Here is a 72089-nt window from a genome sequence, read left to right as displayed (position 1 = left end):
GTATTTAATCACTGATGGAAATTTACCTTAAGCTTGGCAGGTAAAGCCACACTTTTTAAAATGATTTAGCATTGTACTAAAAAACAGAGCATGAATCATAAAGAAGCTATGCACCATTTACATGGGAATTTTCATGTAGTTTATGCAAGAAGAGACCTGTGAATGGTTATTGATATTTTTCAAATAAAGTATGTATGATTCATTAAACTCCCCATTCCCTACTGCACAAGCCACTGCTCTGTTAAGCATACTTAGCATAGAAGGAGCAGAGGCAGCTGAAAAGGGTGTGGTGTTTTAATGTTTGTTTAAAAAGCTGATAAATTTGCACACAAAAAGTGCTTCTTGAAACTTCAAATTGACTGTTGTTGTTGAGCAATTTTTATTCTGAGAATTCCCAGAGCCCCTATTCTGCTGGGTGCTGCACAAATGCAGAGTTTGGCATGGTCTATTTGCTGAAGACTTGGTAATCTAGAGCCCTGATTCTGGAAAGAATCCCTGTTCTGTCAATGGGATTTAAAGATGCTTAAAGTTAAGCATGTGCTATGGACTTAAGCACATGGTTAAGCACTTTCCTATGTTGGGGCCTAAATAGGCTGTTGTTACTAGGCAAAAGAGGGTGTTTTGTCTGTAAGATTGCATGATTGAGCCCTTAACCCACTGTGCTGTACAGAGACCACCTCTCACATAGGACCTGATCCGAAGCCCATTGAATTCAACAAGAATCTTTCCACTGACTATCATGCGCTTTGGATCAGGCTAATATCCAGTAAGCATTTGTGCCTCCCTCTCCCCAACTATAAAGCACAATTTGCCATTCTTTGCAGGGCTATTTGGAACCCATATGGTGGTTGGTGCTTAGTTTCTAAGGTTTTTTATGTTGTATTCAGTAGAGTCTTGTTTTAAAATTTCTTTATTTCTGTTTGATTATTAATAAAAGAAATTTTATCTTATCTCTAAATTAGGTTTTCCGTCTGCAATTCTAGTACTATGGTCTCCTGGGCTTTCCGTCATGACAGATATAAGCAGGCAGAATGAACAATCGACATTTTGGTATTCATCTCACCTCCAGGGATCCTCGATGGGTTAAGCATAAGACTCTCCTGCAGGGTGTTCCCTAAATAAAGAGAAACTATACGTTTTTTTTATAAACACCCTAAAAACATTTTAAAACATTTCCTGGAAGGTGACTCTACTAGTGGAGCTGCATCACAAAAATTCAATTTGAAAGGATGACAAAATTTCTTTTTCTGCTTACACAACTTGGGCAGACAAATATAGGTTCTGAAGTTCAGGTGATAGTTCAAGAAAGGAAACCTAAGGGACAGGCAGGGGAAAAAATGCTATTGAAACATGGGATGGTCCCTGAACCAAATGGCTTGTGTGGGGAACCACCTCTCCCAAGTTAATGATGTTCGGTGAAGGATGAATGGGTACCCGATTAGCTGATTTACATATTTCCATATAGCTTCTCCTCCTGTCCAAGACAAATAAAGAGCTACGAGCCATCATTACAATCAGACTTATTATGCTCCTTTTGCAGTTACCGCTAAGATAGGGTTTACCCTGGCACAGAAGCCTGAAATCGCTATTGTAATTGGCTCTTCCACATGTTCCATAGCAAGGCAAATTCCCTTAAGCTGCCTTACCAAAGAAACTGCCTCTCTCCTTTATTATCATCTGAGGTCTTTCTGCTGATAGACCACAGCTAGTATAAATAAGAGGGAGATAGTGGCTGGGTCTTGTCAGTGAGGTTTCCTTGGCTTTGGAACTCACTTTCCTTCAGAGCCTGAACTTGGTGTCCTTCAGAACTTGCTGCAGAGATCTAACTTTTGCCTCTTTCCTGAGTCGAGTTGTGGGGAAGGGGCATGATTGTGGGGTACACAGAGCTGGGAAGGCTCAAATGGGAGATGTTGTTCACAGCTGGCTATGCTGTTAGTGGCGGTCTTTCTTTGAATTGTTGTCATTTTTGGAGGTGTCCTGTGGGGTAATTTTATTAATACAGCAGAATGCAAGGTCTGTGATTGTTTCCAACTCCTGATGGGGCACAAGGGAGTCAGCAGGGAGGCTACTATGAATTTTCCCCTTCTTCTGTGCTCTAATTCTTCTGGAGCCCAATTTAAGTTAGAGTGTCTTTTACATGAGAGATCCCAGTTACTAAAAATCCCTACATAGCACAGTCTTCATCTCCAATTCAGACTAACTGGATCCGAGTCTTGGTTATACCAAGAATAATTCTGTGCTTGGCACAGAAATGTGGGAGGGTGGGGGGCAAGAGGCGCTTTAAGCCACCTTTTTTCTGGGCTACTTAGGGTCTTGGCCATCGCCAGATGTTATTTAAACAGTAAAGAGACTGTTTTAGTTTATGCTCTACTTCCAATACCCCCTTATGGATCCTGGGAAGTAGAGAAAAAAAGTGTTTTATAGTCACAGCCCCTATCCTTTGTGTATTTTATCCCTCCTAAACATCCCTATATTCGAGGCTGGGAGTAGGGCTGGAGTAGAGGTCTTTCACCTCCTCCATCAAGGGTTGGGAAACCCTTTGCATGGGGGATTTATGAAGTGGCTGTTTCTGCTCCCTTTTAAGCCCCCTTTCTGCAGTCTGAGTTGTTTAAGTGGGCCTTTGTGTAATGGAGAATCAGCCAGTTTTGTGTAGGTGGTAAACAGGTGACAATCGGACCCAGTCAGGCTTACACCTGAACGTGCATTGTTTATATGTGTCAGTGATAGTTCACTAAATGCTGGATTACGAATATCTTACTCACATTGGTGAGCAATTACCCACAAGAGTAGTCCCATTGACTTCATTGTAAGCTATTGCTCAACAAGGTGAGCTGGAGTCCCAACCTGGCCCTAAGGCAGAAAAGTCTTAGGTACAGTAGCTGCTGTACAGGTTAGTAGTTACCCAGCGTCCTGTGCTTTGATCAAGATCAAAGCTTGCTTCTTAAGGCTTGTGCTGTGTGTTAGATTATGCCACCTACTTTACTATTCCACTTTGCTATTCTGTTTTGCTTCTCACACTATAAAAATTGAGATGCTTCTGTATTGACAAGCATTGTACTGAGAATATCAATTTGGAATTTTGTTGTCATTTTAAGACTCTGTTCACTCTTCGTAAAAGCACATAAAGATACAGTGATTTCCTACTTAATCTTGATATGTGCCTGGAGAAAGTGAAATGAGCACTCAGACAAATGAGTTCAGTCCTGGAAGCCTTTCTACACTAGCTCAAAGATGACTTAAGAATTGTATTGCTGACTTTGAGTTTAGGCACAACAGGCAGTAAATATACTAAGTCGTATTTTTCTGCAATGACAATATATGTGTTTGAGGTGGGACAAATGGAAAATGGAGCACAATGCCTTTCTGCCACTCTCAGGGGTATTGCTTCCAGAATCAAGATCAGTTTAGTCTGATGATATATTGTCAGATGAAGAATTTTGCACTGTATAAATAAATGAGAGAGAGAGAGAAAATTCAGAAGGCGCTATGATAACAGGTAATCATGAGCATGAACAATTCCTTGGGCATTAGAAGATCAAGATTCTTCTTGTTTATTAAGTGCCATTAACATCTATAACACTATGTAAAAAGGTTTCAGAGTAGCAGCCGTGTTAGTCTGTATTCGCAAAAAGAAAAGGAGTACTTGTGGCACCTTAGAGACTAACCAATTTATTTGAAATTATTCACAAAAGCTTATGCTCAAATAAATTGGTTAGTCTCTAAGGTGCCACAAGTACTCCTTTTCTTTTTACTATGTAAAAAATAACAATGTATGGTAAGTGTACCAGTGTGCACTGAAAGCCATGCCAAAAACTAATTTGTCTATCCTAAAGGGCTCCTTTTCAAAGGGCAGCAGGTAATATAGCACAAAACAAAGAATACTGTACAGAAACCAAGTGGTGGATGCTCATGGTAGTTAGAATGTAGTGTGAACTGAGCTGTTTTGGAGAAGAGCAAAGGAGATTTGTACGAGTCAAAGATGTGAAGGAGCTGACATACTGGGCTGAGCAGATGGAGAAGAATAGAGAGCAGAGATAGAATTTGGAAATCAAGTCTTGTCATTATGACTGAATGTGGGTGATGGGCAACCTTATTCAATATTATCAGCTGTCAGTAGTCAACATGTTAGGGCAAGCAGAATTGATTTATTTCAAGTATTTTATTTATCCAAGTGTGCCAAATATAACAGCACTTTCAGCTTCTGACTTTCAAGTTATCCCTCCCTCCAAGCTCCTTCCAGTTGCCATTTACCCACCACCACTGAACTACACAAGTAGCACCAAAGCACTTTCACGAGTAAAGCTGACGTTTTCTCCTTTGTGGAAAAGTTCATTCCAAATAGACTTGCACAAAAACTGGAATATCTATCTATCAGTGTTGTATAAACAGTAACTGTGCTTTGGAGTGGCAAAGAGCAATGTCCATCAGAAGGAATGAAACTTTACCAAAACTTAATTACTGTTCTTGGCACCTAAATCCAAATTCAGCACAGCACTTAGACACATTCTTAACTTTAATCACACAAACAGTCCCATTGACTGCTCACATACCTAAACGTTGCAGGGTTGAGGACGTTAATATTACACTAAAGGGTGCACGAGAAATGCCATAGATAGGAAGAAACTGTTGCAGACTCTGCAAGCTGTGTTGCTGGTATAATATATGCCAAATATCTGAGGGGTAGCCATGTTAGTCTGTATCCACAAAAACAACAAGGAGTCCAGTGGCACCTTAAAGACTTACACATTTATTTGGGCATAAGCTTTTGTGGGTAAAAAACCCCACTTCTTCAGATGCATAATATATGTTGCCTTTCAAGGCTTATCAGTGCAAAGGTCTGCTACAGATAGACTGAATGGGTAATGTGTAAGTGCTTGTGCCAACTTATAACACTGTAAGTAACAGTGTGAGACTTCCCAGAAAAGAACGCTTCCAGAAGAACTGTATAGTGTTAACACAAAATGTCATCTGAGAAAAACAGATGATCCTGTCTCCAATCCAGTGTTCCCACTATGAATTTATAAATCTAAGAGGAATAGACAAATGAGCGATAACTGGGTCGTCTTGTTTACCTTGAGCATTGATAGAGCATTTATAACATGGATGTTTTTCTAGAGATCAGATCATCACAGAACTGGTTCTTTTTTTTTCCTTGTGAAATCAGAATGAGAAATACAAGGAAGGATAACAGTGGAAGTTAAAAACAAAATATTAACTGTAAGATGTATAGAGTTCAAACAAAAAGCTTTTCCATTCATACCAAATTTTAAATGTCTGTATAATTTTATGCAGATCAAACCTATTTTATTATGAAATCAACTAGAGCTGAATAATTTATTCAGTGCATTTCGTCTTTCTTCTGTTCATAAATGGTTAGGAGCACGTCACAAACTCCTCCAATGTATTCATTATTCAATATTATTTGCAGATTTCTTCAGTGACTAATTCTTGGTCTGTAGATTGTTTGCAGCCAATTTATTACTGATATTCACTTTGTATTGGTTAGTTGCACACTTTGTGAGGTATTCTATTTATTCCCTGATTGTATAGCTTATACAACTAGCCAACCCAGCATGAACTGTACATTTTACAATTCAATATACAATTGAAATTTGCTTTCTTTCAGAAGATAAACTGGTTATTCGATGATTCACAAGAATGCTAATAAACTCAGGGGGAGGAAAACCCTGCAAGGATTTCATAGCCACTCGCCACCTTTTATTCTGCGGGTGAGATGGAGTTTGTCCCCTTCCTCCAGCTAGCTGTGGAACTTGCCCAGAAATTCCTTAGAGAGCCGCAAGAGGCCAGAGTCATCTGCGCAATGGCCTCATCCCTCTAGTGCAGTCCTGGCACTCAGTGCCCATTCCCCTTTGCATTTTCTGGAAGATCTGATGACTCTCTGTAGGTAATGGTGCCATTATATAGGGAAAAGGTGAGGGATCAGGAATGAAAATGCTTTCGTTCTACAGCTATGTTGAGAAGGGTCACAAACAGGATAGGAAATACTATGAACCATAGCTTGGGAATAGAATGTGCCCCTCCAGCCTGCCAACTCTCAGCCCTTTCTTTGCTTGATCCCTTTTAGATTGGATGGGTTTCTGCAGGAAGGAGGGGATCAATACTACATAGGTGGCTGAGCACCATCCTGCACAGAAGAGGCAAAAATCTATGTGCTGAGTGAGACACTCTGGTCATAAATCTTAAGGAGATGGTTCCCCCTCTCAGTTCCCCGCTCTGACAAAGAATTACATGTGGAATACATTCCCAAGTGATGCAAGCAATACTGCTTCATTTAAAACTGGATAAGAGAAAGGTCCTGAACATATACCATAGAAAAAAATCCTGCTCTAGCAGAAGGATTTTCATGATCTTCTGAAGGAAAATTTTCCCACCTGCCCCCGCTCCAACATACTTTCTAACCTCTATCATACTGTGGTTTACCACCTTTCCATTCTGTCATTTTTTTCCCCTTAGCGTTGTGTTTTAGAAGATTTATTCAAAACTTGTGTGAGAAAACTAGCTGAAGATCTTCAAAGCAGAGAGAATATAGCTTGGTTTCATAGGCTGCTTGAACTGGAATTACTGTAATGACTGTAGTGGAATTATTTTCTTTTAAAAGAGCAAATCTGACATGAACATCAAAGGGGAAGTAAATACATGTAATAAAGAGACCATTTTTCTTTTTCTTTTCCTAAATGATTTATTTTATCCCCAGCAACACCAACAAATGTTCAAAGTTCTAGATATTTAAATAGCTACTGCGATATGTGAAGCTGTAATCCTTGCTTTGCCAGTTCACTGAAAAATTGCTGACCTTATAAAAACCTCTGTCCCTTTTTAGTTTGATAACAGCTTTTGCTTCATCACTCCACAATGTGTATTATAGCAGTGAATCCACCAAGGATCACTAATTGCTGCTACATATATTTAAATACAAATATTACAAAATCCTTTTTCCATAAGCATTTTTTACAGAAGCTCCTAGATGCATTTTATTTCAAATAAGAATTTGAAAAAAGTTTTTGTAGCATTAGGGACCTTGTTCTAATAATTACATTTCACCAATTAGTGCTTTATGAAGCACAATAGAATCTAACCGGCAACTAGTATAACAGGTCTAGTTTGCCCTCAGTGCATAATCTTAAAGCCCATTAACATTTGTGGGAATTATTTGTGCAATATGCAGGGAGAACATATCCTGAAGCAAGTGAAAACAGGAGATACAGTACATGTTTGCTCCATCTGATGCAGTTTAGAATTTTCACAGCAGTGTCTTATATTAAGTGAAGTTTGTTAGGCAGCAGGAAGACTAATAAAAAGTATGATAGTATAAAACAAAAGAATGACTAAAAAGCCATCACACTAACTAGGACATAATCTACAGATGTTCGTCAGTTGGTAGAAAACAGATTTCCACACAGCAGTTGCATACTATACAAATGTTAGCACAGAGTCCAACTGGATTAATCTACAAGGCTTCTAATCTTGAGAGATGGCTTTATAACAGAGCCACTGAGCGACTGGATAGAAGATGGTGGCTGAAGTTGCTGTCTAAATCTCCTAAGCAATCGATCAGTCTAAATATGTCAGTTTCAGCTGGGATAGAAGCAGAAATACCTTTTAGAAATGCTGTTCTTGAATATTTCTTTCTTTCTGGGCTGAAGTGGAGAAACATTGGCAATCTCATAAAAGACTAGCACCTGTTATGGAATATCCAGTTTCCTGATAAAAGGTTGAGGTGAGTTTGGACAAGATCCAGATATTTATAATCTTTAGTTGTTTATTCATCTCTAATCCAGCTTCCAAACATTTTGAGGTTTGACCATCATAATTTTAACCTTTACACCAGGTAGGCAACTGGGAAATAACGGGGTGGGAGGGAGGGGCGGTGAAAGGAATCTGAGGCCTATTTTAAAATAAATTCTCAGATTATGAATGAAGGTGAGAAGCAACATCTATTAATTGAATAGTAGAGTCTCTTGAGTTCTATCTTTTACTCATCCATTGACTCTCTCTGTCACTTTAAGCAATTTACTTAGGCCCAGCTCCACAACAGTACTTAGGGTGCCTACATTTTAGGCACTACTATGATCCACAGAATCTCCACTCAGCTGCTGGGGAAAACTGTAGATGCTTAAACTATTCAGCACATAAATTTCTGCTGTGAAAGTTCCCTAGGCACCTAAGTTTCTGCCTCTGGATATGGGCATTACTGCCTTACTCTAGGCACGTAAGATATCTATCTTCCATCTAAGCCCCATTGTGATCCACAAGCCAGGGGAAAATAGGCACTCCTGCACCTATCTTAGCTATGGGGCTGAATCCAGTAGGTGTGGTTGGAAGCCACCTACTGGAGTGGGTCTCATTCAAATTCTCACCTTATAAGGTTAGCACACCAATATGGGAGACCTAGGTTCTATTCTGTTCTCAGAATGAATGAGCTCTCCCAACTCTCAGGACTGTGCGCTAACCACTTAGCTATGGAATAGTCTGATGTAGGGTTCCCTCAGTCTCTACTGTCAAATGTGCTCCACTGTGAATAAATAGTCATTGAGCCTCAGAGAGAATGAGTGACGCTCTAGCTTGTTTTTCAGGCCACTCAACTGGGAGGCGGGCAACTCACGATCCAGTTCCCCTGCTCCAATGACTGTGGATTGCTAGCAGAGATAGGAGTTTCTCTGCAGCCAGACTTAGGCACATATCTCTGTGAGAAGGGTATGGCTTAGGACACATTCTTCTTGTTGGCATCTCATTGGCTATCTTGTGTGACTCCATGACTAGTGGGCTGGCTTTTGTGGATTTCATTCTTAGGTGCTTATCTCTTACTACTTGGGCTTTATGGATCCCATTCTTGTTCCTGTGATTTTTTTTAGGTGCCTTTTGTGATTTTTTGTGTATACAGGCCACAATGTCATCTTCGGTTTCCTCATCTGTAAAATGATCTTATAACTCTTCTTTCATAGGATGTTGTTTGGATTAGTTTTGGGTGCTAAGATTGCATGGTGAGGACAAACTAGAGTTGTTATATTAGTTGCCAGATAGATTCTGTTGTGCTTCATAAAGCACCAATTATGGTAAAATGTAGTTCTTGAGTTTTGAAGATATTGAAGCACTCAGTAGTGGTGTAGCTGTATGTATTAGGGTGATCACACGTGATTCATAGATTCCAAGGCCAGAAGGGACCACCGTGATCATTTAGTCTGATCTCCTGGATGACACAGGCCATAGAACTTCACCAAAATAATTTCTAAAGCAGATAGTCTAGAAAAAAAAATCCAATCTTGATTTAAAATTGTCAGTGATGGAGAATCCACCAGGAGCCTTAGTAAATTGTTCCAAGGTTAATCACTCTCACAGATAAAAATTTACACTTTATTTCCAATCAGAACAAGTTGTGTTTATGATTCAGGAACTATTAATATGAGGCACCCTGCCTTATATTTCTCTCCCCATATGTTGGTGTGAACACAATAGATATAGAATTTTCATAAGTGTTCACTGAAATCCATGGGAGTTTTCATTGACTTCAATGGGAATTGAGTTTGTTCAACACGGAGTGATTTTGAAAATTCCACATTACTTCTGCATTAAACCCTGCCTCCATAGGGAAAATGAAGCTGTGTCCCACTGTTATTACATCTCACTTCCAGCAGTACAGTGCCCTGTAGCACCCTGCAGGGAAACTTAGTGTGCAGATCATTATTTATATGTAGCTAGAAGGAAAATGAGGTCAGTGTTAAGTATGTAGTATCAAAACATTTCCAAGCTATATCTTTTTATGTATGCATTTTAGATAGCATGTTCTATTTTTTGACTATACAGTTTCAATCTTTGTTCTTTTGTTATTCTTAGTATCATTGTTAGCAAAAAAATATTTCAAGGAAAGAGTGGAGGGGTTCCTGTTTTAGTTGATTGCTCTATGATGAATGATGATTTTCAAGATTTCTTATTTTTCTGATCCACTAGTGATGTAGCTTGCATAATTGTGTTCTGTTTTCTCTGTATTTTCATCTCCAAGTTATAGTTCTTCTAGCTTAAGGGCTTGACAGGGCTTGAACAGATTGTGACTTGCCTGTGTTATTTTCCATTATTGTGCACTGTTTGAAAATGCCTTGATGAAGATAATCATAATCACTCAGCGCTGGAGTGTGTTCTGTGTGGTGTGCTTCCCTGACTTCCCGTTCAGATTTTCTTCATTCTCTGGCAATTAGACTGATTTTACAGTAGTCTTGTTTACAATTAGCCTCTTGCTCTTGAATGTTTGTCAACTGGGAAAACTCCATTTCTCTTCCTTCTATCTCTTGCTAGATGCAATTCATTTTTGACATTCTGTATAACCTTTTTTCTTTGAATTTTTTTCCGCTGGCGGTTGTTTTGCTACTGAAGGCAATTCATATTCCTGCCTTTAAAATCAAACTTCAATATTCGTTAAGCGCCCTTAAACTTCCTCAAAGTTTCTTTTCTTAAAGTTTTTGCTGAGCATATTTTTACAGATTTGTCTATAAGGCACCTTGGAGCCAGTGTTTTAATGCTAATTGAACTACAGGTACTGGAGTGTAGATGCTTCTTTTGTAGCAACTGTGGATTCATCTGAGTGCCAGGTAGCCAGAATGTTCATACCAAAGAGCAACATCTGCTATTAATATAGCATATGCTTCACTTTTTTGGCGTTTATAGGTTAAAATTAACATCTTAAATTTCACCAGCAAGCTTACAGGTAATGTGTGCACATCCCATAGCACTGCTGCTTGCACCTTGGTGTGAAATATCACTTCATGAATATTCAGTTTCTAGGTTATGTCTAGATGTAGCTGTCACAACCTAGCCCAGTCCTCCTCTCTGGGTGAACATCATATCAGTCTGTTGTGATTGGATGCAACTGCTGGATCCTACATGCTTCTGAGCTCCCCAGGTCTAGGCAGTGATTTGTCATTGTTTTTTGCTCTGTGTTTCTCAAGGAAATTCCCAGGTGTAACCTTGCGTTTGACAACCCTTTTGGCAGTGGGACCCTGCAGTCTGGCTGTCTAGACCCTGGAACCAGCACCAGAAACCTCCCAGACTCCCCAGTTGCTTGTACCTATTCTCTCCTAGAGTCCACCTGGTTTCCTAGTTACATCATTCAGGGACAATGTTGCAGTAAAGCAAGCAACACAAGCTTAGCGTAGGGATATCTTAACCGCAGACACTTTGCTGTTAAAAAAGCATGAGAGTTACAGAGATATGGAAAACAACAAACTCCTGAACACAATCCTCCTTGGTATTCTTATTACCCCTATGAGTCCAGGCAGTGCTTTCTGCTGTCTGAATGGCCCCTTCCTCAGAAAGTCCAGGGAAAGAATCATTCAAAATCAGTGGTCCTGCTTGTAAAAAACCCCATTGTTCTGGTAGGATAGAGCCATTCAATGTTGATGGCCCTTGAGTGTTTTGTCACAGCTTTCCAGTCATGGTCTCTCCACTAGGTGTCACATCCCTGCTATAAATGAATGTTCTCAACCACAGTGAAGGTTACAGTCATAAATGGCATTCACAAAACAAAACGGAGTTCATAAGCTGACACAGACATGCCCCCCAAAACTATTACATCAGCCGTATGAGCATTTTGTGTCAGTAATCCATTCTCAAGATGACATAAGCATGGATAATTTGTAACAAGGTCCCTGTCCAAAAAAGGAAAGTCACACTCACCTCACCAGATGTAATCAGAAGAAAGTGCTATTGTCTACAGCTGACAGGTGAACAGCCAGAAGCAGTAAGTTTAACAAAGCTCTTAAGCTGCAAACCTGAGTAACAAACTGCATGTGCATTCTCTTTTACAGGGGTGTTGATAATATCATTGCCAGCACTTGAGGTAGTTTTCCCCAACCTTACTGATAAGAGTATTACAGTCTCAGTTCCTCCTTAAATATAAGGATAGAAGCTTTTCTAATATCCATTTGCTTGTATCCCTCTTGCTCCTCATTCTACATTTGAGCATGTAGCTAACAGATGAGATATATGAGAAACAAAAATTCCGGGAGAACCCAGGGAAGATATGAACTCACTCCTGACCTCATTTTATCCAAGCAAGGATGCCACTTGAAAGAGATTAATGTCCCATATACACTAAAAGCTCACACAGTCAAGAAATATTAATATGGAAAAGTATTGTACATAAGGAGTGGAAGCACAATGCTAAAAGAAACTCATGTATAGTATCTACCTAGCAAAACAGAAGCAATCTAGCAATCCTAAATTCCACTCAGTCAGTGGAAGAAGGGGCAAAATAATTACTATAAAGTCTAAGAAACCAATGAACACATGAAACAATGCAATTTTGATGCATGTAATGCAGATTCAGTGAAGAGAGTCTTTTCAGCAAAGGAAGATGGGAAGATGGATAAACGTTAGCTGGATTGGTTGATGCTGGAATAAATTTTCAATGAACTGTAAATTCACACTAAGATCTACCATTGTTATGCCTGGTCTGTACTTGGAAGAGCGATTTCAAAAAAAAAAAAAAAGAACAGTGCTGGAGAAAATGGTGTCAGTGATTCCATATGTGACACTCTTCTGTCTGAGTAATTACTATAATATTGCCCAGTATGGTGCTAGCGGCCATATTTTGGATGATATGTATAATCCACTGGCAACATCATGGCACTTCCTTGAAAGACTATGAGAAAGTCCTGGTCGTTCCAATATTTGTTTCTGTTAACTTAAGTTTCCTTCAATCTAACTGTAGAAGATTAATTTACTTGTGCTTCAGCATTCCCAGAAATAGGTTAACCATGGTACCTCTGCCCCAACACCAAACTGTCACAGAGGTGCTGTGCCTTTAATCAAGCCTGTGCTTATTGAGCACAAGTCCTTAATTCACAATATTGTAGAGTGCATTGACACTTACAAAAAGTTTCTATATCAATCAATAATAGCTGTGCATACCAATATATAGAAATGTAAAATGAAGAATATCTTTGTTATGCTGATGTTTCTACCAGCTGCCACTGAAAACACTGGAGGTGAAATTTGGGCCACTATGCTTGACCTGAACACAAGATAAGATGATGGTAGAAGAGTAAGGAAACAGAACTCAGGGTTTTTGTGGAGAAACCAGGGTTATCTTACTTAGGGAATTAGGTGGAAACCATTTGAAACCAGCAGTTTTGGCTAGCTTTGTTTTGTGTTGTCTGGGTGCATTTAAATGCAAATGTCTTGGGATTCAAATCCATGAGACCCAAACCCAGTTCTCCAACTCTTCTGTGAGTTTACTCTGCTGAGTTTGACACATCTGTGGTGCTATTCCCATTGGCACTAATGGGAAGTAAATATGCAAATCATTGGGAGTACATGGTCCTGAAAGTGCACCATGCTGACTGAAGTGAGATATTTCATCCCTCCCTGTATATAGAAACTTGGTATCACTCTAAGGGTGTATATCCTACTCACAAGAGGAAAAATGCTTTAATAATATGACTCATATGTTTATCAAACATCTCTAATGATGCCTAATCCTTAGCAACCTGATGAGTAAATTGATTATCACCAGAACAAACAAAGTGAAATTCATTGCCCCCAATCAGATAACAAAAGCCAACAAAATAGCTTTCTGTGAATTTAGCCTCAGACAATTAGCAGATAAATGTACTATCTTCCTATGATCTCTTTTCAAAACATTTTGTCTTTGATTAACCTTTAATTGTTTAAATTTCAGCAGGAGTTAGAAATCAGTGACAAGGCACTGTGCTGAGAACAATAGGTTTTAGAATATAATATCACTACAATAATTTCTTATAATATAGAAATAACTATAGTTTCTTTGCTAAGAATCTTATAACTGAAGTGGGTTTTTTTTCTTTACAAACTTTGTTCAGAAAAAAAAATCTGTTCTAGAGGATAGAAATAACCTCTGTAATATTGGTACCAAAATAGCAAAATGCAGTAATTTCATCATTATTTTGTCAATGTCTGTCAATCCATCATAGGAAAATATTCACTCTTACCCTTTCTTATGTTCCTTTATCCAGGTCTCTTCACCTTAATACTGTTTTTTAGAATGTTCTCTCTTCTGTATCAGACTGCAAACTCTAAGTCAGGGACCTGTCTTTCATTTGTCTGTAAGGTGTTCTGCATATTTATGATGCTATTTATGTAAATTAATGAAGAAATAATATTTGGTGCCATGTGTTTCACTCTTTCCAATAATTTATTTACTTTGGCAAAAGAGATTACTTAGATAACATAATTTATTCATGTCTACTCCTGATTAGGATCAGTTTTCCTATCCACTAGTAAAAACACAAGTGGGGGTCATGGTCCATCTACCAAAGGAATAAATGGATACCTTCTTTGTGCAGCAGTGGCATTGGTCAGGAAGTTGTCCAGTCTTACCTACATGGCTTTTGGATGACATTAAGGGTGCCAAATGGCTGTCAAGTACAGGGGTCTGGGATGGGATCCTGCTTGTAATCTGGACATTGTTTCAAAGGTTTGAGAAGTAGGCAGAAATCCACTTGCCTTCCTGTGGATCCCCACCTGCTTAACCATGCACTGGTGATTGTGGGTTCCTAAAGGGAATCCTAATGACATTTACAGGATGATGGCATTCTATTAGCACTCGTTTGGGAATCACCTGCCTAAGTCACTCATCACTTTTCCACCCAAGACCATATCAATAACAATTTTACTCTGCAACCAGGAATACCTTCCTAGGGCCCCGTCTCTAGCAGTGGGAAAATGAGCTGTGTTTAGTAAATCTGTTAGCTAATGTGTGAGCTGGACATGGTTAATCCAAGGTGTGGAGCCAGTTTCAGGATTGGTGCCTAAATTATCATTGGGTTTCAGAGTTAACAGCCTATTTAAAACCTGACTCAAAAAGATAGCTTTGCACTAGTTCACATACTGAAGGAGGTTTCCCCAGACAGAAAATACAGGCATCTTTAAAAATAAAATCTTAAACTCTGAGGGGAGGGACTAGAAAATAAAAAATCCATACAGGGGCCCTAAATCTTTGGCATGTATGTCCAGTGGCTCTATTTCTTAAAGGAAAATTTTCAAATGTTTTTTGAACATTGCAAAATATGAAGCTCTGACTACTAAAATATCTCCACATGCAAAGTACACAAAGTAGAAACATACACAGGTCTAAAGAGAATAATATTGGCAAAGTGATTAAGAAATTGTAAGAGCATACAGATAATTTTCAGTGAAGCTTGTCTTCTAACACAGTAGTTTTGCATATTGTACCTGGAGGTATTGTGCAACAAAAGTATACTAAGGTAAATGGAGAAATCCGGACACATTATATCTAGAGCTCCATGATTCCCATTGCAGAAATCTCCATAATTATGGAGATTATGGAGATTACACACTAATACTAATTCTTCACTAAAACTGATGCAATTAAAAGATAGTACTAGTTCTAAATTAAAACCTCAAATTTGCATTTGAAAGATAATAATTAGATTAGTCAATAAAACTTTGCGAAGTAAAAATGTAATCTTTATATTTCCACAGAAAAACAAAAGACTTAAAGAAAAGAAGGAGACGGAAGGAACAATGTAATTATTTACTGTGTAGCTTCTGTTCTCTAAGTCATTGTAACATGTCACTTCTGGATTAAGGGAACACTTGCTCACACACGTAATACGTACATCTGCCCTGACATAAATGATAGATGATATGTTAGGATTCCAAATTGCTGGTGTTTCTCTTATTGAGTTTGTCAGTTTGCAGTACCTTCTGGATATGCATCGGATGGTGTTGGGCATATCTCAGCAAACAGAGCCAACCTTTTTGCACTATCAAATCTCAGGAGCAAAGGTCATTCTGAATTCTCTGAGACACACACTCTGGTGAAACTGCAAATGCCAATAGTCAGCTTTCTGAACTGCTATAGTGTCAATATGTCATTAAAACTTTGTACAAAAGCACTCAGCATTCAAAGAAAGGTTTAAATCACTGGCAAATTTGAAGGATACTTTTGAGAGAAATTTGCAAAAGAAGCCTTGGCAATGTTCATACGCTATAAAATCTGGAGCTATATTGTGGAATATAAAGCATGGAGGTTTAGGAATTTGATGCATACATTTGTTCTCCAAGCACCAGAGATATTCTAGCATTTGTGGCCTAATGTCTAATCCAAGAAAATGTATTATAATTTTATTTAGTTATCACCTGCTGTGTAGAGACCTTGTTATGAATGCAAGCATCATTGCGGGTGTTATGGGAATATATATATTTTTTCCCCATTGCTCTGAAGGTAGAGGAAATAGCTCTCTTCTTAAACTGTAATGAGTCACTGTGAATTCAAACCAGATGTTTTCTGGTTTTATTCCCACGTATGAATCTCAGCTACACTTGCTGCGTAGACTGCCCTAGAAATAATGACCAGCTAGTGTTTCCTCTTTTAAGAGCAAACATTCATGGGTCAGGCTCCAAGCTAAATGTTTATATTTCTAACTGTTTTATAGTGGAGTTTGGTTAAAAGACTTGGCATGGTGCACTTCAGTTTAATTTTAAGCTTGACAGCAGTGCTGGCCTCAGTGTGCGTATGTGTGTAATTTAGTTGCTGTGCTACTGGAAGTGTATGGAAGATTAATGAATGGTAAAGCTCTGTGGCAGTTGTGAAGGGACACAGGATAGAGCAAACCAGCTACCATCTGTTCAAAATGTCTCGTACAGCTCTTTTAAGGAAACCGTTATCAGCAGGAGATAAAGGCATACAATGATTTTAAGTATTATTTTTTTCTTGTCAGTAGGAAATTCTGTAACTGTACTTACATTGTCAGGGTAATATATGTGGACGCTATATAAAACTCTCCTGTTAAAACAATCTTTTAAAACACAGAGTGCTTTCATATAAAATCATATTCTTACACTCCCAGGTACTTTGCACCAGATTATCCAGTAATGCTATAAATAGTCTTCTTTCCAGTGTGGAATATAACGTATTTTACATACAAGAGAGAAAAGGTGGGTGAGGTAATATCTATTACTAAACAAACTTCTGTTGGTGAAAGACACAAGCTTTCAAGCTACATAGAGCTCTTCTTCAGATCATCTTACATTTGTTTGTTACCTGTTGCACCTGCATTGCCACTCTATTATCTAAAGGGTGGGAGGGTACATCTGAACCCTACGGATTTGTGGCGTTTGGGATAAATACAGATAATGCATGATGCGGAACATGAACATGGTGTTGCACTAGAAAGTTTCAATAAAGCAGACTGCAGATAAATATGGATTCACTGAGTTTAAACATTGTTGGATGGTATAACAATGATGACTCAGCCTATGGGCCTTTGCAAAGGGACCAGCATTCTTATCCCCATTTCTGAGATGGGGACAGTCAAGGGTAGTGAGGCTAATATCAAGTTGGATACTCAAAAATGGACACTTGAACCTTTTCACCTAAGTGAAAATGTTCCAACTTATCATATTTAGAGACTGATCCTGCTGCCACTGACTTCAGTGGTAGCAGGACTGGCCCATAACATACAAGATTTGAGAGCCCTTATTCTGCAAAGTCTAGTGTCTACACTGTGGATGGGAGGTTCAATTCCCAGTGCAGGCAGACTCGTAGATCAACTTGAGCTGGCATGATAAAAATAGCAGTGTAGATGTTGTGGCATGGGTGGTGGCTTGGGCTAGCCACCTAGTCCGAGCCTGCCCGAACGCCGGGGTCAAAGCGTGGGCGGCCATCCTGAGCTGCCACATGTGGAGCAATGTCCGCAGTTACTTCAACAAACAGAAGGACAGCTTTTTTTTTTCTCTCAAGCAAATCTCAGGGGCAAAGTTCACTTCGAATTCTCATTGGGATAGTCATACCTTGGTGAAACTATAGATACCAGTGGTCAACTGCTCTAAAGTCAATATGTTCTTGAAACTTTGTTGAAACTTACTGCAGCTTTAAAAGGAAGGGTTTTTTACTTTAGTGGGACTATGAACATTGCATGTTAAGCATGTGCACAAGTCTTTATAGAATCAAAGCCTAAATCATGATGTATATTTACATACATTTTACTTCCTATCCATCACATTAAATTCTTTAACAGGCATGGGCTTCAAGATCTTACAAGATCTCACTCAATCCACCACAGGATTCTACATTGTAAAACAAAATGTTCCATATTCTAACCAGCAATAATCTTTTTTGTTCTTTGACATGTAGCATTCTTAGGGTTTTTTAAATTCTTTCCACAAAGCACATTATCATGTTTAAGCAGCAAATTATATTAAAATTAGAACAGTGTGTTCAGAAAAATGTTAATCATTTATTATTCTTGATGAATGTTAAAATATTCTTCTGACATTAACTATTCTATTCATTTTTTCTTTGAGACTGATTAGAGGCAATTAAGGAGAAGCCTCTCCAGTTGCAAAAATTAGACTTTTATTGTGTTTATTTTAAACCGTGTAATTGTCTTTGTAACTTAGATACACACACAAAGTCTATCTCTTCTCAACAGCCTTAAAAATCATGAAATCAAAAGAAGATTACAACTTTAGCTGGAGAGATACAGTTGAAAATATTTTGTCTTCTTTTAGTATTCACAAAACATATAGGACTGAGAACTCTGGGCAATGAATTCTTCTTTCTAGAAATCAGGCAGTGCATAAAGTAGTTGCAATATAAATTTTCCAACACTGCCTGAAAATTACTCTCAATCCTGGGGCCACATTGCCACTTGTTTGTTTGTTTGTTTGTTTGTTTGTTTGTTTGTTTGTTTGTTTGTTTTGCAAAAAGAAACATGTATGGGACATACAACTGGATTCTCATTTGTAGAGATTCTGAATCATTCCATGAGAGAGGAGGCAGCATTCCACCCTTACTCAACCATCAGAGAACAGGAAGAAGATGTATCTCTCAAACTCAACATGTATGACAAGATCTACAAAGATTTTGCAGGACAAAGACCATCTATGCAAAAGTGCTGTGTTTTCAAATCTTGATTCAGGAGACCATCTAAGCTCATGCTTAACTTAGGAGTAGGGGACAAAATAAAAGCTTTATGTGGTGCTTCTATTACTGTTATCGATTACATCAGTGCCCGGGATGTGGGCTCTCAGGCCTATTGGTCAGAGCAGACATTAGTAGCCAGGAATTAGAGCCCAGGGTCAGAGAGCTAGAGTCAGAGGCCAGGTACACCAGCCAAGGGTCACAGCCAGAGTCAGGAACCAGGAGTCAGATCCCAGGATCAGAACTGAAGTGAGAGTCCAGATGTCAGAGTCAAGGGTTATAGCCAGAGTCTGAGGTCAGGAATTGGAGCTGAGGATCAGAACCAGGTTACCTAGAGTGAGGCAAGGCAGGGCAAGGCAGAAGCAGGACTGAAACAAGGACAGAGCAAGGCTGGGAACAAGCAGGCACAGGAGCTATCACAGATGGGTGAATGCTTTGAGCAGCCACTGAACTGATGCTGCTGGTAGGTTTAAGAGCTAGCCTGCTGACCCCTCCAACCAATCCAGTGGTATAGCCAAACAGGCAGCTGACTACAGGCCAGCAACACTTGTTAGGTTCCCCAGAGACTGGCTCTGCTGCAGGTCCTGTTTCCAGACTGACTCTGCTCTAGACCCTGATTCCTGGAAGTACTCCACCCCCCAAGGGCTCCTCTTAAGTTCCTCAGGGACCGGTGTCTTGGAGTATTTCCAATGAAACTCTCACAATACGTCTGAGAGGTGGATGTTCTCTACCAGTTCCTAAGACCTCTCATCCAGACAGTAGCCTTGTCCACCATGTACTGGAGCCTTCCTCTAACTCACCGAGAGTAGAGGATTTAGTGGACCAAGCACTCCTACTGTCTACAGACTCTTATGGTTGGAGTGGTTTGGGTATGGATTCTCAGAGTAGGGCTTTAAACATGAGATGTGGAAGATGGGATGGATCTTCAAGGACTCTAGAATCTGTGACCTGAAAGCCACTGGGTTCACCTGTTCTGTAGTCTTGAGGGGCCCCCGATATAGGTAATCTAGTTTGGCAGATGGGTGGTTCGATTTAAGATTCTGGGCAGAGAGCTGCATTTTGTCCTCTGCATCCTGATTGGGGGCAGTCTGATGGTTTTGGACCGCAAAGGTAGTTGTAGTCTTCTTTGGTGAATTGCAAGTGTTCCTTGAACTTCTGGTGCATGTGGTGAAGGTGGAAGTCTATATCTACTTCGGCCAGTTCTAGGAAACTAATGGGCAAATATGGGTAGAAGCAGGGGTGATTACAAAGAATGGGTTATGTTGGGTTGAGGTGTGGATTGCATTGTTATATGTGAATTCAGCATAGCACAGCAGAGGAAGCCAGTCATTCTGATGGCAACTCAAAATGCAGGGAAATACTGCTCCAAGATTTGATTGATCCTCTCTGTTCGCTGATTAGTCTGCGAGTCATAGGCGGATGAAATAAGGGACTTGATTCCAAGGATTCTGAGAAATTCCTGACATAATCAGGGGATGAACTGGGGATCCTGGTCCAATACAAGGACCATTGGTAACCCATGGTAGTGGAAGACATTTTCCAGGTAGGGCAGAGCCCTCTCCTTTGTGGTAGGAACAATATGGGTTGGGATGAAGAATGCTATCTTTGTTGTCAAGATTACTGAGTATCCCTGGTAGCACAGCAGTTCTATAACAAAGTCCATTGATATAATGCACCAAGGCTGTGGAGGCTGGAGGAGATAAACGGTTTTGATTGTGTGTTTTTTGTATGGGTGCAGAGGTCACAGGACCTTTTATAATCCCTGGTGTAAATCTATAGTCCTGGCCACCAGAAATGGTAGGACCAGGCCAGGGGCAGCAGGCGTGCCCTGGTCAGCTGCTAAGTTGTGATTGAAAGACAAGTAGCATGGTCCGGATATCAGGAAGTCAGAGTCAGGCACAAAGTTACAGGTGGCAGGCAGATAGCAACATCAGAGTTGAGCCAGGTCAGTATACCAGGAAATCAGGATCAGGTACCAGCTTACAGACAGCAATCAAATAGCAAAGTTGAGGACAAACCAGGGTCGGAAGCTGGAGTCTAGGGTGTAACACAAGCAGGTTTTGGAGCAGAAGCAGGAAAGCAGTCTATCTTATTGCTCAGACTGCACCCTCTCATGACTCCCTGGTTTATATACTGGTATTGATCAATCAGTGGACTGTGAAGGGTCACCACTCAGGCCCTTCAGGGCATTATATCCTGCTGAGCCTAGCTTCAGAGGGTTGTGCCTAAGCCTCTAGAGGAGATGCATAGCTGTCAGTGGCCGAGAACCCCCATGGGCCCAGGCTCTAGCCCTGCAGGTTTTAGCATTATCCTCCCCTTCAGGCTCCTGTTTGGGGTGGTGCTGTTCCATGCTTGTCTGGGTGAGCCTTGTGGAATTCCCCACCAGGTTAGGGGTATGGACATGGGAGGCAAGCTCCCAAGTGCACCCTTTGGGGCTATAGCCTTCCCAGTCCACCAGATAGTACAGATAGCCACACAGCTGTTGGGAATTGAGGATGGCATGCACTGCATATTCCTCCTCACCTTGGATTTTTACTGGTGGTGGTGGCAGTTTGGTTTGGAAAGGGAAGAGGTTCTCGTTGGATGGCTTCAGAAGGGAAATGTGGGTGTATTTTGAGAGACTGGGGAAGCTGCAGTTTGAAAGTAACCAGGTTAATCTGATGACATATTGGGAAGGGTCCAAGGAACTGGTGGTCCAATATCTGCAAAGGTTGACTGATCTGGAGATGTTAGGCTTTGAGCCACACCTTCTGGCCTACCATGACCACCAGAGTTTCTTGTCACAGATGGTTCACATGCCTCTTGTAGCCCTTCTTCACCTCATCTATGTGGTTTCTGAGCTCTTCCCAAATAATATGGATCTATTGGACCCAGTTGTTGTTGTTGGGATTCAGAGAAGCTGTTGGTAATGCCATGTGAAAATGGGAGTGGAACCCATAATTGGCATAGAAGGGCCTCTGACCCATGAAGGTCGGTATTGTTGTATAAAAATTCTGTATTTGGCAGGAGCATGGACCAGTTATCTCAGTGATAATTTACACAGCACCTCAAGTACTGCTCCAGGACTTGGTTCACCTGTTCAGTTTGTCCATCTGTTTGGGGGAGATAGGTGGTGGAGGTGGATAGGCGGACATCCAGTAGACTGAAAGCACAACACCAGAAGTGAGAGGTGAACTGTGAACTTCAGTCAGAAACTGTGTGGTCTGGGAGTCTGTGGAACTGGAGCACATTGAGCAGCAGGACTTGGGTGGTAGTCTCATCAGAAGGCAGGTGGTTGTAGGGGATGAAGTGGGCCATTTTGGTCAGGCAGTCCACAACCACTAACACTATGGTGTGGCCTTCAGATGGTGGGAGTTCTACAAGGAAGTCTAGTCTGATGGCAGACCATGGCCTAGCTGGAGTCTGCAGGAGTATTACGGTATGAAGGGGTCTGGTTTTGTGTGTATTGGTATGTGGACAGCACTCACAGGAGTATATGTGTGCTTGGACCTCAACCCACATGTAGGGCCTCCAGAAAAAAATGGGCAACCATGTGGGAGGTATTCCAGTGGCCAAAGAGACCTGCCAATGAAGCATCATAGCACAGCCCTAGCACCTTCAGTCAGGGGTCCTGTGGGGGCACATGCATGTGCTGTTTAAAGTACATTATCCCATTCCACACCTAACGGTTCATCTTAACCCCCAACAACATGGACTGTTTCTCTTGGGCAAGTGGGTCTTCTTTCAAGGTGGACTGGATGAGGGAGAGCAGGTCTTGCTGAATTCTGGCATGGACAAAATTACCAGACTTGAGGAAGCAGGAGGGCTCAGAAATCAGTTATTTGCTTCCCCACTAGTATTCCCCCTTCTATGATAGAGCAACAGCTTTCCCATTTCACTATCCGGAGCAGTAGGTAATCATATATTTGAACAGAGAAAAGAACAAGACCCATTTTAACTGCCTTTGGTTCAACATTTGGGCCTTGCGCAGGTACTCATGATTCTTTTGGTCAATGAAAACTTCTACTCGGTACTGAGCTCTCTCAATTTGGTGACACAAAGCCCAGGAAGTGTTGGGGGTCCCGGATTATTGTAGAGTTGTGGACGGCTACCAGCTTCTGGGGGGTCCATCTGAATTCCCTTCAGGGAAAAGATGTAGCCCAAAAATTCAACTGTGGCATGGTCAAAGGTGCAGTTTTCCAGTTTGGCACACAAAACATGCTTCCTTAGTCTCCCCAGGACAAACAAGGTGAATCAGAATGGGTGCAGAGATGAATGCTCTTTTCAGTTAAATGGCTAAGTGTCTGTGGACCAGGTGAATTGAACCCCTGTCATGCTAAGAGGGAGATTTATTCCTATTTTTTTTTAACTTTGAAGTTTTGCCTAGAGGGGAATCCTCTGTGTTTTAAATCTTATTACCCTGTAAAATTACCTTCCATCCTGATTTTACAGAGGTGCTTCTTTTACTTTTTTCTTTATAATAAAGTTCTGCTTTTAAGAACCTGATTGGTTTTGGGTCTGGTCTGTGCTCACCTTGTTTATCTATTTGGTTGGTATATTATTCTCAAGTTTCCCCAGGAAAGGGGGTGAAGGGGCTTGGATGGATATTTTGGGGAAACAGGAACTCCAAGTGGTCCTTTTCCTGAATCTTTGTTTAACTCACTCGGTGGTGGAAGCAGTACCATCCAAGAACAAGGAAGGATTTGTGCCTTGGGGAAGTTTTTAACCTAAGCTTGTAGAAATAAGCTTAGGGAGTTTTTCATGCAGGTCCCCACATCTGTACCCCAGAGTTCAGAGTGGGTGGGAACCCTGACGATCCCCTTTTGCAGGAGCCACCATTATGGGTACAAACAGGCTAGAGAATCCCTTAAAAAAACTGCCTGTAGAAATTGGCAAGAATCCCAAGAATTGCTGCACCCCCCTATATCTTTGGGTCCCACCCAGTTGGATATCACCACCACCTTATACAGGTCTATGGTAAGGACCTCAGGCAAGATGATATAGCCCCTAAAATTCCATTGTGTCCTTATTGAACTTGCATTTCTCAAGCTTTGCATAGAGGTGGTTCTGGCGAAGTCTATCCAAGACAATGAGCAAATGATGATTGTGGAGGTACTGACTTTTGGAGAAAAAGAGGATGTCCTCTACATAAATGATAACAAATTGGTCCAGCGTGCCCTAGCAATGGTGTTTATGAAATGCTGGGAGGTTGCTGGTGTGTTGCACAACCCAAACACACTCAACTGGCTATTCCTGTTATGGAAGATGGTTTTCCATTTATCTTCTTCCCAGATCTTCACTAGGTTATAAACTCTATAGAGATCATTCTTTGTGAAGACCTTGGCAGAGCAGAGTCTTTCAAACAGCTCATTAGTAAGTGGTAAGGGGCACCAATTTCAGAGTGTAATCTCATTCAGAGCTTGGTAGCTCACACAATGGCAGAGGAAACAGTCTTTCTTCGCCACAAAGAACATCAGAGTCATCTCTGGGGATGTGGAAGTGTCAATGAACCCCTTCTGCATGTTTTCCTTGAGATAGCTCCAGAGTGTCTGTTGTTTAGGTTTGGAGAGCAAGTAAATGTTCCTGAAGGGGAACTCTAACCCTGGTTGAAGGTTGAGGGGGCAGTCATAGCTTTGATGAGGCAGTAGAAGGTTGGCTTTCTTTTTTGTCAAACATGTTGGTAGAATTAAGATATTTAACAGGAATCCCTGGAGGCACTGGGAAGATTGTGGGGGTTGCTTGGGTTGCATTTGGAACCTCTCTTAACATCTCTGAATTCTTTATAGCACTGAATAAGCTGCAAAGGGGTTGCTGGTCCTGGGTTGGCTCTTGGGAAACAAGCTTATTGACAAGATGGGGAATCAAAGCGTACCATGCCTGACCACCAATGGATGTGCAGGTCACAGACAACTGATGAATGCAGTGCACAAATTAGCCCAAACTGGAAGATTTCTCAGTGGCATCAAAGGCTAGTTATCTCTAAGTTATCATCTGGTGGGTGACTGTGCCGATGAAAAGTGTGACACATCTAAGGTCTCCACTGCGGGAGTCCTTATGCTGGGTGGGAATCGTATCTGCTCACGTGAAGTCCAGATCCATGAAATTACTTAAGGCACCTGAGTCCTCCAGCATCCCTAGGACAATGTCAGGCATCACAGGGTGTTGGAGCCATACAGGGAGTTGGAGATCTGTTGGATGCTGACTAGCCATCATCACAATACCAGTTGACAAGTGTTGGTGTGGACTGCTGGGGAGAAGGGAAGGGTGACAATCTAGCCCATGTGCAAGCATTTTTGTTTAAAGAATGCATTTTCTATGCCTGGTAGGTATTTAGCAGGTTTCCACTGTACATGAACTCTTAGGAAATGGTTTTTGTCTTTTGGTGTAAAATAAACCAACCAGTATCAAAAATGTTGTTGATTTCAATGAACTAGCATACTTTTCATCCAATGTTGATATTAATGGGGATACAGGTGAATGTGCAGCATTAATGACACTCGTTGGTTGCCCTTTAGAAAAGAGGTGTTACCAGTGGAGGAGTACAAAACTGTGCTTTTGCCAAGTTATAATCCTCTCAGCCTAGGCAATTAGGACAGTTAGCAAAGCGTAGAAATGTTGCTTATGTGAATGTATTGTCATTTGTTCTGTTGACAATTAGAGGTTGTTTCATTTTTAATTTATTTAGTTACCTACAGAATGTAAGCTCTTCTACTGTTATTTGCTGGTACTGAAATTGAACTCTGAGAATTTGGTGCTAAGCATGGAATGATGAGAATTCATGCAGAACTGACTTCAGGAAAAGAAATCTTTTTAATTTGGAGTTATTAGGTACCCTTACAAGTGGGATAATTCCATTTTGTAATCTGTTTTAACACAATTTATGAAATATTTTGAATTAATGAGATGAGTTCCATTGAATCCAAGTACTGTTACAGAGGCAGCACATTCACTGCTTAAAAAATGAAACTGTGACCCAGGAACAACTAAATTCTAGTCTTGGCTCTGTCATTTCTTCATGTTAAGGCATTGGCCAAGTCATTTATCCTCTCTTTCTCAATTTATCCTTCTGCATAATGGGACTATTGCTGCACACATGAATGTAGTGAGGCTCAATTAGATAATTTTCTGATACAGCAATGTAACTCCATTGACCTTTTTGGTAAATTTATACCTTTAAAAATGTATTTATACCTTTAAATACATTTATACCTTTCAAAATGTATGGTGCTATATATGAGCTAGTCAGCATATTTAATTAGAAGTACTGCAAACTGCCTTCTAAGTGGAATATCTGCCATATATTCCATACCAGCTTTGAGTTTGACTGAACTTTTTTTAAATACAAGGGTTTCATTGTATTAATGTTCTGTGTAATGTTCACAAACTTCCATTGCCTCTCATGGAAGATTTGTCAGCTGTCTCTGGGGCACTGATTCCCCCCACTGCTGGTGTTCTGTGGATGCTTTCCATGGGGCATTAAATCTATATGAGGGAAGAAGAAGAGGGTATGGGGATGCTCCTCATCACATAGGTATTGTGACACCCTTTTGCATTAAGGAACTCAGCTCCCCTTGTAGGAAGCTGTTTATGTAGGACTCCTTTGCAGAAAGGCTTCATTGGAGCAGTACTACCCAGTAATAAGGTGGAGAGTAAAGGTCCCTCAATCCAGACCAGGGACAAATGGTTTCCAAATGGAGGGCCTTATTCCTCCAGCAGATCCACATGGTTTGATGGCAGGGTGCTCCGTTCTTCAATAAACAGGAAAAAAATCACATGAAACTCCTTTAGGGGTTTCTTAGTATAACTTCTTTCCTGAAGCTGTGGTCTCCTGAAGCAGTACCCTCAGAAAGAGCATTATAGCATGATGTATCAGTTGATGAGCAGAAAATATTAGATAATAAGAAACCTGCATCATTTCCTTGGGGAAAAATATTATGCTGTTTCCATTATTAAGACCTTTCTGTTAGTTGCTTATAAATTTGTCAAATTTTAACCACTCAGGCTGAAATTTTCCATGTTGAGTGCCTGCCTCAGGAGGACCTTTTTTGGGAAAGCTTTAGCAAAAATTATTCAGCTTTTTCTAAGAATAAAGGAAAAATACATTGTTACGCCAATGTTAAAAATAATCTTGCAACCATTTCACTGAAAATCTCTAGTGCCTCCAGGGTTTGGAGAATGGACTTGAAATTTGACATGGTGGGGAAAAGGGGAATCACCTTGGTGTCAGAGATGCTCTCTTTACTTGGGGGGGGGGGGTGTTAATGCCCAAATTTGGCTATAGTCTTTAAAATATCTCATGTTGCACAGGCCTAGTAGAGATCCTCTCCTGGAGTTGACACTTAAGCCCTTTTTCACAAAAAGCCAAGGAGGTGGTAGTGTCCCCCCACCCACAGCCTTTAGCCCAGTGGTTAGCATGCTCACCTAGCATATGAAGACCCTAACCCTGTAGGCACTTCCTGGTTCATTTTATAGGGAGACTAGGTGCCTAACATACTCTTTGTGGATCACCGTGTTGTTCCTGTGACTTTTCTAGGCATCTATACATTAGGCATTCTAGTTAAAGTACTTATATAGCTCCCATCACCATAGTATCCAAGGGCTAGATATACAAAGGTGGCCAGACCCTGATTTGTAGAAGTTCTGAGCACTCACAGCTGCAACGTAAGTCAGCGGGAGCATGATCTGAATATATCAGACCCTAGACATCTCAAATTACGCACCCAAAATTAGCGGATACTTTTAACCTTAATCTGTCTGTACCTCAGCTCCCCATCTGTAAAACATGGATAATAATACTGCTTCATCTCACAGAGGTATTGCAAAAGTAATTCTGGCATTTCCTAACTTCTGAGTGCTTGACTTTGCAAAGTAGTTTTTGTGTGTAATATACAGAATGTAGTTGAGAGAGCTTTTGTTATTGGACAAGGATCAAGTCAAACTTCTGCTGCTTGAGATCTTTCTCCTAGAGATTTGTTTGTAATTTCAAATTGCCTATAGTTCATCATAAATTCAAAGTATAAAAAAAAATTGGAGAGAAAATTTTGCTCAGACTTGGAGTTTTGCTCTGTGTATATATCTTCCCAGAGAATAGTTTCTGGATTTTAAAGCTCTCTTGAGCTGCTATAAGCTCCCACTCATTACAACATTAAAAATATTTTTTTCCTGAGCTTAGAGGTAATGCTTCAGTTGTTCTTTCTTTCACATATTTGTTTCTGCATTTTGAGTTAACATTTTTTTAATCACCTGAAGGAATAACCTTGTTCTGACATTATACCTGTTCCATATTTTTTGATCTATTCATTTGTATGCCTCCGTCTTGTCTTTGTGTGGCATTGCATACTGCAATGCACTACTAACAGTGTCAGAAAAAAAATACATTATTAGAGGTTGCATCATCTTCATACTTTGAAAGGTGTAGGGAAATTAAGAGGCTACATATGCAATGTAGCAGCAATAATTGTCCTACTGAATATGATAATATTTTATTGTTATGTGGTAGACAGGTACTTGAACAAACATGACCTATTCATACCAAAAAGCTCCCAAATCCACTATTACGCCAAAGCTTTTCAGACTCCCCCTGCTGAGTTTCTAATGCTAGCTATCACAGTGTGTGGTCCCTACTACTGTAAACACAAATTCCTTTCTCATTGTGACTTTATAACTTCAGCACTGATTATAATGATTCTCTGTCAGCTCAAAGCTGTCATCATGCTTCTGGAAGGACTGTCAATGGCACCAGGAAAAAAAAAATCTTGGATAGCTAAAGAAAATAAAACATGGACCAGTGTCAGCAAAAACTCAGTTACCTTTTTCCTGCTGTATCTCATTGAAACTAGCATATATTTAAAAATTCCTTCCCTTTTCTCTCTTCCTTTCTCCTTTTTAATTAAGCTGAATAATTGAACAAGAGGAATAGGCTCCTCACTATTCCCCTTTGCATCATAGACTCATATAAATTAGGGATGGAAAAAAGACTTATTAGGTCATCCAGTCCATGTATCATATCAATCCAACCATTATCCATCCTCCTGCCAATACAGGTTTGTTTTTTACACTACATTTGAAGTGTTTTGATACATCTAGCTTTAAATGTCCAGAGCAATGCAGAGCCCATCTGTTCTCTTGGGACACTTATCCACAGCTTCTATATGTGTCACATGTCAATGGTGAAGCACATAGAAAGTCGCTTTCCTCTTACACTGAACAAGGACCTTTATAGTAATAAGGAAAACAGCAATGCCACTCAACTACGTTGCCTGCCTGTCTCTCCTTCATTTGTCACACCAGTCCAATTTCTGTGATTCAGCAACTGAGAATATGCTCTAACCTGTCATCTCTTCTCTAAAGGCTCCCTGGTGCAAAGGGCAGCATACCCACTGCTACACCACTTCTGGGAGTGCAGCATACTTCCCTCAACCCTATGCAATAATTCTACTGCACCTTTGGGCTGTATGCCAGCCACAATGGCTCAGGGGAGGAGCAGTTCCTGTGTTTCCCTGAGTTGAGGGATTCTACTTTACAGGATCATCCTTATTTTTAGCAGTGGTGTTAATATGCTTGGTGCTATAACAAATGAAGGACAATCTCTGCCTTAAATATATTAAAATCTATTGACTAACATTTAAGAGGTTACCTGAAGCCAAAGATGATGTCTGTGACTGTCGTATTTTGGTGTGGAAAGTTTTAACTATTTAATTGTTCACATTTTCATATGGGACTGATTTTGTCCATGCACTAGCTTATCAGCTCTATAATCATTACTAACCAGGGGGGCAACATGGGAATAGCAAATGCAGAAGCTAAATAAATAGTTATACAATACTTGTAACAGTTAAGCTGTAGTCACATTAATTACAACAAAAGGAGGGAAAAATGAACAGTTTATCCACTATTTACTGGAAATAAAACAAGAGATCAATATGGCCATTAATTGCATAAATAGCAATAAATACTTTGGCTGCCCTCCAAGAAGTGGACCAACAGAAGGGATTGTTTGTACCGCTGGTTTCATCACACAGATCATAGTCATAGGCAAAGCAGGCAGTGTAGTGGACTGATGTTCAATAAACTACATTTAATGTTACTCAATTATGATCACTGCATTCAGATAAAATACTAATAGGAATGTCAACCACGATTACAGGCTCAGATTTATGTAAAATAATTCAAATGCTATTTGATATCACTTGTGTACAAGGTTCATTTTGTTGTTTATGCAATAGGTTGATATTGATCCTCCACAGTAAGTGGTTATAACAGGGGCCCAGTGGCTAGTACATCGAACATCTCCAGTGCCAGCAGCAAGCATGTTATGCCAAGTACCAGTGGCAGTGTGCCAAGTAATCAAACAAATAGTGCATCTCTCCAGTGCTAGCTTTCTTTCAAAAAGAAAAGGAGTACTTGTGGCACCTTAGAGACTAACCAATTTATTTGAGCATAAGCTCACGAAAGCTTATGCTCAAATAAATTGGTTAGTCTCTAAGGTGCCACAAGTACTCCTTTTGTTTCTGCGGATACAGACTAACACGGCTGTTACTCTGAAAGCTTTCTTTCAATCACTCAAATGTTCCATGAATATTTGTATTTTCAAACATTACACAGCGTGCAGCAAAAACAGAGGCAGGTAAAAGTCTTTTTGGAGGGTTCTTTACAATGAGTAAAGATACATCCAATAAAGTTATCACTCTAGAGTAATTAAATGTTGTTATGTATGATCGGTGCTGTGTCATTTAGCAAACCGTTACTCAGTGGGTGCAGCAGCTGGTGTATACGATTTCCTATACCACCTGGAAAAATATCCCATACCATATAATCAACCACCTGGCCAAGAAAATAGGGTAACAAAACACTATTTATTATGTAGTAGCATCCACATTTGTATAAACTTGTAAATATATGAACATTCTTAGGCAGAATGAACATGTGTACAGGATAAGATTTGTTACAGTTTTTCTGTTCAATAAAGCATATAGTTCCTGCTGTTCAGAGTAGTATTGAACAGATTTGCTTTATTTCTAATGAAGGTGTTTGGGCAATTTCCCGGCACAAATGAAGTAAAACTATGTACTTAAAATGTTCATTTAAAAAAAAAGAATAAAAAGAAATCCACAAACATTTTTCTACAATGGACTGAAAACTAAAAAAAGCATACAAACTGAAGCTCAGTGATAAACTGGTATCATTAGTACTGTAGAGATTACTCATTCATTTAGAAAGATCCTGTCCAGTGACAACATTTCAAACTATCTTAACCTCTGATTAACAAGCTACCCCTAAGTATGTGCAATTGGCAATTACTATCACCCCTCCACCTTCACACACACACAGTCACCTTCCCACCACAATGCCTATAGTCATGGTTGGTCTCTCTCTTTGTTTAGCTATAATACAATAGTAATTTTGGCTTATAAACTAAACTTTACTATAGCAGATTGTTAGGCCTAGATCCTTATCTCATGGAAATTGGTGTAGTTCCATTGACTTCAGTGGAGATACACCAGTTTACTCAGTTGAGAATCTGGTCCTCTGTCATTAGTATCATAACCACCACACCTTTTAACTGCTTCAGCTTCACTCCTCTTACTGTGAGCATCTACTTCTTAAAATTCCAGTACTAAGTGTGGAAGATTGCAGGAGGAGATGCTGAAAATGGGTCCTGGTCCAGTTGTCCTCACTCATGTGATTTCCATTGGACTGAGTGAGACTACTCAGCACTTTTTCTATAGTGAATTTCTCCATAGAATGTCTAAGGCTTCGTCTACACTGAGGGGGGAGGGCGGGAATCGATCTAAGATACGCAACTTCAGTTACGAGAATAGCGTAGCTGAAGTCGACGTAACTTAGATTGACTTAGAATCACTTACTTCGTGTCCTTGCGGCGCGGGATCAATGGCTGCTGCTCCCCCGTCGACTCCGCTTCCACCTCTCACCTTGGTGGAGTTCCGGAGTCAACGGCAGAGCGATCGGGAATCGATTTATCACGTCTACACTAGACGCGATAAATCAATCCCCAATAGATCGATCACTACCCACCGATCCAGCGGGTAGTGTAGACGCTGCCTAAGATTACTTGTGCAATAAATGCTTATTATTCACATAAGTAAGGATTGCAGGGTCTACTCCATTAAGTGGACTGACTGATCAATGAAGGCAGAGAAGGAAGCTTCTAAAATCCAGAGACTAAAATTTTCACTTTCTTTATTTTTACACCAGAACCCAGGCCACACCTACAATAGTATAAAACTAAAGTTAAAGATGTACAAATCTTGTAGGAGAAAAATATTGTTTTCACGCAATGGCTTTAGGTTCTGCATGGCTGAGGTGAATATTGGTTATGAATGACCTGGGTTATTGATTGCTAGGTCATCTCAATGATTATGAAACCTTGACCCTTCTTCATTGTCCATGCTTTACTCAGTATATTAATTTTTTTAAAAAAAATTAATTCTGGAAGAAATCAAACTGTCCTTTCCTCATGCCACTCATTAGCTCCTCCATTTCCATCTCCTAATTACCCACAACAGAACAAGGAAAGCAACTTTTACAAAAGGAAATGTAATATAAATTAAATTATGTTAACTGATGTTAGTTACTTGTTTGCAAATATTTGCAAATATTCCTTGATTTTTTGTTTGCCTTTTGATACCTATATAGGTGTCTTCCCTCCTGAAATTATATCTCTTGTGTATCTGCATGTCATGCTGATCCAATGAATTTTACTCAATCAGTAAAACAAAAACAAAAAATAATCTCATGTGACATTCACTTGTGGGCTTTCAGTCCCTTTGCTGCGATGAATACATTTGGTTTTTCACTTACCAAAACCGCTTTTCTATTATGATAGCTAAAAACAATTTTACTAGAATGACTAAATGACTTAGGGAATTGGTAATTGGATACTGAGTCTTTCACTCCTAGGTCACCGATTCATATTTGACCAAGTAATTGTTAACTGAAATTTGTTACCATCTGTTGGCTGTTTGAGGTCCTACATGAGAAGAGCTGATGACATCAGTCATATTCCTGGTGGGTAAGTGAACTGTTTGTCTTGTCTGAAAAGGCAAGGATTCCATGGCTATGGTGCCTAATATCTTTCAATCTGCCAAGGTCAGAATGATGCCCATGATGAGAGAGAAGGACCCTAAATGAAGCAAACAATAAAAATAGATGTGTAGAAAGTACATACTGATATGGGATAGAGGTGTTTTTATTTATGCTTTTGAAGGTAAACTGCAATAACACCTATTTAATGACCCTGTATTTCTAGTGTAACAATTTACCACAATGAAATAGAACACCACATTTGTGAGGGGTCATCACTAACAATATGGGTCATTCCATGGAGACCCAACTGTCTCCATAGCCTTAAAAGTGACAGCCAATATTTTCAAAAGTGGCTAGTGTTTTGGGTTCCTTGATTTTTGGATGTCCAGTCTGAGACATTTTAAAGGGGCTGGATTTCCAGAAAGTTCCTTGGGCATTGAAAAAATTCAGGCCCTCAGAAAATCTTGGCAGGTCCCACCTGCTCAGCAAAGAGAAACATTAATGGGGAAGATCAAGTTAGTACTGCCCTTGCTGTATTTGTTTTGTGGATACAAAGAGACTGTTAGTCTTCAGGGTTGTCAGTTCAGTTACCTTACCCAAGTAAAAAATGTCTCTTTAGAAACAAAAATAATACAAATAAATGATGAATTGCATTAAGACATTAATTAGTCTGTTTTCCAATTATGTTAGTGAAAGTACAAAGATAATATAAATCTAGAAGTCTCCAGAAATCCTAGCTGTTGAGGTGCAGCACTAGGGTTGGTAGTCACATAATAATGCTCCACAATCCCCAGGACAGAACCATATGAGCAGTCCACGAATGTGCATTAAATTCATCCCTTTGATCTGATAAGTGTTTTGTTTTTATGGCAGAGAGGAATTAATTTTGAACCAAGTACCCTGGGATTAAAAAATTGCAATGCAATGCTATACCATTTGAGCTGGAGAAGAGGAGCCAGGAAAAATCTGTCAGTACTTGTATCACCAATATTATCTTTCAGGCCTCATGCCACCAGCTGGCATGTCTCTCTTCATTCTAACTGAGATATAAGTACACTTATAAGTAGTGCTATTTCAGCCCACTAGAAGTATAAGAGGTCCCACTACAGCAGTATAACAGTCACAGGACCAGTGATGCAGCACTTTAGGCGTGCTTTGCCAGCCTAATCATATTATAAACATATTCATAGTACTCCCATGGAAGTCCAGCACTGCTTTTGTAGGATAGTACTTATGCAGTATAAATGAAGTTATCTTTGTTGTGAAGGAGAATCAATTTAACATTTTCTTTGGCACATGGGACTCTGTCACAACAAGTTTTGCATTATGTTTTTCCATATACATAGACCAACCATATTCTTTGTCAGTTTGACCTTTATTTGATATTAACAGAACAACAAAACAAATGAGAACAAAAGGCAGGTCTCCCTGAGAGAGCACACAGTGTGCATGTCTCTGTACCAGACTGCATCTGGATGAACACTAAATGGTAGCTGCCTCTCTAATAGGTAGGGGGCCTTCTCTCCATTCAAAGGCATAGAACACAGGAAGCAAGACATAACAGATACCAGTTACAAACACCACACTCTTCCTTTCTGTGGATGAAGGGAAAGCAGTGGATGTATTGTTTCTTGACTTTAGCAAAGCTTTTGACACTGTCTCCCACAGTATTCTTGTCAGCAAGTTAAAGAAGTATGGGCTGGATGAATGTACTATAAGGTGGGTAGAAAGTTGGCTAGATTGTCGGGCTCAACGGGTAGTGATCAATGGCTCCATGTCTAGTTGGCAGCCGGTGTCAAGTGGAGTGCCCCAGGGGTCGGTCCTGGGGCCGGTTTTGTTCAATATCTTCATAAATGATCTGGAGGATGGTGTGGATTGCACTCTTAGCAAATTTGCGGATGATACTAAACTGGGAGGAGTGGTAGATACGTTGGAGGGCAGAGATAGGATACAGAGGGACCTGGACAAATTGGAGGATTGGGCCAAAAGAAACCTGATGAGGTTCAATAAGGATAAATGCAGGGTCCTGCACTTAGGACGGAAGAACCCAATGCACAGCTACAGACTAGGGACCGAATGGCTAGGCAGCAGTTCTGCGGAAAAGGACCTAGGGGTTTACAGTGGACGAGAAGCTGGATATGAGTCAGCAGTGTGCCCTTGTTGCCAAGAAGGCCAATGGCATTTTGGGATGTATAAGTAGGGGCATAGCGAGCAGATCGAGGGACGTGATCGTTCCCCTCTATTCGACATTGGTGAGGCCTCATCTGGAGTACTGTGTCCAGTTTTGGGCCCCACACTACAAGAAGGATGTGGATAAATTGGAGAGAGTCCAGCGAAGGGCAACAAAAATGATTAGGGGTCTGGAACACATGACCTGTGAGGAGAGGCTGAGGGAACTGGGATTGTTTAGTCTGCAGAAGAGGAGAATGAGGGGGGATTTGATAGCTGCTTTCAACTACCTGAGAGGTGGTTCCAAAGAGGATGGTTCTAGACTATTCTCAGTGGTAGAAGATGACAGGACAAGGAGTAATGGTCTCAAGTTGCAGTGGGGGAGGTTTAGGTTGGATATTAGGAAAAACTTTTTCACTAGGAGGGTGGTGAAACACTGGAATGCGTTACCTAGGGAGGTGGTAGAATCTCCTTCCTTCGAAGTTTTTAAGGTCAGGCTTGACAAAGCCCTGGCTGGGATGATTTAATTGGGGATTGGTCCTGCTTTGAGCAGGGGGTTGGACTAGATGACCTCCTGAGGTCCCTTCCAACCCTGATATTCTATGATTCTATGATTCTATGATTCCTGTGGCTATGTGCATTACTCACCTGTCTCAGGATATAGACATACGCAGTCTTTTGAGCCCAATCTCTTTCCTGAAGAAACTTGCTTTAACTTGGGAAGCATGGCTTGATGGATGACATAAAGCCTGAAATCCCTACAGTCCTCATTGTCAACATACCCCTTTATCCTTCCAAGAAAAATAAAAGGTGTTTCCAGGCAATGTCTCTTGTGGCCAAATTTTCAGAGGTATTTAGGTGCTTGAAAATGCAGATAGTTGCCTAGTGGGGTTTTCAAAAGCACCAAAGCAGGTTTTGTGCCTAACTCCCATTGATATCTGGAACTGTTTAGGAACTTTTGAAAATAGCACTAGGTGCCTAGCTTTACATGGCTAAATACCTTTGAAAATCTGTCCCTTGGTTTCTCAGACAAGGCCTGAAAAACCTAAGTCCTCTTAGCTCTGCATAAATTCTAAAGGTCTCAAGGCAACTTTTGTAAAAGTAGTGGTTTTCCCCAGTGTCCCATACCCCAAATGTTTCCTCTCCTGCACTGATGTGGAGCATGCTATCCACTGGCTGCTACCCTTCATGTCTGAAGTAGCTGCATTTCAGGGGTGCTGCATGTAGTTTGCAAAACCCTTTGGGATCCTTAAGTACTATATACATGCAGAATCATATTACAAAGAATAAATATAATGTGTAGTCAGGCTAGGCAGAAATAAATTGCCAATATAAATGTATTATTATCATAGCTTATTCTCTATTGTATCTTAAAGGGGCCTGACTTCAGAGGATGAATGCTAAATGCTTACTAACAGCCAGGACCCTTTAAGGTATCTCCCGTCAGGCATTCAAACATTCAGGCACCCCAAGTGCCTACTCATTTTTGAAAATTTTGGCCACTGGTGTGAAACCAGTGTAATGGAGTGGAGAATCAGGCCCAGTAATTCTTTTCTTACTTAATTCTGGCAAGACTTTATTATCAACTTCTGAATTCTCTGAGAGAATGTATTTAATCTTTGCATCACTGTGCTAAGGCAGGCAACAGAGATGCATTTCAACTTGACCCTTATTCCTATAACAAAACCTGGGCCATTGCTTTTTTTTAAAACACCTCCTCCAGCATAAAAACCTCTGAAATTTTCAAATTGAGTAATCATAGTGGGAAAATGGACACTTTTTCACATGAAAGTAATTGCAAATTTAACAGTACCTCCTGCATTCGAGGTATAAAAAACAACACTATTTTTTAAATAATCATGAAATGAGTGCTTTTATAGTGTCTCTATATTACTCTTTTCTAGGAGTAGGAGTTCTTCTTAGAATGCTGAATCTCTAAGGATGGAATATGCATTGTTGTAGCCATGTCAGTCCCAGGATATATATTAGATATATTAAAAATATTACCTCACTACCTTGTCTCTCTAAGGATGGGCGAAGAAGGCAGGAGGTAGACTGATTTACTTTTATGAGTGCTTTTCCAGTGGCTTCTGTTATAGGCATATACCACAGTAAAATGTTTTTTTTTTTGGATTACTTTGTAGCTGTTGCGACTTAAATGATTCTTTTAAATATGCAATTATGTGATGTTAGTCTCGTATGATACCTGGTAGGACTTCAAAATATATTTGTGGGAGTATCACATTCTGACTAGATGAAGGTTGAAGGAATGTTAGAATTTCAGGGCAGATTCTCTATGTATGTTCTAGCAGGGGTTTTCATACTGATCGGATTTTATCAAGACAGTATGTACCACTCCATTAGGGTAACACCAGAAACCCTTATCTCCCAGTACTGTCTTAACTGTATCCCACTGGCCAACAGTCAGCCTCACTTCTCCTGTGACTCAGAAGCAGGAGAGGTAAGGCTTACTTTTACAGGTCATCAATGAACAAAGGGAACAGTAAAGAGAGGCAAATACCCTAGGACCATTAGATTTGGGGCCTGCTTCTCCACTGCCTTGGTACAGTGTGGTCATTATGTATGCAGTAAAGTGCTGTCACTTTGAGTTGGTAATATTTTTACCTGCTTTACACAGGGGCAAATGACTACATAAGGTCCAATGCAGTTAAGATTTGGGTGCTGTGGTGCTCATATGTGAGCTGTAGCAAGAGTGAATTTAGTCATTTAGGGTTATTTCTGTACCCATTCTTTGGATAGTACATTAATTCATTGTTGTATTTTGCTGCAGCTTCTGTGCTACCATGGAACATGGAGGCATTTCTTTGAAGCACCAATATTCCATGGGAAAGTTTTGATTCAAAGTCCTGTACTTGGTACATAGGGCATTGTCTGGTGTATATTTTGTCTGATGTATCAGAGATGTTCGCTGTCAAATGGTTAAACATATGACTTTCTATCTGTATCTGAGTGGCTGCCTATAATAATGTTTAAAAATCACAAAGCATTCCTCTGAAATAGTAAGGGCATAACCCCAGTGTCCTGAGTAACCGTTTTCTCTCTCATTAAAATAATTACTACATCCAATGCTGCATGTGAACTATTGGGTATTAGGGCTGTGCATTTGTCTACAAAGTATTGCGCCATTGGAATGTATTGTAGTTCATTTCTGTCGGAAGTGCTTTTTATTATCTTGAGACTGAAGAGGAGCAGGGAAGGAGGAAATTCTGCCTTCCCCATCTTCTTAAAAAAAGCATTTTCTAAACATAAAAGCTTTTACATGCATTTTGCATCCAAGGGAACAAATTTATTTTTCTGCTTCTTTAGCAGTCTACGTATGTGGTGATGGTGTATTTAAAAATAGGTCAGAAACCATCTGCAGCATTAACAAAACCAGAGCCACCTCACAGTATGCCACATAGAATATTTTTTTCCTTTGGAAGAGATCAGATAAATGGCATTTGGTTACATATCTCAACTATCAGCAATTCTCCGTGTACTTTGGCTTAACCTAAGTGCACGGCTTTCCATGACTTTCAGGTAAATGGACAAGCCTCAGGTAGTTTTAACACCTAATCACTGGGCAGAAGCTAGCACAGTGAGGCTCTTTTTAATAGGTGAAATGCTTTGTGTTATGCAGGAGGTCAGACTAGATGGTCATAATGGTCCCTCCAGGCCTTAAATTAATCTATGAATCTTTTCAGAAATGTCTACATTTATCTTTTTGGATTAATTTTGAATTGAGTTTCCATGTTCAAAGACGTGTGCATTTTCTCCCTTCATGAACAGGAGGAGTTCCCTGTAAATATCCACAAACCCACAACATTGTTCTCCTTCAAATACCCTCCTTAAAACTCTCAACCATACCATAATGCCTACAAATCACTAAAAATAGTTAGGCAGCTGATGTGCTGTGGCTGCTGTAGATCATATTGCTCATATTCGTGTCACTTATATCTTGTGATCTGCCCTATAATCCCTTTTACCTGCCTATTGTTTTATACTTAGATTGGTGCTTACCTTAATCCCTGATTGGTGCTTCTAGGCTCTACATTAATATAAACAATAATATGAAAAATTAAGGCTAAATCTACCCTGGCACACATCACCAGGTACTTCTCCATGTCCTGCTGGCACATGACCCAATACCCACACAGATGGTCTACATATGCTATTCTGGGTATGGGTATATGCTGTGTGTGACACTATGCTCCATATTTGTCGTAGCAATATTATTCTGATATGATTATGACATAATTATGATGCATTTTATACAAGATGGGTCATGTAAAGTGTCATTGGAAAAGCTATGATTTGCTTAATTTGATTCTTGTGTGCATGTATCATTTTTGTATCTAAAGTTATGAAAATTGACTATGTATCTGTATCTTCAAATGTAGTTACAACTGAGTGACATCATCTGTAGGCAAGATGCTTTCAGTCTAGATAGTTGGTTGGGAAGGGCCTATTCAAGGTAATGGGCCATCAGGGGAAACAATAGGTCTTAGGAGAAGCTTACCTGGAACTTGAGAATGCTCCAGACAGTCTGTAAGTAATGGCTGCTATGACTCAGCAGGGCATGCAAGGGCATGTGACCAAACCACGTGACACTGATCTCCATTTTGGGTGCCTGTATTTTTCCACAAACTGGACTGGAAACAGTTTTTGGAACGAAGGGCTCCTGCCATATGTTAAAGTTATATAAGGCAGGGAGTGATATTATTTGTTGTTCTTCACTCCCCCACAATTCAACACCTGAGAGAAGCTCTGAAAGAAAAGGACTGGGAATGGGGGTGGGGATCCCAAAATGCAAAGCAAGTGCAGCTTATGCCTTAAGAATCTGGAAGCCTGCTTTACCATCAGTCAGGGTGAGGAATTTTAGGCTAGTTTGCGGTTTTGTTTATTTACTAGGTAATCTGCTTTGATGTGTTTGCTATCCCTTATAATCACTTAAAATCTATTTTTTGTAGTTAATAAACTTTTTATGTTTTAATCTAAACCAGTGTGCCTTTGACTGAAGTGTCTGGGGAAAATCTCAGCTTGGTTTAACACAAGCGTATTGTGCATATTTCTCTCCTTATTGAGGGAAAGGCGAACTGGGTAATAAATTCATACTGACTGGGGTTTTGATCAGGGCAGGATGGTACAGCTCTGGGGTGCTAGGCTGGGAAGCTGGGGTTATTTTGGTTGTAGTGTCTCTATTCTTGGTTCATGCAGTGTCTGGTCAGCCTGCATGTAACTGCAACTGGGTGTGTCCCTGCCTGTGCAAATGCTGGTGGGAATGTAGGACTGGGAGTGGTCTATATCTTGTCACAGCAACACATTGTGGGAGGGAAGGCAGGCTGGTGAGTCAGAGGGCTCAGTGGTACCCCAGTTCCAGGTAGCACACTTGAGGGAACCCATCACACTGTGCATAGGCATATATTTGTGTCCACACTGCTCCTTTTTGATACCTGATGGTAGAGCTACTATTTCAGGGGCGGTATCCCAGATCACTAGTTTTTGGAAACACATATAAGTACAGAAGTGGGTGGCTATTGACCTTTGGAAGCTGGCAATACCTGACAGGCACCAGTCACTTGCAAACCAGTATGTGGTTGGGAAGTCAACTGTTGGCGTGGTGGTTTTAGAGGTTTGTCACATTATAAGTATTGTAATCTACCCATAACTGAAGTTCCTGAAATTACAGAGGGATTTCAGATGATGGGTTTTTAATCTGCAGGGGCCATTGATGGAACACACATCCCAGTACTTTTCCCACTGAAAGGGGACAGTGAATACATGAACCAAAAAGGCTACTGTACACTTTTTCTCCATGGCTTAATGGATCACAGGGGTCAGTTCATGAACACCAATGTTGGACACACAGGAAAGGTCCTTGGTAGGGTTTTCAAGAGGTCAGGATTGTACCACGGAAGTGGGATGGGGAGAGCAGACTTTATTTCCCAGAAACAACGTGGTTATGTTCAGTGTTTCTGTGCTGACATTTATTTTGAGGGACCCCAAATACTCACTACTAATGTGGCTCATGAAACTGTACCCTGACATCACCAACCCAAGAAAAAGGTAATTGAAATAAAGACTGAGTAGCTGCAGAATGGTGGTGGAGTATGCCTTTGGACAACTGAAAGTTCTTTGATTCTCCTTCTGGACCTGTCTGAATGCCAATGTAGTTCACATTATTGTGGCATGTTGTGCCTTGCAAAACATATGCAAGACTAAAAAGGAATACTTCCACAGCAAGTAGGCATAGGAGAGATCTGGTTTTCAAATCTGTACAAGCAGCCATATCCCACCCATTTGCACACTGCTCCTGGTTCCTGACAGTCAAGGGAAATTTGTGATGCTATTTGCTTCACATTCTGGGTGAGCATGGAGCCAGAGGGTGACCTGGGACTCGGCTGAGGGACACAGTTGTACTGCTGGAAAAGCTCAATAGATTATTGCCACCTGCTTGTGTTGTGACATACCTTGTTGGGTTTTGATCCCCTGTAACCGACATTAAGTACTAACTGGAAGTAGAAAATTGTGTGAGGGACTTCAGGGTTAATACCTTTGGCCATGGTTTTTGTTGTGGAGTGTGCATACACACCTCAATGCCATTACTGAGCAATGCTTTTATTATAAGATAGCCGCTCTGTTTCAGGATGCTTTATTGTGAGCTCTTAAGCATTGTTAAAGTGATTTTAAAACAGTTGTGTAAGCATTTGGTAGGGGCTTTGCACATTTTTCACAATGTTTTCTGACACTGTTGCTCACAGCACTTATCAGGTGCTATGCATGAGTATTCCCCTGGTTGCAAGTGGTGAAGGTTTGATAGGGGTTGGAGAGGAGGTGTCCTAAAAGCACCTTTAAGTGTCAAGCTATCTTCTCTCTTAATTTACTTTTGTTTCCTTTGTCTCTATTGTCAATTAAGTCATTAACGACCCACTAAGCTGCATCAGTTAATTTATCTTCTGTTTTTATTCCGGCACTTTGGAGAGCAACAGTTATTTCATAGGTTAGTTCATTGCAAAAAGCCATGTGTTTTGTTTTTTGGTTTTGCAGCAGGAAATTCATGGCTGGCAGGCAGGAAGGGGGCATGAGAGGGACAGACTTCCTTGCATTTTTTTGGCCCCACACATTTACAGAAATCAGAGTCGTGTTGTGAATCCTGCTGACCTATTCCAAACATGATGAACACGATATACCCCACATTTGGAAAGTAAGGTGCACACAGAAGTGAAGTGAACAGTAACTATTTACAGACATACATCAGACAGAGTTAAAATAATTTAGAACAGGAACGAACAAACAAACAGAAAAACAGGTCAAATTCACTGAGAAATGGGCAAACATTATTGTCTGTGGACATGTCTCCTTGCCCTTCACCTCACCCTGACAAGCAGGGAACAGCTGCAGAATATTGGGAAGGGTGGGGACAAAAGGGGATGTCTCCTCCATGGGGTTTGGACAATGAACATAGGTTGGGTTGCAGGGACTGGATCAGGCTCATCATCCCCCCTCCTGCATGCTCAGAGGGTGGGGGGGAGGGGTCCCTGCAAGGAGTTTCAGAGGCTGGCAGAGGATGTTGTGCCAGACATCCAGCATAGTCTTCCCCAGCAGGGTGGTGGAGATGGAATATCCTCAGCAGCAGGCTGGGTGGCAGCTGAAGGAAGAGGAGTAGAACGATGAAGAAGAGGAGGTGTTGGCTGTTCTGGGAGAGGAGCAGTACCCGTGATGGTGGGTGGGCCCCAAAAGCATTCCACCACCAGTTGTACCAGTGACTACATGGTCCCATTCCCTCTTGCCATACTTCTGCTCCATGAACCAGTTAGTCAGTGCATCCTCAATGCAAATGACCAGGTCCTCTAGGGTTTGCCTCTGCTCTCTCTGTGGTGCTTCTCCTGCCCTTCTGACAGAATAGTTTCCCTGTCAGCATTGGAATGTCCTGGCAAGCTCAATGCTTTTTTTGCCTCTGTCTTCACTAACAAGGACAGCTCCCAGACTGCTGCGCTGGGCATCGCAACATGGGGAGTAGATGGCCAGCCCTCTGTGGAGAAAGAGGTGGTTAGGGACTATTTAGAAAAGCTGGACGTGCACAAGTCCATGGGGCCGGACGAGTTGCATCCGAGAGTGCTAAAGGAATTGGCGGATGTGATTGCAGAGCCATTGGCCATTATCTTTGAAAACTCGTGGCGAACGGGGGAAGTCCCAGATGACTGGAAAAAGGCTAATGTAGTGCCAATCTTTAAAAAAGGGAAGAAGGAGGATCCTGGGAACTACAGGCCGGTCAGCCTCACCTCAGTCCCCGGAAAAATCATGGAGCAGGTCCTCAAGGAATCAATCCTGAAGCACTTAGACGAGAGTAAAGTGATCAGGAACAGTCAGCATGGATTCACCAAGGGAAGGTCATGCCTGACTAATCTAATTGCCTTCTATGATGAGATTACTGATTCTGTGGATGAAGGGAAAGCAGTGGATGTATTGTTTCTTGACTTTAGCAAAGCTTTTGACACTGTCTCCCACAGTATTCTTGTCAGCAAGTTAAAGAAGTATGGGCTGGATGAATGTACTATAAGGTGGGTAGAAAGTTGGCTAGATTGTCGGGCTCAACGGGTAGTGATCAATGGCTCCATGTCTAGTTGGCAGCCGGTGTCAAGTGGAGTGCCCCAGGGGTCGGTCCTGGGGCCGGTTTTGTTCAATAACTTCATAAATGATCTGGAGGATGGTGTGGATTGCACTCTTAGCAAATTTGCGGATGATACTAAACTGGGAGGAGTGGTAGATACGTTGGAGGGCAGAGATAGGATACAGAGGGACCTGGACAAATTGGAGGATTGGGCCAAAAGAAACCTGATGAGGTTCAATAAGGATAAATGCAGGGTCCTGCACTTAGGACGGAAGAACCCAATGCACAGCTACAGACTAGGGACCGAATGGCTAGGCAGCAGTTCTGCGGAAAAGGACCTAGGGGTTTACAGTGGATGAGAAGCTGGATATGAGTCAGCAGTGTGCCCTTGTTGCCAAGAAGGCCAATGGCATTTTGGGATGTATAAGTAGGGGCATAGCGAGCAGATCGAGGGACGTGATCGTTCCCCTCTATTCGACATTGGTGAGGCCTCATCTGGAGTACTGTGTCCAGTTTTGGGCCCCACACTACAAGAAGGATGTGGATAAATTGGAGAGAGTCCAGCAAAGGGCAACAAAAATGATTAGGGGTCTGGAACACATGACCTGTGAGGAGAGGCTGAGGGAACTGGGATTGTTTAGTCTGCAGAAGAGGAGAATGAGGGGGGATTTGATAGCTGCTTTCAACTACCTGAGAGGTGGTTCCAAAGAGGATGGTTCTAGACTATTCTCAGTGGTAGAAGATGACAGGACAAGGAGTAATGGTCTCAAGTTGCAGTGGGGGAGGTTTAGGTTGGATATTAGGAAAAACTTTTTCACTAGGAGGGTGGTGAAACACTGGAATGCGTTACCTAGGGAGGTGGTAGAATCTCCTTCCTTCGAAGTTTTTAAGGTCAGGCTTGACAAAGCCCTGGCTGAGATGATTTAATTGGGGATTGGTCCTGCTTTGAGCAGGGGGTTGGACTAGATGACGACCTGAGGTCCCTTCCAACCCTGATATTCTATGATTCTATGATAAGTTAAAGACAAGGCTAGTATAATATTGCATTGCTTCTTTGAATGAACCAAAGAAATCCTTTCACATAATATGGCCTTCAGCAACTTAGTTACAATTTTGATACTTTTTAGCATTCCAGGAAAGCTACTGTTACAGCTTCCTTCCTTCAGACTATTTTTGCATCTCAAGAGGATTATGTTACTAGATTCCTATTTCTTCTTTGAAGGGTAGCTATCATTAGGACAACACAGCAGTGTTCAAGGAATGGAAAAAAGAAGTGGCTTTCCAGCCTTGTGGAAGATACCTGACCACCTTTGCCAGAGAGACATTTCTGCTACTGATGACCCTGCTACATGTTGCTGAGTGGAGGGTGTTAGGATATAGATATTGAGGCCTGTCTGTAAAGGCCTGTACTTTAAGAATTTAGGGGTATTCTTATTACTTGGCTAGTTAGAGGTATAAAAGAAAGAATCAAAATCACTGTCTGCTGGTGTAAGGGCCTTCTCTTACTGTGACAGTTTGAGGCCCTGTGCTTAGGCTAAGGCCTTTGGCTAAGCAGCAGAGGCAGCCATAAGCCAGGAAGCGAACAGTCACATCCTCACATTCCAAACTAGTCACATTGAAAGAAGGTGCTATTGGGCTGTCCTGAATACAATCCTGTCCTGAATACAATCCTGTCCTGATAGTGCCTATCACCTCCAGAGAAAGGGAAGTGCCTAGAAAATGTAAAAGGAAGCTTAGTTTGATAGCATCCTGTCTGGCAAGAACTCACTTATCAATAGCTGGGATGTGAAATCCTCACTTCTGTATTGTTTTGTCATTATAGTTCCCACTTTGCTATTGTTTGTCTGTATAATCTCTGTCTGGTTCTGTGATTGCTTCTGTCTGCTGTATAATTAATTTTGCTGGGTGTAATCTAATTAAGGTGGTGGGATATAATTGGTTAGCTAATCATGTTACAATATGTTAGGATTGGTTAGTTAAATTTCAGTAGAATGATTGGTTAAGGTATAGCTAAGAATATTACTATATAAATTAGGGGCAAACAGGAAGTAAGTTGGGATTCGAAAATAAGGAAAAAGGAACTTGTATTTAAGCTTGCTGGAAGTTCACCCCAATAAACATCGAATTGTTTGCACCTTCGGACTTCGGGTTTTGTTGCTCTCTGTTCATGCGAGAAGGACCAGGGAAGTGGGAGAGTGAAGGAATAAGCTCTCTAACAGAGGGGTTTGGTGAGCTATGAAGGTTGACCAAGCACATTTGCCCTGCTGTTAAACCTGAAGAACCAGCTTGAATTTCTGCTGCACCCAAAATTTGCTGAATTATGCAACTGGGAGGCAGTTTGAGATGAAACAGACTGTATTCTAAGCTAGCAGTATGAGTTCCCCTGGATGAGGAACAGAGAACCACAGAAAACATCACTTACCCCTTATTTCTCCTGCCTTGCCAGAAAATCTGACTCTGTCTGGCCAGCAGCACTGGAAGGGACCAAGGAACAAGAGTCACACTACAAGTGTATTTTCTTCTCTGAACTTTTGGATTTATATTGCAAGCTAGTTGCCTCTCCATTACTAAGGGACACGGCACTGGTTGTGCAACTGCCACCCACCCTGGGTCAGTTGGCTTCCTGCAGAGTGGCTCAGCACAACGAGAGGACAGACACCAGGATTGGGAATGGATAAACATTTGACATGGTCACAGGGAGAATGGACCACTGATGTTCCTCAAAATGGTTCCCTTTCCCTTCCCAGACCTTGGTGGGCCCACACACAAGCAACCAAGGACCACCACCCTTCTTTGGTTCTGTTCCCATTCAGAAGTGGGTGACTATTGACCTTTGGAAGGAGAGTGGGTGTGTGTGGAGGGGGGAAGGGGTGGTGCTGGCTCTTTGCACAACCATGTGTGTTATAACTGTTCTTTTGCCACCCAGGCCCTTTTGGAACCTGCCCCTCTCTCACTTCCCCTTGGTCCACAGGGGCCAGGGGCTATAGCTGCCAGAGTGCTGGTTGAGAAATGCACAGACACAGGGCACAGTGTCTGTTCATTAATCATCTGTTATAACTTCCTCTGAATTAATTACAGTGCTTCATGGGATAGAAGAGGTGTGTGTATATAGCCACATCCCTCATGTATTCTGGCTTTCATGCTGTGTGTTTTCCTTTAGGAATGTGTTTCAGATGTTACAACACACATGTAATCATGTACAGCAGCAAGTATAGACCTAGTCTAACAGTATTTTTCAGAGCCAGACATAGACAAAAAAGGGACTGCACAAGCTATCTTAGAACTAATGTACCTCACTCCTACCCTGCATCATTGCAATTATTAGGGCCTCTCCTGAGCAGAGACTATCAAGTGGGACAAACTGAGTGTAAATATCCGGTTTGGGATGTATTTTAACAGTGCTTATGTGACTGTCACAGTGGAACAGTGCTGGCTAATGATATTTGCATGAAAGTCAGTATGCCATAGGAAACCCATAGCCTAATTAACAGGAATAAAGGTTGTAATAACCTGAACTAATTTACTATCCATCTCAAACTCCTGGCCCCCAATGAATGCCTACTTTCAGCAGGATGCTGAAGAAATCTGGGCAGAACTAGGGAAGGAAACTTCTCCTTGCTAAGTCATGAAAGAGCAGGAAAGTTGCTTCATAGTTATCATTTCCACTAATGGCTAGAGTAGCCTCCATTGTCCTTATACTCCTCCACCCTCTGGTGAGGGGTAATCAAATTAAATCATCAAACCTCCAGCCCTCCCTTTAGCTGGCCTGAGGTCATCCCTCCCCCAAATCCTTATGTGGAGATCCCCTATGGACCTGGGCTCTACAGTGTAAAGGGTGGATGCAAAGGAATAGCAAGCTCAAATAATTCTCTTCCAACTGTGTGCAGTGGACCCTACCATCCCTCAGGTTCAGAGCAGAAGGCAGGATATGTCCCATCGTAAAAATCCTATTTACTTTGACTGGACCAGGATATTTTCTCCGTTTTGAGCCACTGTATACATTGTATGCACTTATTGTGTACATTGCAGAAGGAAAAAACAGAGCAACTCACAAGAGTTAATTTTTAAAATCTGTACTTCCTAGAATTTGTCATGCTAGCACATACAGCACAGTAGCACATTTGGATGAACACTTTATGGTTAGCAACAAAATCTAACACCCTTTCTTCTTTGTCTGATTCATTGCTGTCAGACTGCTTAATTCATATTCCTGGGTGCACTCGCCATAAATCCTTACCTTCTATTTTGTCTCCTTTGAGGAAAAAAATCTTACCCTTTTATTGCTAAACTTTTACCAGAAATATGTCTTACTGAAATAACCTTAGTAAAAAAGGGCAAGACTAGAGAATGGAAGACATCCATTTTTCACTGTTATTGTGTTACAGATGAAATAGTAAAAAGAAAAGGAGTACTCGTGCCACAAGTACTCCTTTTCTTTTTGCGAATACAGACTAACACAGCTGCTACTCTGAAAGATGAAATAGTGAAAGTAATGTGTATTTTTAGGGATCAGCTCCTAAGGCCCTTATTCATAAAGGCCAGATTCTGCATTGATTAGCACCATATTCCTTGAGTAGCTTCATCAAAATCATTGCAAGTACTTGAGGTACAGTACTACTTAACAAGAGTAACGATTGTGTAATCTAGCCACCAGTTTTTCTATTATCAAGCAAAATTCTCACTGAACTTAATCAGTGTTTTGTCTGAATAATGACTGAATAAAACCCTCGGATTTGGTGCCCCCTTTACCTGAGGCCACATCCTCAGCTGGTGTAAATTGCCAGAGCTCCATTGACTTCACTAGCTTATGATAATTTACGCCAATTGATGGTCTTGCCCTTATAGTGATTAATAGGACAAATAAGGTTCTATAGAAATCAAAGCCTGTAGAATTTAATAAAGAATTATATCCTTTCTATAGAATTTTTAACCAGACTATAGAATTTAATAGAGAATGAAATTTCTGTTGTGGAATTGTATAAGTTGCTTTAAAAATCCTATGGAAAGGATATCTTTCTCTATAAAATCTTTCTTTAGGGGTAGATTCATTGATAATGATGTAGACAATACAACTGGAAATGAATCAGTTGCATTAAACTTTTAACAAATATTTTGTTTGTATCTTGAAAGTTTAATTCTTTTATGGAAATCAACTGGTGTAACTGCATCTTTTTACTCAGAATTTGATCAGTCCTGTGATTTTAATTTTGTCTTTATTGGAGGAAAAAATTCTCTGGTATTGAAAGGAAAATGTTAACATCATTTGCCATTAGTCAAAAGTGTAACTTCATTAAAGCAGAAGGCTATACTATCCCTACAGGAGCTCTCTGCAGGAAATGCTTTATACTTAGCATATCTGTGAATTCTATCAGCATTAGTGTCTTTCACAATGTTTGTTCCTGCTGAATATTTATGAAGGACTGTCCAGTGACCTGCTTAGTATCTCCAGGTTTGTTCTGCATTAACAGTCTCTCAAGTAGCGTGCAAACAGAGGACTCATTCCCCCTCAACAGCAGCAATCAATATGGCAGAGGCCAAGAAAATGTCTGCAGCAAAGAGAGTTCTATCAATAAAATGGAAAAAAAACACAGCATTGGCCTATAACTCACAAAAACCCTAAACAACGAAGAGATGACAGTGTCTCTCCTCTGTTATTTTTGGGGTAAATCTTTCATTACATTGTAAAACTCACATAGCCAGAATTCTATTACAGAAAGAGGAGAAAGTCGGTAAATACATTTGGAGCTTGCTTAGTGGCGATCAGAAAATCAGTGTACCAAGTGACTTATTGATGCAATCTGGTTAATTATTAAATAGCTTATATTAATTTAAATAGGATCAGAAGGTCTGCTTTTTATAGTTTGACAAGTGATACATTTAGTTTTAATGTTATTGTGATCACTTATCACATCTACTGATGAGACAACTGTATAGTCAATATTTTAGTACTGGCCTTGCTATCGTCCTGAAGAACTTGGACAAAACCCTTGGATAATGTGGTAAGTATATATTTGATATAGCTTGTATGACACAATAAGCCAAATCTGTCTTCTCATTGACTTTGCCCCCCGACAAGGTCAAACCTATCATAAATGATGGCATTGTTCAGAGATTCCCTGCCAGATTTTATGTTGTTTGCAGACTGACAGAAATAGTACCTAATTTCTGGGTCAGTTACCATATTCAGCATTTTGTAAAATGTACATACCACCATTCATCCTAAAGGAGGATCCCACAGCTTTTTATTCATAGACACCACTTAGAAATATTTACGGAAATGATTTATTGGGCAGAGAGCAGGTGCAATGGCCAAAAAGGTACATGCTAAGTTACATAAAAACACAACTCTGCAATTTATCTAATTTATTGCTATCACTTCCACCTGTGTTGTATGTATTTTATATACATTTTCCTGAGGGATTAACTTTTAGCATTGCAAACTTGAGAGTAAATTCAACAGACGCATTTTAAAAAGAAAGAAAAAAAAACCTGTCAGCAAAATGTTTTGTTCTATCCCACCAAAGTGAACTGACTTAAGGCCCAGAATTAATTGTATTCATCCTTACAGAAGTCAGTGACCAGGATTTAAAATCCTATCTCATGACTGTGCACAGATAGATTAGGGAACTTTATACCATAGGCAAGGGGAAATTTCCTTGTTTCCAGGGGTACTGAGATGGCACTTGCTTCTAACTCTGGAAGTTCTAAGATGTCTGGTTTTAAATCTCTACTATTCATGTGCTCAGAACACTATTTTAGTTCTCTTTTAGATGCGTTTTGAGGGTATTAGTTATTATTTGCTCTGCCTGAGGCCTCTACTGATGGATTCCTGGTAACTAAGGCAGCAAAAACTAGTTCTGTTATTTTTTTTAAAAAAATTGCTCAAAATATTACTAAAATAGTTCTCTGTTAAATATATGGCATATATACAATGCACAATGGTGGTGTACTAAATAAGTTTAATAGTAATGAAGTTGGCTTCCTGTTTCCAAAAAGGGAAAACTAAACTCTATAAAATATAAATTAAATATTTAGGAAAATAATATTAACACTCTACTTTTGCAGAAAATGTGCTGGTCTCCCTGTATAAGATCCTGATTTTTTGTCAGTCCAAAAAGACTGAGGCCAAGAGGCCAAGATTTTTATAAATAGGATCCTATATTTCAGCTCCTTATTTCATGGTCAGATACCCAAATAAATGGTCTGGATTTCAAAAATGCTGAATATCTAGTAGCTCCCATTGACCTCAGTGGGAGTTTCTTGGGTGCTCAGCACTTTTGAAAAATCAGACCACTTATTTAGTATCTAACCATAGAAGGGAGAGCCTAACTTTAGGATCTACTTTTTTGTTTTATTTTTCTTAAATCTTGGTCATTATCTCCAGCAGCAGAGTCCCTGTTAACACCATGTTGAAGGGCTGGTTCAATATTGATTCAGAGAGAAGAGTACTCCAAGTGAATTACCAACACACTTTCTGTAGTACTCTGGGTTTTTCTTGGAGGTCTGCCATTAAGTATTGACCGGCCCTTGTGATGCCCTTATAGCTTGTAAGAGCTGACAAGATCACAGCCCAAGGTTGTATAGCTACAGCTCATATAAATCATGAGGTGAAGCTGTAGTAGAGCCAAAGAGCAATTCTAACAGCAGCCCATAATACTGTTCTACACCTTGAAAAAAGCAATTATGAAAGTTTATGGGAAAGGATAATGTGACATGGTTGAATGCATCCAAAATAGCAATAACACTCCTACCACATTCACAGTTACGCTTATGTATATTTAAGGTTTAATGTTCACTTGCTCTGTTTGTATTGTATACAAATATTGATGAGATTTATCTTTTAGAAAGGCCAAAATCAAGCCTGGTCTTTTTATATATTTACAAAGCCACATACAGGAACTCGTATGAAGAATGGCAAAAAAGTAGATGGAAATCTTTGTTTCAATTATTCTCATTAGAGATGAGGAAGCCTAAGTACTAGAATTATTGGGTTATAAACTGTAAACAACAACTGTAAAGGCATCATATATTTCATATAGAAGTGACTAATATGGTACATGTATAAACGTTCTTCATCATATTTGCCATATTTTGTACAAGCCCAGAAAAAGGTTTCAAAGTACAAAATAGTAAATAATAATGTGGACCGTGTAATATAGTTTAAATGTAATAAGACATAGTAGAGTTCCAAACTGCATCTGAGATAGATGAGCCCTTTTCTGCATTTTGCATTAGAAAGGAATTCCAGTTTTGCAATTGCTCATCAACTGTGTTCCACTTAATATCATAACATACACAAATAAACACATTTGGGTCTGATAAATTGAGTCTGTTTTTCTATTAATATTATTGAGACAGCTCATTAAAAATTAGGTTCTTTCACTTTGGTCACATTACTACCCAGAACAAAGTCAAGCTGCTCTGCAAAAAGTTAAATAATGTCTTGGATTTCATCTGGGTTCAGTAAAATGGCAGCATGGCCATGCACTGTCTTTTCTGTGAGGAGGATTGCAAGTAAAGATTGCCAGCTATGACAGTCAGTGTTGACTTCAGGGCATTGCCAGAAAAGCGGTGCCAATGGACATTTAATCTCAGAAGTGGGGAAATCCCTGTCCCTCTAAGGGGCACTGAGGTTCACTAGCAAGTGGCATAACAGTGCCCATAGAAGACAGCACCAGGCATAAGAAAGCCTTTTCCTACTCTGCTCCCACAAATATTCTACCATCCCTGTGTGACAGAATGTACTCCTATATTTACAACCTACACACTATTGTAATAAGCTTTGTACAAAGTATGCCTTGCAAGGTATCATTTCAAAACTCATAATTTGCTGGTCATTATTGTTCTGATAAAATGTGTGTGGCAACATTGTGTGTGAAGATTTCCCTGAAATATATTAACACATGTTCCAAAACCGACAACCCTGCCCAAACTAAGATTGGGACAAAGACCCCAGGGGAACCCCTCTTTCTCTCCCTGCCTGTCACAGGGTAGCACAGGTGGCACCTCCTACTGGCCACTCTGGGGAATCAGCTTTTTCCAGGTCCTAGGCCCTCTTATGCTGCTTGCTGCATGCTCTATTGCTGCTCTCTCAAACACACACACTTTATGCAACTCAGGGTGTTCCATTTTTGTGACAGCCCTCCAACCAAGTCACTATATGTATTTTGCCTTTCCAGGGTTTCAGTCTTTCCTCACCACCAGTCTCAGACCATCTTCCCATCCACTGCACCTATGGTGCAACTTCCCCAGTGGCTGGTAGGGGAACACAAGGGAGCCCAGAATTCTCTACTCCAGATTCCAGCTCAGAGACCCCCAAATCAGCAGCCATGGTCTGCACCATTGCTGCCTTTTCCCTGAGACTTTCCTTATCTTCTGGCTCTCTCCCCTTCTCTGGATTTGCCAGCCTCACAACTCCCTCCTCCCAAGGAGTAACTTGTTGGCTAACTGCTTAAATAGCCCCAAACATACTTCCCTTGTCCCAGGAAGATACTGCAGACTACTTCCCTGCAACCCCTTTCTGCTCTTTATACAAGCCCTGCCTATTCCTCAACAGATGAGCTTCCCCTAATTAGGGCTTTCCTCTCAGCCTTAATTCTTCCAGTTTATAACCTAATAGGTTAATTGGACCATCTGGCTTCCATTAACCCCTTTAGGGTAAACACCCTATCATACTGCCCATTCCATTCTCTTCACATGAAGCAACAAAGCAAGCCTGTTGGACTCTTGGAGAAAGGTGTCCTGACCTAAGAAATTTGGTTAGTGAGACTGCTGAAAGCATGTGGTGAAAAAACTTTGCTTTGAATTCAACATAGTTTGTTAAGTTAGGCACTAGTTGCATTTTATCTTTATTTTTCTTATAACCATTTCTGACTTTTATGCCTCATTACTTGTACTCACTTGAAGTCTATCTTTGTAGTTAATCCAGTGTGTTTCAATTTAATTCTCTGGGAAGCTTCATTTGGGGTAGCAAATTGTGTGCATACTATTTATATTAAAAATTACAGACTTAATATAGTTTGCATTGTCCAGGAGTAGGCAGGGCAGTACAGGACATATATTCTTGGGGGAGAATCTAAGACTGGGAGTATGTTGGGGTCACCCTGCAGTATAACCCAGACTGGTGAAAGCCATGATGTAACCCAAGTGTGACTGGCAAGCTTCAGTTACACACAAACACTTAGGGTGTGACTCACATGCTGGAAGGCTGCTTGTGAGCAGTCCATGTGGCAGCTCCACCAGCAAGGCATTGTAAGGCACCAAAGAATGCAGGGCATGGGTGACACAGCTGCACATTAGTCTGGATTGTACCCTGGTATGGCACACCATGCTTTGGAGTTTACAGGCCTAGAGCCACTGACTTGAAGTCAAGGTGCTAAACCAGTTTACATGAGCAGAGGGTCTGGCCCCTAGTATCAAACCAGCTATTGCTTTGTTTTACTGTATGATCTTGGGCAAGTCTTCCTAGCACCCCACTTGTATAATAGGAATATTTATACTTTTTTGCAGAGTGGTCATGAGAATTAATTCAGAATATTAGTATAGCTCTTTGAAAGGGTCTAGGTATATAGATGTGTCAGTATTACCACATGCTGTCAGTAGTTGGAGAGACAGACAAAAGTTCATGTATCTGGGCAGAGTTCCTTTCAGCTGTGGTCACTGGCTCCCTAGACTCTTTCAAGGAGCACTGGGCACAGTTTAGGGTTTTCTACTCAGTATCCCTTTCTAGGACACTTATTCTGAACCTGTAACCCTCACTCCTGTCCCCATTTTCTCATTAGTTGTCCCCCATAATTGCTTGAGCCCTGGATTCAGTAGCTCCTCCCCTTAAGCTGGGGGAGGAGTCTTCAGATGTGGGTGGGCTTGCACCCGCCTGCCTCCTGGAACTCAATAGGTGCTGCTGCCTAGCCCTCTATCATAGTTGGACATTAGAAAGAAAACTTCCTAACTGTCAAGGCAGTTAAGCACTGGGACAGATTGCCTAGGGAAGCTGTGGAATCTCCATCATTGGAGAGTTTAAGAACAGGTTAGACAAACACCTGTCAGGAATGGTCTAAATAATACCTAGTCCTGCCATGAGTAGAGGGGAGTGGGCTAGATGACCTGTTGAGGTCCCTTCCAATCCTACCCTTCCATGAGACTATTTTTGGGAGTGAATAGATTTTTGATTTAGCAGCAAATTTACACTCTACTCTGCATACATGTAAGCAACTCCATAAGTCTGTAGGGAGCCAGGCCGCTTGCATTATGCCTAAATAGCAATATAGCTACTGACCAATAAAACATGCTTTTTTCGAATTCCATTTTCTAATGAAAATTTTATTTTTAGATTTTCTTGAATTGATTATTATATATTTTGTTTGAAATAGGTGGTCTTTTAAATAGGTATATAGATTGTAAAAGCATTCTAACCATTGCTGAGCTGTTTGTGTACTCTCTGCCAGTGTGCAAGGTGACAAGCACCTTAGAGGGTTGAAACATATGGCAGGTAAATACTGCTAACCAGATTTGATCTCTCACAGGTGTGGTTCTGGAGTAACTCTATTCCTTTCAAGGGGATTTATCCTGACTTTACCCTACTCTGAGTGAGTCCTGACTCTGGGCCTTTAGGTCACTAGGTGTATTTATCATTTATCATTGCAATGTTTAAGACACTCTATCATAAAACATGTATTAGAAATTGAAAGCCATTCTCAACAGATTATGAGGGTTTTTTTTTAAATGTAACCCAATAGAGATAGATAGACATTGAAGTGGCAAACATACTTATCTGGGAGCTACAAATATGCTCACAGGCGCTGTAGTTAGGGATAGGTAAAAAAGTTAAAATAAAATAATAGTTGGCCTATTATTTGGCACCAAACTCAAATCAGACCAGAACCTTTTCTTGTAATCCCAAATAACAACATCTCAATTAGCTAGTGACAAAATATTGCAACCTATGTTAGCCTCATAGTATCTCTAGTCCTACAAAAAGCAGGGATAGTAGAGATCTTACAAGAGAGACTATTCTTATGAGAGTTCCAGATCTATTCTGCAAATACTAGAGATTTATGTATTGTCATTCATTCTATCTTTCTACTTACATGACCACACACCATATTATCTCAGTGCCTAAAAATATTTAAAAATAGAAAGAGTAATAATAATTTCTTTGCTATTTATTTTTGCCCATTTGTAAGGAAATTAGTTTAATAAGTTTATATTGTTTGTTTGTGTCGTATGTGTGATGATGCATGGGTTCTGAGTCAATGTGTGCGAAGAACTTATTGAAGAAAAGAGAATTAGAAGAAATGATTTTTGAACTGAATAATGAAAGGGAGGAATTATTATATCTTGTGGAAGTGAGTTCCATAGGTGAGGTCCAGGTCCTCTAAAAGTTCCACCTTATTCCCCAGTGGCTGACCCACCCAGCTCACAAGCTTTCCCCTATAGGTTTACCTTTTCATTGTTCCAGTTGAAAGTAACTTTCATGGAAGGTAATGGACACAGAAGGAGAAGAGACGTCTCAAGTAGACATATCTTAGAGGACTTTGAATAGAGTAGGCAAGTCATAGAGGACTGACCTTGAACTATTTTCTGTATGAGGAATCAGTGATATGTTTACAGTTACCTGCATGGCTAGAAAAGGTTGCTGTGTTTTGTAAGCAGTGGGAGCTTTTCAGAGTGTATGATTTCATGGTTAGATATAGAATCATAGAATATCAGGGTTGGAAAGGACCTCAGGAGGTCATCTAGTCCAACCCCCTGCTCAAAGCAGGACCAATCCCCAACTAAATCATCCCAGCCAGGGCTTTGTCAAGCCTGACCTTAAAAACCTCAAAAGAAAGGAGATTCCACCACCACCTCCCTAGGTAACGCATTCCAATGCTTCACCACCCTCCTAGTGAAAAAGTTTTTCCTAATATCCAACCTAAACCTCCCCCACTGCAACTTGAGACCATTACTCCTTGTTCTGTCATCAGCTACCACTGAGAACAGTCTAGATCCATCCTCTTTGGAACCCCCTTTCAGGTAGTTGAAAGCAGTTATCAAATCCCCCCTCATTCTTCTCTTCCGCAGACTAAACAATCCCAGTTTGCTCAGCTTCTCCTCATAAGTCATGTGTTCCAGACCCCTAATCATTTTTGTTGCCCTCCGCTGGACGCTTTCCAATTATTTCACATTCTTCTTGTACTGTGGGGCCCAAAACTGGACACAGTACTCCAGATGAGGCCTCACCAATGTCCAATAGAGGGGAACGATCACGTCCCTTGATCTCCTGGCAATGCCCCTACGTATACATCCCAAAATGCCATTGGCCTTCTTGGCAACAAGGGCACACTGTTGACTCATATCCAGCTTCTCGTCCACTGTAACCCCAGGTCCTTTTCTGCAGAACTGCTGCCGAGCCATTCGGTCCCTAGTCTGTAGCGGTGCATGGGGTTCTTCCGTCCTAAGTGCAGGACTCTGCACTTGTCCTTGCTGAACCTCATCAGATTTCTTTTGGTCCAGTCCTCTAATTTGTCTAGGGCCCTCTGTATCCTATCCCTACCCTCCAGCATATCTACCTCTCCTCCCAGTTTAGTGTCATCTGCAAGGTTGCTGAGGGTGCAATCCACACCATTAATTAATGAAGATATTGAACAAAACTGGCCCCAGGACCGACCCTTGGAGCACTCCACTTGATACCGGCTGCCAACTAGACATGGAGCCATTGATCACTACCCGTTGAGTCCGACAATCTAGCCAATTTTCTATCCACCTTTTAGTCCATTCATCCAGCCCATACTCCTTTAACTTGCTGGCAAGAATACTGTGGGAGACAATGTCAAATGTTTTGCTAAAGTCAAGGAATAACATGTCCACTGCTTTCCCCTCATCCACAGACCCAGTTATCTTGTCATTGAAGGAAATTAGATTAGTCAGGCATGACTTGCCCCTGGTGAATCCATGCTGACTGTTCCTGATCACTTTCCTCTCCTCTCAGTGCTTCAGAATTGATTCTTTGAGGATCTGCTCCATGATTTTTCCAGGGACTGAGGTGAGGCTGACTGGCCTGCAGTTCCCTGGATCCTCCTCCATCCCTTTTTTAAAATGGGCACTACATTAACCTTTTTCCAGTCGTCCGGGACCTCCCCTAATCTCCATGAGTTTTCAAAGATAATGGCCAATGGCTCTGCAATCACATCCGCCAACTCCTTTAGCACTCTCAGATGCAGCGCATCCGGCCCCATGGACTTGTGCTTGTCCAGCTTCTCTAAATAGTCCCTGTCATAAATATAAAGGGAAGGGTAAACCCCTTTAAAATCCCTCCTGGCCAGAGGAAATCTCCTCTCACCTGTAAAGGGTTAAGAAGCTAAAGGTAACCTCGCTGGCACCTGACCAAAATGACCAATGAGGAGACAAGATACTTTCAAAAGCTGGGAGGAGGGAGAGAAACAAAGGGTATGTGTGTCTGTCTATATTCTGTCTTTGCCGGAGATAGACCAGGAATGAAGCCTTAGACCTTTTAGTAAGTAATCTAGCTAGGTACGTGTTAGATTATGATTTCTTTAAATGGCTGAGAAAAGAATTGTGCTGAATAGAATAACTATTTCTGTCTGTGTATCTTTTTTTGTAACTTAAGGTTTTTGCCTAGAGGGGTTCTCTATGTTTTGAATCTAATTACCCTGTAAGGTATCTACCATCCTGACTTTACAGGGGGGATTTTTTTTTTATTTCTATTTACTTCTATTTCTATTAAAAGTCTTTTTGTAAGAAAACTGAATGCTTTTTCATTGTTCTCAGATCCAAGGGTTTGGGTCTGTGGTCACCTATGCAAATTGTTGAGGCTTTTTAGCCAACATTTCCCTGGAAAGGGAGGGTGCAAGTGTTGGGAGGATTGTTCATTGTTCTTAAGATCCAAGGGTCTGGGTCTGTAGTCACCTAGGCAAATTGGTAAGGGTTTTTACCAAACCTTGTCCAGGAAGTGGGGTGCAAGGTTTTGGGAAGTATTTTGGGGGGAAAGACGTGTCCAAACAGCTCTTCCCCAGTAACCAGTATTTGTTTGGTGGTGGTAGCGGCCAATCCCAGGACAAAAGGGTGGAATATTTTGTACCTTGGGGAAGTTTTGACTTAAGCTGGTAAAGATAAGCTTAGGAGGTTTTTCATGCAGGTCCCCACATCTGTACCCTAGAGTTCAGAGTGGGGGAGGAACCTTGACAGTCCCAAACCACTTCTTTCTCCACAGAGGGCTGGTCACCTCCTCCCCATGCTGTGCTGCCCAGTGCAGTAGCCTGGGAGCTGACCTTGTTCGTGAAAACAGAGGCAAAAAAAGCATTGAGTACATTAGCTTTTTCCACATCCTCTGTCACAAGGTTATCTCCCTCATTCAGTAAGGGGCCCACACTTTCCTTGACTTTCTTTTTGTTGCTAACATACCTGAAGAAACCCTTCTTGTTACTCTTAACATCTCTTGCTAGCTGCAACTCCAGGTGTGATTTGGCCTTCCTGATTTAACTCCTGCATGCCTGAGCAAAATTTTTATACTCCTCCCTGGTCATTTGTCCAATCTTCCACATCTTGTAAGCTTCTTTTTTGTGTTTAAGATCAGCAAGGATTTCATTGTTAAGCCAAGCTGGTCACCTGCCATATTTACTATTGTTTCTACACATCGGGATGGTTTGTCCCTGTAACCTCAATAAGGATTCTTTAAAATACAGCCAGCTTTCCTGGACTCCTTTCCCCCTCATGTTATTCTCCCAGGGGATCCTGCCCATCAGTTCCCTGAGGGAGTCAAAGTCTGCTTTTCTGAAGTCCAGGGTCCGTATTCTGCTGCTCTCCTTTCTTCCTTGTGTCAGGATCCTGAACTTGACCATCTCATGGTCACTGCCTCCCAGGTTTCCATCCACTTTTGCTTCCCCTACTAATTCTTCCCGGTTTGTGAGCAGCAGGTCAAGAAGAGCTCTTCCCCTAGTTGGTTCCTCCAGCAGTTGCACGAGGAAATTGTCCCCTACACTTTCCAAAAACGTCCTATATAGATTGGACCAAGTTTAGAGGTCAGGATTACGTGGATCACCATGGCCAGATCTGTATCCCATAGGATAGAGCACAATATTTTTTTCATTTGAAAATGAAAGTGGGTGTTTTTTGCCACCTGGATTGTTACAGCGTTTAATAGCACTGGGGAACCGCAAAGGACACAAAGGCTGTAGATCAGTTTAACCAGCCCCTCAATAGAGAGGAATAATCCTAGAGGAGACAACTTCCTCAAATAGTCTTCCTACTACCAGCATCATCCTAGGTTCTACTTTAACCATCTGCCTGTCATCCCAGTGTTGATTTTGGCTAGGGACTGAGAAAGCTGGGAGATAATGATTTATATTTGGCATAAAGGAGACAAAGAGCTGAGAATCATTTTCTTTCTGCTGGCATTTCAGCCCATTCTGTGTCACATTTTTTTCCTGTGTCTTAATATGTTGAATAATATGAGGGGAAGGATTGAGTCTTGTGGGATGCCACAGTTAAAGACTGGGAAGATGAAGGACCAGTTGCCCATTAAAACTAGTACATCCAGTCTAAGAGAAAGGACTTGCACTATTTCAGGTGTGTCCATTACTTCTACAGCTTGTAGGAGGAAAGGCATATGTACTTGGTGGTGAACAGTATCACATGCTATAGAAAGGTCCAGCAGGATGACTGAGTGTACATCTCTTGTCTGTGGACACCACCCAACAGAGCCACTGTTCTGTCTTTGTACAATGCACTGGACTGAAGCCTAAGTGATCCAAGATACTGACTGCCGACAGATGCCATTGGATATTGTTTTTTTGCTAGCATCTCAGTTAGCGTGAGTACAAAAGGAAGATTAGACATTCGATAGTGTTATGCAAATTTCTAGCATCGAGTGATGGTTTCTTTAATATTATTCTGACTACTGCATACTGTAGGATGGCTCATAGGATGGTCTTCATTACAAGAGGCACTGACAATTTTTGTTAGCTGAGTCGCAGCCTTTCTCAGATATGTTTGAAACAAGTATGCAGTATTATTTATTTTTGCTTCTATCTAAACTGAAACTCCAGATCTTTTTACTCATTACAAATTGTAGTCTAATCCAGGTTGACTGTGAGTTGTGTGAAAACATACTTCCTTTTGTTTGTTTCAAACCTGCTGCCTATTAATTTCATTTGGTGACCACTAGTTCTTGTGTTATGAGAAGGAGTAAGTAACACTTCCTTATTTACTTTCTCCACACCAGTCATGATTTTATAGACCTCTATCATATCCCCCCTTAGATGTCTCTTTTCCAAGCTGAAAAGTCCAATTATTAATCTCTCCTCATATGGAAGCCATTCCATACCTCTAATAATTTTTGTTGCCCTTTTCTGAACCTTTTCACCATAGTCAGGAACTGTACTTTCTCTCTCTTCATGTTTTCATAGCCTGAGACTGCTTACCTAAATGTTACCTTTCAGGTCAGTCTGCTCCAGAGACAAGATCTGTGACTTTCTCTGTCAGGCCACAGATCATTAAAGCAGAGAGTTAGAGCCTGTGTCAGGATAAAAAAAACAAACAAACAATAAACATGTTTTAGGAGGAAGGGACAGAGAGTAAGAAGAGAGATTCTCAAAAGAAAAATCTAAAGATTTGATGTTGTAATAATAAAATTAGTGTGATGAAATATTTTTATATTTGCTGAAAGTTTAACTCTTGTAACTATTCCAGTGATTTTGTATAATGTTAATGCTAATATTTAATACTTTTACAATGTGTGTGTTAACTTTTTTCTCAAATGTATGTTGCCTTCAACAGAAATCAATACATGATCATTGATTAATTCTATTTTTATCGTGGGGATTAAAAAGAAAAAGAAAAGAAGACAAGTAAGCAGGCATTTGCACATTCAGACCGTGAAAGGGGGGTATTGTATGTGTCAGACTTTTGAGTACCCAAGAGATGTTTGCCACATAGTCAGAACAAGTGATCCTTACATTATCTTCACACTCTATTGAAGCTTTACTTAGTGTTGTTAGCTTTGTGGGATACAAAGTGAAGCCAAATAAGTGTGCACAGAAAGTCTTATACAATGGGTTTAACATAAAGAATCTGTTCCTCACAAATGATTTGTGGCCGTACATGCTGGTTAAGTCTGCAAAAGGTTAGAAATCTGCAGCCAATATGTAGCCAAGAGATTTATCATAAACTTTGCTGTCCCATAGAGCCAAAGATGATACTTTCATAAATCTGGGCTTGGGAAAGGCAGTTGGAGGCAGAGGGCTATTCCTAGTGAACTATTTATTCATCTCCCTCTCCAATCCTATGCAAGTATATGCTCATTAACATGTGATGTCTGAATAATAATTTTTAAGGCCAGCCATGCACAAACATAGATATTACCATTTCTTTATTAATAAAAGTTGAAATCAGTCACTCTGAGTCCTTTCAAATGAGAATATACTCAATATAGTTTTCATTTAATATACTTATATTTAGTTTGCTGCTTAAAAGCCATGCATGCTTTAAAACTCTCTGCTGTTACTCAGCAACTGTTTTGATCTTAGCATCTTCATTAATCCACCCTAGATATAATTATTAGTGGCCACATGCAGGTAACTTTAATCCACAATATCTACCTGATGGTGTGTAGAAAATGGGTTGGTGGGAAGGGAAATGGAAGGTCATCTTCAATTCTACAGAAGGAATCAGTGATGTCATTTGAATCTGGTTTTGAATCTAAGGGGCCAATCCATGGAAACCTATGAAACCGCCATAACTTGCAACTTTCAGAAACCTTTTTAGTGACGAATGGAGTCTTTAAGCTTTATAATCCCATTAAAGCCTTCACTTTCCACTCAGATTAACCTTTATACCTGGACTCATTGAGGTATTCATCCTCACATGAAAACAGTCAATGTAAGCTATGAAAAGTTAGAGACAGGTCCGTGGGGAGGGGGGTATTTGTTTTTTTGCTTGTAGAGGGAAAAGAAATCACCTTCTTCTCAAGCCTTCAAATAAAAATGCCTCATTCTAAAGAAGAACCATAAACTATCAAATGTAATGAAATGTTTTTGTTAAATAATAAGCAACAGAAGCACACACAAATAAATATTTTTCATAGAGGTAAAATATATACAACTATAAAATCATAAATATGCTGGAGAATTATAATATGAATTTGTAAATTGTATGCAAATAGCTTGAAACCAGATCTACAAAGACATAAATAAAGCAACGAGACTGAAAGGTTTATATGTTGGCTTGTTTATAGAGTAGCACAAACATTTTTCTTTTTTAATTGGCAATTAATTTTCGGCAGCCATCGAGGTACTTTCATGTCAAATTACTTTCCCTATACTAAACAAGATTAGGCATCCAAGCAGCAAAGCACTTATGTGAAAAGTGAGAAACTGACTGTCAAGTAGATATTTTCCACCTATAACCAATTAAAATTTTTTTTGTGATGAATGGATGTTGTAATTCCATATCTTGTAGTTTTACCTTAGACTGCTCACCTGCATAACTTTTCTGCTCACAAGGGCCAAGGACAGATAAGGGTACTACTGAGTTTTTGTTGTTGTTCCCTTTATTCTTTAACTCCAGAACAAAGATACTGTACAAGCATCCCTTATTGAGGTCTGAGTTATAAATAATATATCTAACCAGTAATGCTGCACATACATATTTTAGCTCAAATTGATCCCCACAATACAGTGGATGAATGTAAGCTTTTTAGCAGTTCATTGCTTTGATGACTTTCTTTCCTTTGCTTTACTTTAATATATTTCTAAGATACCTCTACATTTAGAAGACCACTGACACATAAGGTACAAAGTAATGTATTATTGAAACTCTTCCAATGAATGACATAAAAAGGAAAATATTGATTTTAAGAAGATGTCTCATTTTTCTTATTTCACAGAAGAATGATGCAGGTTCTTGTGGCTATCAATATTATTTGAATTAATGCATATTCCTTACTATTGATTGCTTTAACAATGATTGTCATAACTGATTTATGGGCACTTATGCCTGTTAAATTTTTAAAAAGGCAAATATCAGAATTTTATATATAAATGGATTTACTTGAATAAATAAGATTGCTATATGTTAATAATACAGTATTTGATAGAATCCAAATTATAATACATTATGTTTGATTCCCCCTTTTTTTTAAGTGCCAGCATCAACTCTGTCTAAATGTTAAAAATAGATTGGAACAAATGCTTCTGAAGGTAGCTTATAAAGGATCAGATTCTATGACTCTGACTCATGCCAGGTAGTACTCAACAAGTCATCCCATTCATTTCTTACAGAGGACCTGATCAAAAGCCCATTGAAGTCAATGTAAAGACTGACATTGACTTCAGTGGTCTTAGCATCAGCGCAAATGGAGTTTACTATTCAACCTGAATGAGGGAGGCAGAATGTGGACCAAAGCATTTGTGTTAATGGCTCCACTGGAGTAACTTATATTTTGAAAAACTGTGGAATAATTTTTGAGGTTCATGTAAAAAAAGCCCAAGCAAAAAATCTGTTTATAATAGCTATGATGGAAGTGTGGGGAGAAGATGAATTACTACCTAAATTGGTTTGTTGTTAGTTATTAAATCTCTTTCTTTTGAAGTGTGCTTTAAATTAAGCTTAGTGCTGGTATACTAAGCATAGGAGATTTGAAGTCCTCTATTCATCTAGACCTTGATTCAGCAAAACCACTTAAGCATGTGCTTATCCTTGAACATATTAGTAACTCCTTTGATTTGAGTAGATTACTCATGTGCTTAAAGTTAAGCATATACCTAAATTCTTCTCTTGATCATGGCCCTACAGAGCATGTGGATCATGGGCAACAACAATGCACATTTTAAATAGTTTATTATTGAAATGCTAATCCCTTATCTTCAATCTTTTAAACTGAAAACATTTTAGTTCAGGAGACCACCACACCAAATAATAATAATCTGCATTTCTATAGATAGGGTAGATTATTGATGTCTTTACTATATAATGCCATTCTCCCTTTGGGTTTCACTGTTTAGTTACCATGTCTGTTAATTACAGTTACAGTATTGCCAATCTATAATGACTTCATAGGGAGAGTTTGTCTGAGAAGGCTCTGTTGCTTGCTTTCCTTGCTATAGATCCTGCTATGCAGCTGACATCTTTATAATGCTTGAGGTGTGTTGGCCTCTCCTGCTGTTTGATGTGTCAAATTTGGATGGAATAGGTTGCAAAATGCAAGCCTATGTAATGATTTTCAATTCACAGCTTATTCACTATGTAATTGCATGGTAAATACAATATAATTACAAGATGATTACATGGGTATTTCTTCCTTATATACAATTCTAAAGGAAAGACATTTTGTAGCAATTATTATTACAGTTTATATGATAAAAGTTAGATGTTAACTAAAATATTTATCATATAATCTACAGGGTTATTTTCAGTAGAAAAATAGATTTCCAAAAGCTGCTCTAGTGGCTTTGCAAGTTTTGTAGTACAGATAAAAAGTAATCTTGCTTCTATGATTAAGAAAATTATAACTTCCTTTACATTCACATTCCAAACAATTTGAGAAAACCAGTTTAAACCAGATGCAATTGCAAAGAGAGTAGGCCCAATGAAGAAAGGAGATCCAGTTGCAGCACATACAATGCATTTAGAAACTGTAATGAAGGTGTTTCAGGATTTTGTAAGAGTTAACTGTGAATTGGGCTTTGTGGAATACAGTACCTCCAGAATTCCAAGCAGAGGAAACATAATTTAAAGGCACAATATGCCTGTCACAGCAAAATATGCATCTAGGGCAGGCAGGGGTTACCTTGGTAGCCAACATGAGGCAGCATGAGGGAATGCCCCTAACAAATTTCATAACAGGTATTGTGCAACCTGGAAGCCCAATGAGATGCCTGGAAATGAAACTTAACCTCGATATTTTAATTTGTTAGTAAATGACTTACTCCCTGTAGTTCAGGAGAAGTTCATAATGCATGCCCATCCCTAAAGCACTCTCCCAGACATCTTATATGTGTTGTCTAAAACTTACAGCTACATCTGAACCTGACAAGGTGGGTCAAAACGAGCTAACACTCCTGTATCAGCTGTTCAGGGAGTATCATCTGGGCCCATAGTAAAAGTGGAAGGCCCAAAAGATATCAGGCAAAGTCAAGAGACCATTCCAAGATGTCCCTTAAATTTACCCAACCATCAGACCCAAAGGGTTCTATGTCAAACCCAGCTCCCGTGATATAACAGCCAAACAAACCCTCATGAAGGGGCATATGTCACTATGGTATGTTCTCTGCTAACTTCACCAACCAGTTAGGAGACAACCCCTATTTGACAACCCCTACAGTCAGCCTCACCTCAGTCCCTGGAAAAATCATGGAGCAGGTCCTCAAGGAAACAATTCTGAAACACTTAGAGGAGAGGAAAGTGATCAGGAACAGTCAGCATGGATTCAACAAGGGCAAGTCATGCCTGACTAATCTAATTGCCTCCTCTGATGAGATAACTGGCTCTGTGGATGAGGGGAAAACAGTGGACGTGTTGTTCCTTGACTTTAGCAAAGCTTTTGACACTGTCTCCCACAGTATTCTTGCCAGCAAGTTAAAGAAGTATGGGCTGGATGAATGGACTATAAGGTGGATAGAAAGTTGGCTAGATTGTCGGGCTCAACGGGTAGTGATCAATGGCTCCATGTCTAATTGGCAGCCAGTATCAAGTGGAGTGCCCCAAGGCTCGGTCCTGGGGCCGGTTTTGTTCAATATCTTCATAAATGATCTGGAGGATGGTGTGGATTGCACCCTCAGCAAGTTTGCAGATGACTCTAAACTGGGAGGAGAGGTAGATATGCTGGAGGGTAGGGATAGGATACAGAGGGACCTAGACAAATTAGAGGACTGGACCAAAAGAAATCTGATGAGGTTCAACAAGGACAAGTGCAGAGTCCTGCACTTAGGACGGAAGAACCCCATGCACCGCTACAGACTAGGGACCGAATGGCTCGGCAGCAGTTCTGCAGAAAACGACCTAGGAGTTACAATGGACGAGAAGCTGGATATGAGTCAACAGTGTGCCCTTGTTGCCAAGAAGGCCAATGGCATTTTGGGATGTATACGTAGGGGCATTGCCAGCAGATCAAGGGACGTGATCGTTCCCCTCTATTGGACATTGGTGAGGCCTCATCTGGAGTACTGTGTCCAGTTTTGGGCCCCACAGTACAAGAAGGATGTGGAAAAATTGGAAAATGTCCAGCGGAGGGCAAGAAAAATGATTAGGGGACTGGAACACATGACTTATGAGGAGAAGCTGAGCAAACTGGGATTGTTTAGTCTGCAGAAGAGAAGAATGAGGGGGGATTTGATAGCTGCTTTCAACTACCTGAAAGGGGGTTCCAAAGAGGATGGATCTAGATTGTTCTCAGTGGTAGCTGATGACAGAACAAGGAGTAATGGTCTCAAGTTGCAGTGGGGGAGGTTTAGGTTGGATATTAGGAAAAACTTTTTCACTAGGAGGGTGGTGAAGCATTGGAATACGTTACCTAGGGAGGTGGTGGTGGAATCTCCTTTCTTTTGAGGTTTTTAAGGTCAGGCTTGACAAAGCCCTGGCTGGGATGATTTAGTTGGGGATTGGTCCTCCTGAGGTCCTTTCCAACCCTGATATTCTATGACAAGAACTATTATCACCCCTATCAAAAAAGCCCAAGCCATCCACCCCCTAATCCTACAATGGACATGATCATTAAAAAACTTCATCAAATAGGAACCTGCCTGGAAGCCCAGAAGCTTGATATGCATGACATACAGCAGCAAATAAACTCTATGATTTTGGATTGCCAGACTACACCCTCCCAATCTATTGTTGCTGCAACCACCCTATCCTGGACCTCGAGACCATTCATGGGGTGTGAGAATCAAGAAGGGTGGGAAGAACCAGTACCCACACGACCAGACAGTATGATGCCAACAGGCTCCGTGCCACATCATAGCCCCTCTGGGCAAGGTTGCAAATGGGAGACCCACATAATCAGCAATGGTGAGGGACGACCATTTTCAATTTATTATTGATATTGGGACTATAATCACCCTATTTAATGGATAAGGATCCAGAGTTTCCCCCTTTGTCATCAGGAAAACCAAAGGCATTGGCAACATTTGCAAGTAACCAGGTCATAGCTATGCTGTCTTGACCAGATAGAAAATATGTACAGAACACATGTATTTTCACTTGCACATCTTGAGGAACCCTGTAATTTACTGGAAGTAGATTTCTTGTTTAAACATGGGTGCATTATAGATCTAACCAACTACATGTTATGTGTAACCACAACACAGGCATTAAACAATCAGCTTTTGTTATTTCTGCATGTGATATGGTGTCAACGGTGGAGAAGCCTGAGAGCTATAATCTAGACAACATTGCAGAAGGAAGGGCAGATCTGCAGGCAGATGCTTTTGCTAAGCACAAGCATGAGTGTGGAAGGATGGAAGTGACTATTGTGATCACAGGAGGAGCTTTTTTCCACACAGAAACAGTATCCCTTCCCAAATAAAGCCAGACCTTATATTTCTAGCACTATTAAGTCTCTGCTGGAAGAAGGAATCATTCCTAAATGTACCTCAGAATGTAATTCCCCAATCTGGCCAATGCAAAAACCAGATGGGTCGTGGTGCCTTATTACTGATTACTGAAGATTAAACCAAGCCACACTGGTCTGTGCCACCATAGTGGCCAAGATGCCTGACATGATTAAATCTGTTGATCCCAAAGCAGAGTGATTTTTCACCATTGATATTTCAAATGATTATTGGTTGTTACCAGTTGCTAAGGAAAGTCAATATCATCTGGCATTTATGTTTGAAGGCATTCAATATGCCTTCACAGTCCTTTCGCAGAGATTTCAAAACAGTCTTGTAATATTTCATGGGCAGATGAGGTTTTGTCTAGGTTTTTACAAACCTTCTGTTTTATTTCAGTATGTGGATGATATTTCTTTAGCGTCTGAAACTCCAAAGAAAAGCCTGGAGCACCTGGACAAGTTTTTGCAGATTATCAAATAGGCAAGATTAAAGTACAGACCAACACTGGTGCAACTGGTGATCACAGAAGTTTCCTTTTTAAGTATTTCCTTACCTCGGAGAGGCAGGACACTAGCACAACAGAAGGTGGATACAATCTGAGAATTGCCTAAGACCACTGATATAATTTCTTTATGATCTTTTCTAGGGTTGGCAGGCTACCATCAGGAATTTATTCATAACTTTGCTTCCATTGCAGGTCCACTGTATAATCTGAAAAAGAAGGGGGTTCCTTGGGTCTGGACAGATCAGCATGTGTAAAACTGAAACAAGCCATCATATAAGCACACAGGCTGATCAGTTCAGATCACAGAAAACTGCATCACCTAGAGGTCTCTGTGAGTACAACTGCACTTGCAGCAGTAGCTTCTCAAGAGACACATGGGATAATCATGCCAGAAGCCCATGCCTCTAGATGAATGAGCTCAAGTATTCTACGTATGAAAAATATTTGTTGGCTACTAACTGGGAAATCAAGGACTTTGTGTTTTTAATTGGCTTAAACTCAATAATGCTGCCATCCCCTCTATTCTTGCTTTCTAATTGAATCAAGGATGGATAGGTGTCTAATGCTCCGTTGGTACACTGGACTGTGTTGTAGCAGGAAAAGGATATCACCGTGACGTCAGTATAAACCCCATCTCTGTTGTATTCTGGGGACCTTCATGTGTGCCCAGATGATGATCAAGGGAAAACCTTAAACCAGTTCTTCACAGTGATGCTTCTGCATGTAAAAGCCACAGAGGGATATTGCTTTTTCACAGATGGGTCCAGCTGCTATAATACAGGATTTGGAATTTATGGTGTTCCCCCGGAATCCAAGGAACAGTCTATTCCTGTACATTCCAAACTAAGGCCCAGGGAGATGGAGGTTGCCTGGAACTGTCATGCTCATGTGTCCCACACTCCGCCCAGTATGCGGAACTAGCAGCGGTGGCTTGTGTGTTGAAACAGTGTCAGAAACTGTCCATAGCCACAAAGCTCCATCCCATTATTATTTTCTCAGGTTCAGCATGGGTTCAGAATTTTTGCCCTTGTTTGATGCTTATAGGTTTACATCCTTGAAATGGATCCCCACTCAAATACACACCACTCCTGCAGTATATCTTTAAGTTAGTAATAAAAGTGTCCATCCCAGGATGGTAAACAATAGTTCAGAAGGAATGAGAATGTAGTAAAACTGAACTATACACTCAGGAAAACTATCATGCTGATTCATTGGCTAAGGAAGGAGTCCCTAGTGGGATTCCATGAGAGAAAACTAGTCAGGAATATCCCATTGTAATCTCAGGTCTAGTGTTCCTTGTGGGACATGCAAAGGAATAACCCAAGAAAGAGGCCCCAGATCTCAAAGTTTTTCAGGAAAGGATCAACACATAGTGAAGGTGATTAGTTTGGCAGTTATCCAAATCAGGAGAAGGACAGGAAACATGGGCATCGTTATCCAAGAACTCCTCTTATAAAAAAAGCATGAATTCAGGCTGTACGTGGAGAGGGGGTATTGATATACATTGGAGAACATTTCCTGGTGTGGGGAGTACCATTTCGGATATGCAGGGAAATATGTAATTAAAATGATATAGCCACTTACCTCAGTAGGTTGGTGGCTGTGCATGAGGGTGGATGTGCAGCAGTATTATGAGAATTGTTTGGTATGTGCACAAAATTATCCTACCCTTGCAAAAAGAAATGACCCATTATGATTCCAGATTATAGAGGCCCTTGGCAAGCTTTGCAAATGGACTTTGTGGGACTATTACAAAAAACTTAAAGGGGAAACCAATACCTCCATATTATCATTGATCCATTCTCTCAGTGGGGTGGAAGTATTTCTCCTTAGGACAAATACTGCTCTAGCCACTTCAAGAATCTTAGTGGAACACATTTTCTCTTGCTGGGGATGCCCCACCAGGTTGAGTCAGACCAAGGAACATATTTTATAGAAGTGTTCCAAAAGTGCCTACACAAGCTTCACCAGGTGTGCATTCAGTGACCTTTTATTTCTAGTTCTCTTGACCTATATCACCACAGTCCCCTGAAACAGTCTAGTTACAATGCTAACCAAGCTTTTAGCACTTGCACCAGAACTTGAGGGGAACAGAGGTCTCCCTACTCTGAGCCCTCAGTGTGATCAATCCCAGGTAGCCTTGTTCCTCTCTCTCTCTCTCTCTCTCTCTCTCTCTCTCTCTTTCTCTCTCTCTCTCTCTCTCTCCCCCTGCACATCCGTCCTGTGCCTCTTTTTATCCTACCTGGGCTGATAGGGCTAACTGAATGTTTATCCCACCCAGCCCATTAGCCTGATTACATCATTACCTCAATCAGCTTCTCCCGTGGCACTAATTAGCCACCAAGTAATCAGAGTGCAGGCTCACCTACTCACTCTCTGCACTCTGTCACAGTCTATTGGAAATGAATTTGGATTAGGGAAATCCAGAGTGGGGCTGTTGTCATGCAAATGTGGAGGGCCATTAGTCTGTCTCAGGACTGTGACTCTTGGTACATACAGGACATAGTGGATGGATTTGAAGCAATGGGGTTCCTGAACTGTGGTGGAGCAATAGATGGTGCACATCTCTATTTTGGCACTAGACCATCTTGCCATAAAGTACATCAACAAAATGGACTACTTTTCTGTGGATATGCAAGCATTGGTAGATCAGGGGAGATGCTTCACCAACATTAATGTTGGCTGGTCAGGGAAGGTGCATGATGCTTGCATCTTTAAGAACACACAGGCCTTTTCAGAAAGCTTCAAGCAGGGACTTTCTTTGCTGACCAGCAGATTACCATTGGGAACATTAAAATGCCAATAGCAAACCTGGGTGACACAGACTACCCCTGGCTCTCCTGGGTTACGAAGCCATATATGGCCAACACGACAGCACCAAGGAATGATCCAACTTTGGCTCATCAGGTGCAGAATGAGAGTTGAATGTGCTTTTGGGTATTTGAAGGGATGCTGGTATGGTTTACTCCCATGATTGGGCCTCAGTGACACAAATATCCAATGGTTATAGCTGCCTGCTGTGCCCTGCATACTATCTGTGAAGCAAAGGGGGAAAAGTTTCTGCCAGGGTGGAAGTGGAGTGGCTGTCTGCTGAGCTTGAACAGCCAGCCACAAGGGTTATTAGAAGAGCTCAGTGTGCAGCTATTCTGTTCAGGGAGGCTTTGAAAGACCATTTTAACAGTGAGTCAGGGTAATGTGTTTTTATTTTATGCACTCTAGCAGGCCCTGTTCTTGTGTGGCCTATTAGGAATTTTGTGGTGATTGTAATACACATAGCAATATATTGTCAATACATCT

Source organism: Natator depressus, chromosome 1 (assembly GCF_965152275.1).
Source record: "Natator depressus isolate rNatDep1 chromosome 1, rNatDep2.hap1, whole genome shotgun sequence".
NCBI classification, from domain to species: Eukaryota; Metazoa; Chordata; order Testudines; family Cheloniidae; genus Natator; species Natator depressus.
This window is presented reverse-complemented; position numbering follows the sequence as displayed.